General features: G+C 43.7%; 1 protein-coding gene, 1 long non-coding RNA gene and 1 pseudogene across 8 annotated transcripts; 1 reads left to right on the forward strand and 2 right to left on the reverse strand.

Moving 5' to 3' along the window:
- Nucleotides 1-1,201: 1,201 nt before the first annotated feature.
- Trim39 (tripartite motif containing 39) lies at nt 1,202-19,060 on the reverse strand. Of its 7 annotated transcripts, XM_074082623.1 has the most exons (11): nt 17,980-19,060; nt 15,066-15,874; nt 13,482-13,577; nt 8,668-8,898; nt 7,166-7,188; nt 6,526-6,641; nt 5,668-5,852; nt 2,624-2,724; nt 2,446-2,528; nt 1,481-1,606; nt 1,202-1,334 (listed from the first exon to the last, which is right to left on the reverse strand). In XM_074082623.1, exons 2-11 carry the CDS (start codon nt 15,516-15,518, stop codon nt 1,228-1,230), a joined length of 1,521 nt encoding a protein of 506 aa, XP_073938724.1. In that variant the 5' UTR covers nt 15,519-15,874; nt 17,980-19,060; the 3' UTR covers nt 1,202-1,227. The 7 variants fall into 7 exon arrangements, 5 of the variants coding, with proteins under 5 accessions (XP_073938724.1, XP_020040848.2, XP_020020704.1 ...); XR_012450696.1 differs by lacking the exons at nt 1,202-1,334; nt 1,481-1,606; nt 2,446-2,528; nt 2,624-2,724 and adding an exon at nt 6,280-6,401 and having other exon boundaries at nt 5,723-5,852; nt 17,872-18,010; XR_012450697.1 differs by lacking the exons at nt 1,202-1,334; nt 1,481-1,606; nt 2,446-2,528; nt 2,624-2,724 and adding an exon at nt 6,280-6,401 and having other exon boundaries at nt 5,763-5,878; nt 17,872-18,010.
- Nucleotides 19,061-25,458: 6,398 nt separating this feature from the next.
- LOC109687284 (patr class I histocompatibility antigen, B-2 alpha chain-like) lies at nt 25,459-39,279 on the reverse strand (annotated as a pseudogene).
- A 19,461-nt stretch (nt 39,280-58,740) lies between these two features.
- Nucleotides 58,741-62,626, forward strand: LOC109687285 (uncharacterized). The gene is made up of 4 exons (XR_002212473.2): nt 58,741-58,755; nt 61,436-61,662; nt 62,203-62,282; nt 62,412-62,626. It is a non-coding gene; the product is annotated as an uncharacterized lncRNA (long non-coding RNA).
- The last annotated feature ends 9,028 nt before the right edge of the window (nt 62,627-71,654 follow it).

The raw sequence follows: 71,654 nt of genomic DNA on the forward strand, positions 1-71,654 counted from the left end.
CAGTTGACCCAAGTAGGAACTATCTCCCGAAATAAATGGCCAAAGAATAACCCAAGAACATTAAGTTACTTGCCCACAGTTTAGTATTTTCTATGCAAATAATTTACTGACATATGAAGGAGTCAGTGGAGAGACAGTCAGGGATAAAGGCAAAATATATGGTGGATTATTACATCAATGGTTCCCAGGGAACCAATAAACCTCCTACTATTCATGCCTTTCTACAGCTCTTTCACACTGGATCTAGCAATGGCCATGTGCCTTACTTTGGCCAGGAGGACCTTAGGTTCTTGGGTTTTCTAGACCAGCTACTAGCTAAATGCAGTGGTGACTACAGCTGATTCTATATGGAGCAGAATCCCTTTCAGAATTCTGAATGCAGATTGTTGTTTTAAGCCTTGTTAAGATTTTTATGCAGCAACAGGTAAGTGCAACACAGGATTTATAATAGAAACGGAAGAAAGAGAACCACATTCTAGGAATAGTGAATTTTGTTTGTATACGAGTAACCTGATTAGCTGGCAGCCAGCAAAAAGGTCTGAAAATGCTTTCCTTGAGTAGGCTCTCTAGGGATATCAGAAAACATTTCAGTTGTTTACCGATTCTCAAGAAAATTTTGAGAGTTTACCTACAGAGCATTCTTATGTATTATCTGAAAGTGTGCTTTCATTAGCACCTTCAGCCTTGGTAGTTCAGATTTGCAACACATCCCTTATTAGAATTATACACTTTTTTTCTTTTTCCCAGAATTTTATAGAATACAACTCTGAGGAAAAGACCAACTCTGACCAGGTCTGGAGGATATGAACACTCTTCCTTCTCCATGCTTTCCCCCTCATTTAAACATGGCTGTAGTAGCATCAGCATTCTGTCCAGCCTTTAGTCAATAGTCAGTAGTTGGTATTTAGGGCTACCTAAGTATGGAATGAGCTAAGAAGTCTCAGGACCTAAAAAACTCTGGAGTTTCAGTCCCAAACACAGCACTGCACTGAGGAAGGAGGGTGACTGGGCACTGGAATCATGGCCCTGAAAGGGTGGCTGCTTAATGGGAGCAAGTGGCCTATGGAAATTGGGATCTCCCTACATGTAGGAGCACAAAGATGTAAGGACAAAGGAGAGGTTTGGGTAGTGACCAAGAAATGCAAATAGAAATGAAGGACAATGGAATTATGAGTTGAAATGCCCACAGATTAGACTCACACAAAGTCAAACAGAATTAAGGTTTATTTATCTGGAAGATGGGGTGAACCCATCCCTGGTGACTGCAGCCTGAAGCTGCACTTTCTCCGTAGGAAGATGGGCTGGATTTGGCAGGGGCTCTGGTGGTTTGGAATCTGGGTAGATGAGCAGAATCACAGCAGGAGAATTAGTTTCCTAAGATTGTGGTGCCCACTAACCAACCAGACTCACCTGTGTACCCACTTCAATTCTATACCCCCACCGTCCTGTTCCCTGCCTGTTTTTCCCTACCACCTCTCACCTGTCTGGTTACCCAGCTGGGCCTCAGGCCGATCCCCCCAGAGTAGATGCTTGGGATCATTGAGAAATCGCTGGCTGCGTCGGCACGTTAGGCAGGTCTGTACTGTCCAGCGCTGTCCCCTGCGGCCTGGAGTAAAAGTGGGAAAAAGGAAGAGTATTCAGGCTTCTGAGAAGAAAAGGTCTTTTGTACTGGTTTTGCTTTCACATTTTTCATTAGGAATCATACCCTTAACCCCACTTGGAATACAAATTTCGTGATGTCAGCCTCCTGCATAAACTCTTTCAATTTTTTGCAATTCTTTAAGATAAACTCCAAACTCCTTAACAAGACTCTTCACGATCTGGCCTGTTTCCCCTCTCCAGCCTCACTTCTTTCCCGAGTCTGTCTACTTCAAACTCTAGGCTTCTGAACGCTTATTTCCTGATGGCACCACAAGTTCTCCGTCTGGAAATCATCACCTCGGCCGAGAATTTCTCTCTCTTCAGTTTGTTTACCACAAACCTCACCACAGCTGGCATGAGTAACATTCTACTGTTCCAATTAAAGCATTCTTTCTACACTATCTTAATTGTTTTTATTTTCGTCTGTCCCATCAGTCTGTAATTTCAATGAAATTACATTTCATCAATGAGAACGATGAGTCCAGCACCGACACATTCTAAAAAATACTTCCTGAGTGAATGGACGAATGGGGATGGAACTCTCTTATCTATTATGCACAGGCGAGGATGCCTCTAAGGCAACATCATTTTTCTGTTGCCCAGGTAGGGAAAAAAAGTCCTCGGCTTGTCTACGTAGTGTTAGAAACTTAAGCCAGAGCTGAAGAAGACTGGTTCCGGCATATCCGAAGCCTCCATGCGTCTAACGGGAGAAGGAGCTGTCGGGCCGCCCTGCCCTGCCCTGCCCTCCCCCTTCCGCCCTCCCCTGGCGCTCAGCCATCAGCCCAGCTCCGCAGCAGCACTCACGTCTCTGGCGCTGGGTACAGGTGAGGCCCGGGACCAGCAGGGAGGAGCAGCCGCGACACAGGGTCCTTTTCACCGAGGGGTCCCTGGGGGCGGAGGGCAAAGGCGGTCGGGCGCCCGCGCTCCCTCGCCCGTCCCTCCCCGGTCCCGCCCGCCGCCGCCGAGCCCCGCGCCGTCTCACCGCCGCAGGACGAGCCGCTTCGCGATGGTCTTCTCCGTGTGGCAGTAAAACCTCGCCAGCGCCTGGTTCTCGGGGTCCTGCGCAAGGACACAGTGGGCGGCCTAGGGACGCGAGCGGTCACACCGCGGCCGGCTGCACTGGGCTCCCTTCCCCACGAGACCCTTTGGGACTCACCTGGTACAGGAAGCTGAGCCTCTGGAAGGCCTCACGGTCCTTTACCTGCCCCGCCATCTGCGCAGCTCGAGCGCCGCACGTAGGCCCTGCTCCGCCGTCCTCGCAAGGCCTCCTGGGAAGTGTAGTGCCTGAGCCGAGGCCCCACAAGCACCTGTTTGTAAATCCATCTCCCACGACAATCCAAGCCCTGGGTCCCTTTGTTTTGGATTCCTTCCAGTCTTCTTCAAATCCTTGATCACTAGAAAGGATACTGGAGCAGGAGAGGATCTTAAAACTGCTAAACATTTCAAGGGCAGCAGTCTGATCTCTTCATGTAGACTGGTGGTTGGTGAGATGATTGGCTGCAATGTACACAAAACCACCCACCCTACTCTCCTGAAGCCAAAGGCAGGTGCCTGTAAGATCTATAGGGCGAAGGAAGAGTGGATGCATTTAAAACAAGGCACTGATGCCTGTGGGAGTGAACGCGGAAAGGATCACAAGGGAGGAAATGATATGATATGTATCTTATTTGTTCTGTCTGGCCCTCTGCATTTATCTGATTCCCAGTTAATGACCAACAGTGCCAGAGGTCAGAAACAGGGATGCAGGTTGAGGGTGTGTGTGTGTGTGTGTGTGTGTGACAGTGCTCCCCTTTCAACTTGTGACAGTGCTCCCCTTTCAACTTGTGTGTGTGTGTGACAGTGCTCCCCTTTCAACTTGTGACAGTGCTCCCCTTTCAACTTGTGTGTGTGTGTGTGTGACAGTGCTCCCCTTTCAACTTGTGTGTGACAGTGCTCCCCTTTCAACTTGTGTGTGTGTGTGTGTGTGTGTGTGACAGCTCTCCCCTCTCTGACCCTCTGCCAGGCTGGGCAGAGAACTCAGAGGAAGGACAATTAGCTGAAACTTCCTTAGAGTGGAGTTTCACAAGGGTTCTCAGACTCAAATGATGAGAGTGTGCTTAAAACGTAGATTCCAGGTCCACCCAGACCTCTATGAAACACTGAGCTAAGATCAAGGAATATATATTTTTCACATGCAGTGTTCCTTACACATCAACATAAGGTTATCACCAAATTACCACACAACACAGAGATTACTTCAGTGGATCCTTTGTTCCATATTATTTTTACCAATCAAAGTATCTTGCCACAAAGAACCACAGTCAAGGCACAAAGGTAAGAGGAGGAGAGTGGACAAAATCCTTTTGAGGTGGTAGGAGGAACTGATGCCCTCGATAAACTGCAGTTTCTTGTCTCAGTCTTCTGTGACGATTACCCAAGCAGCAGATGATCCAAGTTGTTTTTGTTTGGTTTGGCATGCATTGCTTTACCTTTTTGACAACATATATACCCTATAGGTTGTTTATTTTGGCCTAACATTAAAATGATTTACATTCTCTGTAAAGGGGAATGGTGAAGGTTGAAGGATGGTGACAGAACGAGCAAAAGGCTAATGTGAACACTAGGTTCTGGGCCAGATGTACACAGGCAAAAGGAAGTTTCCTCTCTGGCCCTTCCCTACACATACCACCTTCTTCCACCCTGTCCTTAGGGTGAGAAAGACTCATTACCTTCCTTCCTTTCTGGATTAGACACCTGAGCCACACAATAAGGTTGACAACCTGGGAGTAGCTACTTAGTGACATTCTTTAAGGCCAGGGCTTTGGATAGACGTACCTTCTCTTTCCTCTAATACCTGACTTTTCTCTGGAGTTCTCTTGGGAAAACAGTGGAAAGGTAGATGTGTCTTGCAGGATTTCCTCACCTCACCTCTGGAGAAGAGGCATGTGAGCAACTTCCTGAAGACAACCAACATTAAGAGGCAGGCAAGAAGCCAGCTTTGCTGAAGGCTGAAGTAGGGACCAGGGTTTTCCTTTCTTCCCACCCTCTCTCTACCCCCATGTTCCTACCTCTGGCCAATCCTACTCACAATGGCAACCTTACCCTAGGAACTAAAGAAACTTCCACCCCCTTCATTAGTTTCTTGGATAATGTTCCTTTAGCCACCTTCCCTGATCCTCCTTCTAACCTTTTTGATGCCCAATCTCTGTCCTCAGAAAAACTCCTCAACTTCTAGACCCTTGATAGCAACTGTCAGTCATCATTTTTCAGCCTAGATTCCTATGATCTTCCTCAAGGAACAAGACTATTCTGGGTCAGAGAAGCCCCTAAAGGCTTCTGTTTCCTCCAGTTTGAGCAAGCGAGACCCTCTCCTAGACTTTGTATTTCTGGAAAAGCCTCATCATCCTTCCCAACTTGTCCTTGTGCAATAAAACACCTGATGGACATCAGGGAGACAATTCCCTGGGTACCAGCTCCCTACCCCAATGGGGAGGGAGACACAGCTGTGCCGTCATGCAGCCCAATCCTACCTACTCCTCCACACGAACCATCCTAGAGACCAGTGTCTCCAAGATGACTCGGACTGGAACCAGGCAGACACCAAGACATTCCAGCAGGACACAGGAAGGAAGGCCCACAGCTCTTGACCCTGCCTCACCTCAATTAAACCCATGTGCCAACCTGTCACTCCCAATCTGTTGGGGGCCTGATGGTAAGTGGTGCAGCATTCTTCCGACCAGCCCGGATGCCTGGGTAGAAGAGGGGCCAAAGTTTCTCAGTAAAAGTATCAGTGAAGGTGTAGATATGCGAGCGGTCTGTGACGTTGTAAAAAGATAGCGTGCCAGCTTCATAGTCTAAGAATATGCCCACCCGCTTGGGCTTCACCTTGATGTGCAAAGGGGTAAAAGGTGTGGTGGTGGCTGCATACTTGTCCCCATTCCACAGCCTCACCCGCCAGTAGCCAGTCTCTGGGAGTGGAGTCAGCTCGCCTTTTCGGCTCACGGAGTCCCGGCACACACCCACTGCCCAGTGGGTCTTGTCTCCCACCTCCACCTCCCAGTAGTGTCGACCTGAGGTGAAACCTTCAGTAGCCAGGACACAAGGGTAGAAGGTGAAACGCCGGGGTGTGTCGGGGAGATCGCGGAGCCTTGTCTCCACAAACTTGACACTCTTGCGATCTTCTGACAGGACTAGGTTAGGATGAGCTGTCTCAGGGTCCAGGGTCACATCCGCTGGCGGGAGAAGCCAGAGTGGGGAGCTAGATGAGGATGGGAATAGCTAAACACCCCTGCCTCACTTTGTACACAGCCTGGCTCCTTAAAGGTCCCCAGGACACCATGAGTTGGCAACCTTCTCCATTCACGGTACTTTGTAGGGGAGGGGAGAAAAGCATGGCTACACTTCTCCCCTTATCTCTTGACTCTTTGGGGCTAGTAGTGTTGCTTCCTGCAATATCCTCCCATCTGAAACCAGTATTTACCTCACCATATGGAGAAGTGCCAAGCAGCTGGTTTGGGGGCCAGAAACAATAGAAAGTGGAGCAGTCTAGAGCAAGTCAGCTTTATGGTCTAGGGGCAGGGTGATCATGTCTGCTCTCCTGAAATGGTCCTGGTTCATGACTAGTTCCCAACTGAGATGGTAAATTATATGGTCACTTACCTGATGACTTATGTAAATTCTTTAACCTTTCTGGGTTCCTATTTAGAAAGGTGTGAACCTAATTTAGAATAGATGACACCTAAGGCTTCTTCTCACTGGGAGTTCTCTGACTCAGGGTGAGACTGAAAGCAAGGTAAAGGGGCAAGGATAAGTATGGGCCTGAAAAACTGGAGTTTATAGGTAGAATCTAAAGACTTTCTTCTCTCTGGCAATTAATATGTTAGTTTCCTTTAGGGAGCAACTCACCAATTAGTTGTTTAAGAATTTTCCTTAGGGCAAAGTACTGTCGGGGAAAATTGCTGAAGTTCTTTTCCAGCTCTATAGATACTGAAGTCACTTCCATGGTCTTCACCTTCTCACATCTGGGAAGGACAGGGAGATAGGAGAAGAAAGGGTAGGGTCAGGGGAAGCTCCAGCCAAGTAATTTTCAGATGTTGCCACCTTTAAGAAGAAACTAAAATTCCTCATCTTTCCACTTTCTCTTTCTTCCCTGGACAGAGCCTTATCTTGAGATTGAGCCTTAGAACTTTCTGGGGATATTCTTGTATTTCATGCAGATGGATAATCACCTCCTTGCTCTCCCAACCCCTTCTTTCTGCAATCTTGTTTGGACACAGTTCCATCCAGAGGCATAATAGACTCTGGCTGTACATTACCATTTTCCCTTGTCAACCAAATCCTCATGTTCAAAGAAGAAAAGGCAGGGATTATTACTCCTAATGATTTGTTATCTACCTAACTTTGATGGATGCAATGAATCTTTCTCGAACCATATCCTCCCCAGACACTACATGACTTTCCCATCCTCACCCAACTTACTACTGGACCCCATAATTCTCTCTAAGCCCAAGCCAAACTGACTCAAAAAAATACAAGAATCACTTACTTTTCCAGGGTACTTTTTACATCCTATAGGGAATGAGAAAAGAAAGCAAGGTTGGTCCTGGTATTCAAAGGTCAAAAAGGCAAAAGTTCTCCCAAAAGTTCTAGATCTATAAAATAGGCTCTGGGCAAACTGAGGGTCACAGTGCAAGGGGAAGAGCTTCAGAGGGAAGTGAATGCATCTCTCCCAATGTAATCTCCACTTTCAACTGCTGGTCATTATGAAGCTTGGTAATTTATATCACTTCCGAATAGTTTCTTGTATGTTTGTCTTTGTTCCTCAAGGACACTGGGAGCACCCTGCAAGGGACGGGGATTGTGTCTGATCCTTGTTTTATCACTCAAGTACCAATTGCACACCTCGGTCTCCTTGAGCATCAGTACAGGTAATTCCACAACTGGTAGCATAGGAAAAATAGTTATGCTTTCCCACTGTGGCTTGGTATACCCTGTCTGGTACTGGCTAATAAACATTAGTAAATGTGTGGCTAGTCCTGATTTGAGAATATTTGGGGTCCAGAATACAAAGAAAGCAAATCTCTGCCCCATGAGGATTTTCAGCTGGATGTGGAAAGCAGAACGCACGGACATGAAAGGACACTGAAATAAATGCCAAGCAGTATATAACATGCAAATAATTGCACAATGACACTTCAGTGACTTAGGGAGGGTTTTTTTTTTTTTGGTGGTGCTGGGATTTGAACTCAGGGCCTTGTGCATGCCAGGCAGGCACTGTACCACTGAGCTACATCTCCAGCCCTACTTCACTGACTTAAATGCTGATAACCTGCTTTCCAAGATAAGAAACATGCTCCCTATAGTCTTGCCAAAACCATGCATCTGCTTAAGAGAGCAGAACTATGGGCTGGAGGCATGGCCCAAGTGGTAGAACACCTGCCTAGCAAACATGAAGCCTTGAGTTTAAATGCCAGTACCACAAAAGAGAGAGAGAGAGAGAGAGAGAGAGAGAGAGAGAGAGAGAGCAAGAACACAAAACCGAGGCACTACTGACATATCAAAAGCAATATATCATTTACACAGAATTTCAAGTATCCTTTAGATAATATTTCTATTCTTTTTAAAAATTTTAAAATTTTTTTATGGAACTGGGGTTTGAACTACTCAGGGCTTCATGCTCACCATGTAAGCTCTCCACAACTTGAGCCACACTGCCAGCTCATTTCTATTCTAGCACTAAAAAAGTAACAATAGCTGCATTTATAAAACTTTTAAAGCATAGTTTTTCACTAAGCAAATCAGACTTCCCTCCTCTCAAAGGAATGAATTTTTGCTTTGGTACAAATTTAAGCACATAATTGTTGACAAGACATAAGAAAGCAAAAGTGATTAGAAGGAGATGGGAGGAATCAGAGGAGCCTTTCTTTAGAAAAAGACCCTTTGTGTATGTCTGGATGAGAGAGCTAGGCTTAGGGAAGTAGAGCAGGAGAGTGAGCACCCTAGGCTGATGGACTGGCCTGTGGAGCTATGCAGGGACAAAGATCGAACCTTAAGCATCTCGAAGCCCGACTGTAAGCACTTGCCCTCCACCTCAGCAGCCAAGTGGGCCAGATCCCGGCGCTTGTCCCCAAGGTGGGCAGCATTTTCTCGAAGTCGCTGTAGAATGTCCTGTTCCTCCTCCTCCAGTCGTGAAAGCAAAACCTGCTGTTCTTCGTCCAGTCGCCTGTGAAGCTCTTCAAATTCTTTTATGATCTGCTGTCGGCGACTCTCCACTAGTCTCTGAGAAAAGAGGGAGAATGCTGTGTTAGCAGGGTGGGGGTCATGAGGGAGCCTCTCTCTGACCCACCAGGTACATGAGCTAACACAGACTTCCATTGTCACTGGACATAGTTTAACAGGACATTCATTTTTCTCTTCACTGAAATCTCCTCCTATAAAGACTAGTGCCATCCCCATTGCCCCACATATGACTTGATAGTGAAGACCACTGGACAGATTAAAACAAAAATCAACGTTGAAAAAGTTTTATTTTCTTCAGTAAATTAACTTCTAAAAAAGGTGTACTTTTATGTTTTAATAAGATACATTCAAGATATAAGGGCTCAATAATGTGATGGCATCTATTATTAAGGATATTAGAGATATTTCTGCTATTCTTAACTCTGAAGTTTAGTTTATACAATCTGTTAAGAAAAAGAAAGTATAAATACTAGAAAGGTAAAGATAAGATTGTCGTCATTTTATGTACGATATTATCCTGGAAAAAAAAAAACCAGAATAACTGGGAAACTGTCAGAATAAGTAAGAGTTTAATGGGCTGATACAAAATATACATTTAGATTTCAGAGCTGAACCTGTTAAATAGTTTCAAGTTACTTCAGAGCATTGGCAGTTCCCATCCAGTAACAGGTTCCAGATGCTTGTTAGTAAATTAGTTGCTTTTAAAAATTGAAACATGCTTTCTCTGCACCAGCACATACACTTGTACCTCTGACATTCTTGAAATTTGGTAATAAACACTAGTCATATCACTTTCTGAGGATTATCAGCACATCCTCTCTTTGGTACCTCTCTGCAACAAGAAGTGATCTCCCCAGTGCAGGAGTCTCCAAGTGCCATGCAACTGGTGGGGAGGCATCAACCCCAGTAGGAGGCAAAATGAGAAGCAGAGACCAGACTCTGGAGAGGAAGTGGGTAGGGATAGAAGGGTAGGACTGAAGATGAAAAGAGTGGTGGGGATGTAAAGTCTGGACAGGGCTTACGAGCCTGGCATTTCTAGGTTTCAAACTGGTTTCCAACATCCACTGACTAGCTTTAGTTCCACAACTATTTGGTGTTTCATCTTCCCCTGCTGTCTTCTCAGGTAGCACTGGAGCAGGATGTTCCCACATTTGCCCTGAAGGACAAATGTGTGTATGTATGTAGCTGAGGATTCATAACAGTGGTAAATAAGAAGCAAAAAGACTTTCATTCTAATGGACGATAATTATTTCTTGAACCAATAATCATTTCTTGTTTTACTTTGTATTCATAGGACAGTTTTTTGTTGTTGTTGTTGTACTGGGGTTTGAACTCAGGGCCTTGTGCTTGCAACTTCTAACACTACCACTCCAACCATGCCTCCAGCCCTTTAATTATTTTTCAGGTAAGCTCTCCTGTTTTCTGCCTGGCTGGCCTGGGCCTTGATTCTCCTACTTTTGCCTTCCTTGTAGCTGGGATGACAGGCACATGTCACCACACCCAACTTGTTTGTTGAGATGGGGTCTCACTAACTTTTTGCCTGGGCTAACCTGGAACCATGATCTGCCAAATCTCTGCTTCCCAGGTAGCTGGGATTATAGGTATAAAAGAACCACTGTGCCGTGGTGATCTCTCCCTCATCTTACAAACAGGAACTTTTTTTTGTGTGCTGTGACAAAGATTTTAGCACTTCTCCAATGTGAGACAATCCTGCATCATTTTCTATGTTCAGCTGTATACTGAAGATGTAGGCCTGGACTTAAATGCCATTTTATAAATAAATACAAAAGAATAATTCTAACATGGTTTAAATATAACTGAATTTTTTAGGAGTGGCCGAACAGAACTTATTAAGATAAAAAATACTTAGAACTTACTAACCAAAAATTTTATTTTGAAAAATCAAGTCACCAAGAGCTAAGCTGCTAGTGGTGTTTGAGTCACATCATAACACGTGTATCTCAGTGTGCACTTGTATTTGTTGCATTCTTGGTGATGTCACATATGGGAGAAAGCCTAAAACTACATTGTAGGGTCTTTAATAGTAGTCATGCCCAACTACCTACACATTAGATTTTATTAAAAATAACCTCTGTGGTGTTACAGTACATTACATTTGGACATAATAGTCTCTGTTTTTAGTGGGACAGGGGCCTGAACTCAGGGCTTTGGGCTTACAAAGCAGGTTCTCTATGTTGAGCCATACCTCCAGTCCTGGGCATGATACACTCTTTAAGATTATGTAGATAAGTTATTTTACCTATATTTTCCGCTTCAGCATAGTTAATTACAACATTTTAATTTGTTTGTTTGCTGTGCTGGGTGGGGATTGAGCCTCCTGTGTGCTAGGCAAATATTCTACTCTGAGGGACATCCCCAACCCCTATAAACTATTTTTTAAAGGAGGAATTGAGTTTGATCCTGGAGGCTGGGATGAGGGACAGGGAGGAGGAAGAATTCAAATGGTCACAAAAAGAATGTTTTGTGTGGTAGTTTCAGAAACCATTGAAATGATAATTTACAACTTAAAAAATGTTTTACCCAAACATTTTAAGCTTTTATTTCCTTTTCCATCAAGAAAGTAATCAACAAGAAGAGTAAAATCAAGTGACTAGGGAAAAAAGTTCCCTTTTTTGTATTTTAAATTTCTCAGGAGCCCTCCAAAAGAACAAAGAATTGTTTTGAACATATACCTTTGTGACAAAAATTAGTGGAAATTTTTAATAGTCCCAATGCTTGCTTTGTTAAAATATGTTAAAATAATATTGCTACTTTCTGTTGAAATATTATAACTTATCATTTGAAAATTAGTGTTTCTACTTTAAAACCCATGTTTAATTTCTGATGATCCGTAAATCTCAATCCCAAATATCCATTATCTTTTCTGGAAGCCTTTAACAAGGTTAGATTTCTATGTTGTCTTCTTAAGAACTTGCAGCTATCCTTTTTTGCCATGACATTATCTACTTTCTTCACCTGACTTTAAGTTCAAGGAGGCCATGGACTGTTTTCGTTCATCATTAATATCCAGTGTCAAACACATGATTTAGTCTATGCCAGGAGCTGAATAAAAATTTACTGACTTCTAGTCAGGTGCCAGAGGCTCATACTATAATCCTAGCTATTTGGGAGGCTGAGATCAGGAGGATTGCAGTTCAAGGCCAGCCCAAACAAATACTTTGGGAGTATTTGTTTGGCCCATCTCCAAAATATCTAGAGCAAAATGAACTGGAGGTATGACTCAAGCAGGAAGAACCTGCTTTGCAAGTGTGATGCCCTGAGTTCAAACCCCAGTACCACCAAAAAAAAAAAAAAGTTACTGATTTGCAAAGGCCAAGCATCCCTGGTTTTGGACTAGACAGATACTCATCCGAGTTCCATTTCTTCCTGTGTAAACTGGGAGTAATAATACCTACCTTATAGAGTATCTAAGTTTACCCCTGTCAAAGACGGCCTCAGGATCTTCTTCTCTTTGTCTTGTAGCTTCTCTATATCCCACCTGTCCCAAGTCTTGCCTGAACTCTTACACCTCCAACCTGGGCAGAATTCCAAGACTCAGTAACAACCTTGTAAATTTGGAATGTCACAGACACCCAATGAATTAATGCACAGGACTCAATTCTAGTTATTATTTTCACCACTACTACTAGTGACATTCATTGTCTAGTACAAGAAAAAACTCTGATACCAAAACACCACACTGTAAATAAGGTAATGCTAAAAAGATGAAAATGTGTATGAGCTGGATGCTAGTGGCGAATTCCTGTAATCCCAGCTACACTTTGGAGGCTGAGATTGGGAGGATCATGGTTCCAGGCCAGCCTGGGCAAAAAAGTTTGTGAGACCCCATATTAATGGAAAAAAGCTAGGTGTGCTGGCTCACGCCTGTCATCCCAGAGATCACAGTCCAGGCTGGCTTGGACAAAAAGCAAGGCTCTATTTCAATTAACCAGAGCAAAAAGTGCTGGAGGATTGGCTCAAGCAGTAGAAAGCCTGCCTCACAAACACAAAGCACTGAGTTCAAACCCTAGTACTGCCAAAAAGAGTATGAAATTTAAGAAAGTTAATTTCTGAAGGGCCAGAAATGCTGCATAGGAAGTGACTTTTGTCCCAGATGACAGATGGATAGGATCCTGTAAGTGAAGGATGGGAAGCAGAAGGATATTCTAGGAATGAACCAATATTATCTAGCTTGCTTGTAATTACTTGAATTATGAGAATGTGATCCTAATGACATGAGGCAATTCTTCTGTGGGTTCTTGGTCAGCTCCTTCTCCCTCCCTTGTGAACCTACCAAATTCTCCTTTCCTCATTCCCTACAAACTCAGGAGTCTTTTTTCCTTCTTTATGGGAAAAAAAAGACAACATTGGGCAAGAACTCCCTCAACTCATGAGAGGTCAAATGTTTGGTCTATCCTTCATCAATTACATCCTTCTCCTCAACATTTAATTCATGACAAATAGTCATGAATTTAAGTATAGTGTTTAATGATAGTCAAGCCCAATAAAATAGCTTAATTTTGAGAGAACAGCATTTTTTTAATGAACCAGAACTGGTAGGTTAATTCCTTCATAGGCAAATAATCCTGTAGAGGAGTGCCAATGGGATCACCTGCTTTTACCTTAAGCTCCCCTGGCTTCTTCTCTTCAGAGGATTTGCAGCGGGTGATTTCCTGCAGCTTCTGTTCCAGGGGCTCTAGGCACTTCTGCAGTTTTTCCTGCATGGTGGGAAAAAGTGGAAGAGGTAACATTTGGGGCTGGCTGGTACATCATTGATCAGAAATTAGCCCTTTTTTTTTTTTAATTACTAATCTTTTTTTCTTGCAATGCTGGGGATCAAACCCAGGGCCTTGCACATACTAGGCAAACATTCTACCAATGAGTTCTGTCCCCAGCTATCCATCTTACCACCTCTTGATCCAACGCCTTTCCTTGCCCATAATTTGAGATGTCAACTCCCTACAGATCCCTCCTCTTGCCATTCCCTTGTTCCCATCAGCTTCTCTGCTCACCCAACTTTCCTCCCACTGAATCTAGTTCTCCAGTTGTCACCAACTCTTGTGTCCTCCATCCCTACTGTTTTTTTGTTTTTGATTTTTCCAAACGGCAGGGTTTATTGTGGAGAAGTGGTCCTGCAGAGAGTTCCCAGCAAGAGAGTTGTGAAGTCCCAGGAAGGTCACTGGGTGGGATAATTCTCAATGTTCCTCTGACCCTCCTGAGATAATGGCTTAAGGGTGGGTCATTCCTTCTAGGTCAGATGGGGAGTTTCTAGTAAATGGCTAAAGGTGGATGTCTATTTTTCTTAAGGGCTGGGTGGAGAGTTTTCAGTAAGTCACCTTTAAGGGAGACCTACCCATTTTCTTATGGACAACTGCCTGTTACTATCAAGACTATTTTGGGGGTGATGGTGGTATGGATCAAACCCAGAGCCTTGTACATGCTAAGCACATGCTCTACCACTGAGCTACATCCCCAGGCCAAAGCTACCTTTTGTACTCTGATATCCTTCTTTATATCTGTCTCTCATCCAGTTTTAACCACTTAAAAGTAAAAAAAAAACTTGATTACTTATACTATAAATTACCTTAGATACTGTTTCAAGATTTGTTAACATAATTAAGCAAAGTACATGATGAAGTGCTAAGAGTAAAATCTCTAGTTTCTATTACTCAAATATTTATCCTGTGTCCAGCAGTCAGTTAAACCAAAGGCCATGTTACCCATTATCTGGTAACATAAAGTGAACAGACTGGTTCACCTTAGTCTGGTGGGTGTCAGTCTAAAGTGTGATGTTACCTATTTCCAGCCAACAGGAAAACAAGGAGCCATCCTGAGCAGGGAGGCAGATTGAAGAAATCAGAGTACTTTTCAGTCCTTCCAAAGTTTGATCTTCTCCATGTGGTTTATCTCATTTATGAAAAATTTGATATATTCCAAGAACACATATATCAATATTCACCCTTAAGATTCAAATGTGTTGCGAAAGTCATAGAAATTTTGGGGTACTCCTCTCCACTACTCCTTCATGTAGAAAACAATTGATTAGATATGCTGTGTACCCACTGTGTATGTAGCTCTGAGAGGAATATAGAGTGAGAATCGGATACAGCCTTTCCTCAGGAGCTTAAAATCCTCTACCCAGGGAGTATGCCTTCCTCTGCTGCTTCTCCCTTGTTCCCCACATTGGCATGTGTCTGGGTGCCCACCTTGTACTCCTGTGTAGCATCATCCAGTGGCACGACGGTGTGGGCCCGGTGAGTATGGGAAATTGCACAGATCAAACATACAGCTTCCTGGTCTTCATAGCAGAAGAGGCTGAGGGCCTCATGGTGCTGGGAGCAGAGGCTCTCATCCCGGATCTTGCGCTTAACGGCCTGGAGCTGCTTGGCAATTTCCACCATACTGCCTAGTTGCCGATTAGGCCGGAGACTGCGGTAGCGGGATGTCTTCCGACAGACAGGACAAGGGAAGTCCCTCTCTAGGTCCTCCCACCAGCGGGTTATGCAAGCTTTGCAGAAGTTATGCCCACACTCGATGATGACAGGCTCTTTTAGATATTCCAGGCACACAGAGCAGCTCGCCTCCACTTGTAAGTTCTCCAGAGCAGCAGCTGTAGAGGCTGCAGAGGCCCCAGCCTCTAATAAACTTGTTTCTGCCATTATTTAACTTGGGGGGTGGGGAAGGAGAAAGAAAAGGGAAAAATATTCATTGGAGGTTTAATTTTTTAAATTCCTGGCCTGACATTCACCTCCATCTTAAGCCGTAACTCCAGAGTTAGCCCTATCTTGGTATTTTCCATCTTCTCTTCCATTAGATTCATCATGCTTCTCCATCTCCCAGCCATCAACCTATCTTTCCTTCTTCAGCACACTGATGAACAACCCCAATCTCTCGTCTCTTGCCTCTGCTCTTTCTTGTTACAAACAGAAGCTTCCTTCCGTTGGTCCAGGCTCATTGTACTTGTATCACAGAACCAGTAGTTCCAGACCATTGTATCCTAGTTTATCATATTTTTCTAATAGATGGAAAAGAAATGTATAAGTGAGAAGTGCCATACAAGCTAAAGTATTAATTAATATTTCTTAAGTTGGGTATGTCTTAAAGTTTAATGTCACTGATGAGTTTATTATTATAGTCTATTGGAGCCTAAGCTTGATTCTGTGCCACTCCTTTCTTTCAAAGAGTAATAAATTGAATTAAGCAAAGGTAACAATCTCTTCTTTGTAGAAAAAAATTGAATTTTTTTTTCTTTTACCAGACTAGCCTAGAGGAAGTCTGCTGTCTTCTTGGACTGAACTTTTTCACATAACATCCCATTTCTATTTGCATGAATTTGAATATTTGGAACAGCTGAAAAGTGATAACAGCATTAACAACTCTACAGAAGAGTATACTACCAAGCCTAGGGCAGTAACTCTTTTTCTTCTTCTTTTTTTTGGGTGGTACTGGGGTACCACCAGCACTCAGAGCCTCACGCTTGCTAGGCAGGCACTCTGCCACTTGAGCTCTTTTTGGTGTTGTGTCTTTTCAAAATAGGTCTCCCCGACTATTTGCCTGGGCTGGCTTCAAACTGTGATCCTCCTGACCTCTGCCTCCTGACCTGATCTCTGCCTCCTGAGAAGCTAGGATTACAGGCGGGAACCACTGGCACCTGGCAACTTCTTCAACAGAGAGCTGACGAATCCATTCTAAATATTCAGCAATGACTGAAATCCTTCACAACAGCTATCAATAACTAATTCCTTGGATGTACTTTGTCGTCACCTCTGGAGAGGTTAGGAATTAAATGAAATAAAGAGGCAATCAGATCTTCCTCAGGCAAAGCCCCAGACTTGGAAATGTGAGATTTCTAAAACAGCTGGTTCTCCACTCCATCCTTAAAACATCAGTACTTTTATACACAAAAAAGCTGATTTCTCTATCCTCATACCTCTTTTTTCCTTCTCTCCAAAGAGACCCAATCAAAAAAAAAAAAAAAAAAAGAAATCTGGTAGGTCTATGCATTGCACAAAGTAGCCATGTAATAACAATAATGGGGATCGAACTCAGGGTCTTGTGCATGCTAGGCAAGTGCTCTACCACCAAACTACAGCCCCTGCCCCTATTCTTGTATATTGATGGTACGTGTGAAAGTGCTTAATTTGAAGTAGGAGCTGGGAACTTATTTGGACCCGAATTTCTTCCTCTTTTATCAGAAGAATTGTTCAGTTGTATGGTATTTTTTCCTCTACCCATTAGAATCCAACTTTGATCAGTGACCCTGCCCTTTTCCGGTCTTCTAGATTGGGCGGCTTCCTCACTTGGATGAGTTGAATCGTATGCACACTTAGGGACTAGGATGGATCTAGACTGGCAAAGAATTGGTGTGAAAAAGAAACGAGGAAAGGCTTAGTGAAGAATGGGGAAGATCTGGAGCTTGAGGGATGGAGGGGAATGGAGAGGACAGCCAGAGTGAGGCCTTGGGAGCCTCTGGGTTGGTCCTTCCTCTCCCTCTATTCCTCCTGGCTCAACAGAAGGACGAACTTCAGGGACGTCCTCATTTTGTTTCTATTACTGTCTGGGTTCCACCTGTGACCCTCTCCTGAGCTTTGATAACTGTCCCACCCCCGTCTCCATCTTCTGCCATATGTGGGGCAGGGGGACTGGCGGGCATGGGGAGAGGAAACGTCGTGGTTGGGGAGAAAGGGATGCGTGTCCAGGTGAGGAAGAGGTGTGACATGAAGGTGGGATGCCTGCCGTTATGACGCAGCCGAGACCCGCGGTGACGGCGTCAGTTTCACCCGGGGAGACAAGCTGCAGCGGGACGGGGGATCGGCGGGGTAGCCAAGCAACGCCGGACGCGCTGACGTCGCCGGGGCGGCAAAACGTCCGCCCGGGCCCAAGGCGGGCGGAGGCAGCTGTGGTTACGTGAGGGGGGCCGGTGACGCAGTCGCCCGGCGCTGGGACGCGGTGAGAGGACCCGGCCACGGGGGCGGGCATCCCGCCCCGGCGCGGCGGCGGGACAGCACCTACCTTCCCGGCTTCGGGTCCGGGAGTGCGGGGCGCGGAGCCGCTGGAGCGCTGCCTCCCTCCTTCCTCCTCCCCTCGCCCCCGCCCCGCGGCTCGACACACAATACTCGCCGGAAGCGGAAGCCGAGCCGAGACTCGTGTCCGTGGAAGCTGAGGTGTCGGCGGGCGGCCGCAGAAGGGCCTAACGGTGGCTGCGGAAGAAGGAGGAGCGCGGCCGGAGGTGAGAACCAGCTGGAGGAGACAAGGGCGAGAAGGGACCCGGAATGGCAGGTGGCTGAGATGCTGGCGTGCAGGTCACCTGAAGAATCCTCCCGAGATAGAGGGCCGCGCATGCGCGTGGTGGAGCGCTGAACCCCATTGCTCACAGGGCGCCGTATCGGCGCCCAGGCTGACGAGGCTGTCCTGTCCAGGTTGCTGGCCCAGGCTGTGGCCAGGCGCTGCTGGTCCCGAGTGGGGCAGGGAGTCGCCGAGGGCGGGCTGAGGGCTTTCGACTACACTTTCCCTCTCTTCGGGTCAGTCCCGGGGAAAAGGGTGGCTATTTGAGGCGGCGACCAATTACGTGGCGGACCCGCGGGTCCCAGCTGCCACGTCACTTCCGACTAGTTGAGGTCTGGCCTTTTCGTACTTAGGGAGTAGCCAGGGTCTCTTCGTGCTAGGCTGCAGGTGCTCCTGCTTGGCGACTTTTATCGAAAGAATCCCCCTCTGTTGGAGGGGGAGCCTCGGGAGCTGGTCCCGCGCACGACCCTGCTGCTCACTTTTGTGTCCTCGGCACCTCAGACGTGGTCAGACCGCGGCAAGCGCTCCGCGACACTCGGTGACTGGGTGGAGCCAGGGCCCGTTCGTTCTTCCCACTCTGGGGGCAGTGACCTAAGTTTCTCTGCAAGAGCTGATGGTGCTTGGGGGTTGCGGGGAGGAGGAGGAATTCACACTTTTGCATTATAGCTCCCTGCTGGAAGCTTCGCAGGTCTGTGACTTTGGAGGAAGGGGGTGAGGTGATGAGGCTGGGGAAGTGGGCTGTAAAGGCGTGATGGGGCTCGGGAGGAGCCAGAAGCTAGAAGACACGGCCCGGAGCAAAGGTAGCTGGCTCCTCCCTTCCTCCCTCCCCTAGCACTTGGCAAGCAGCAGGTTTGAAAGAGATGAGCAAACTCTAGTGTATCCTTCTTGGAGAAGTGGTCCGACTGGTTCCTGGTAAGTTTTGTAATTCATTTTACAAATACCATGCAGTGTTTAACCTCTCTTCCTGGGATTCCAAAACTACTTATTGGAGAAAAACCTGTAGTGTCCGAGGTATAAAGATTAAGAATCACAATGCTAATTACAATAGATGTACTTTAAGACAGTTGTTTTTTTACTGTTTCTTTCCTCTCTCCCTCCCTTCCTCAGGGCCATGGGCTTGAGAGGCACCTTATCACTTAAGCCAAATCCTTAGCCCTTTTTGTTTTAGTTTTTAGACTGCCATCCTCCCTCCCTATCTCCAAAACCTGAGTAGATAGGATTACAGGTTTGAGCCACCTGGACCGGCTCCCATCATCCGTTCCGCTGTCCCTTCTTTTCTTTCCTCTTGAGAAAAATTACATTCAGGAATTTTTTTCCTTTCATTGCTCTTTGGTCATTAGAGAGTTTAGCAACAACACTTGTTACAGTTCACAAACATCTCAATTCTAACATCCTTAATTTGAAAGCCACAACTAGGCAGTTAGCCTCTTTAGGCTTGGCTTTGGAGGGAGAGTGAAATTTGGTTCTGGTTTTGATTTGTTAATTTGTAGCATTTAGGATACTTAAGCACTCCTTCTGGCTTTCTGTTTGTAGATGCCAGGAATGTGATTAAGGAAATTACAGGAGGAGGTGCATTTCTAAGGACTATTAAGAATGTGCAAGGCGAGGGGCCTGGCTCAAGTGGTAGAGTATTTGCCTAGCAAGCAAGCATGAGGCCCTGAGTTCAAATCCCAGTCTCACCAACAAAACAAAACAAAAACCCGTGCTTGCCTGGAGAATAAAAGGTTATTAAGGGGACTTTTATATTGAATATGGGAGGAAAGGGTGGAGATGTTTAGTTAAAACTGTAAAATTATGAAAAGCATGTAGCGTGACATAGAGCATGGTTGGCAAACTTCCTATAAAGAGCCATTGAAGAGTCTTTTTGGCTTTGCAACCCATACTCTGCCTTTATACTGTGAAAACATCATTACATAATCCTAAATGAATGATAATGACTGTTCCAGTAAAACTTATGGATGCCAAAATTGAATTTCATAAAGTTTTCATGTGTCATGAAATATTCTTTGACACCCTCCCCCTGCAAATTGTTTAAAAATGTAAAACATATTGTAAGCACATATGTAAATGTATCCCCTGTACAAGTGTTATATGCAGCTAATAAAAATTTTTTTAATTCAACAACTTAAATAAAATGGACAAACTTCTTTAAAACTTCAAAAAGAAAAGTAAAACACATTCTTAGCTTCCAGGCCATACAAACACTGATAGTGAATCATCGTTTGCTGGCATTCTTCAAAATAGTGAAGTACCCAATAATTTTGAAGAGAGAATAATTGGGGCTAGGGATGTAGCTCAGTGATGGAGCACTTCCCTAGCATATGGAAGGCCCTGCATTCCTCCCCACTGCAAGAAAGAAAAGAATTGGGAAAGAGGATAAACACAGAGCTATGATCCATTAGTTCCATCTTTTTTTTTTTTGACGCTACTGGGGTTTGAACTCGGCCTCAAGCTTGCTAAACAGTGTTTCTACAGCTTGAGCTACACCCCCTTTTTTCTTTGGTCATTTGTCAGAAAGGGTCTCAAGTTTTTCTCTAGGTCAGCCTTGGGTCACAATCCTCCTTCTTGTGGCCTCTTGCATAGCGGGGATCACAGGAATGTGACCATGCCCTGCTTGTTGGTTGAGATGGGGGTCTCAATTAACTTTTTGCCCAGAATGGCCTTGAGCTGCATCCTCCTGGATCTTTGCCTTCTGAGTAGCTGGTATTACAGATGTGAGCCACCACACCCAGCTTCTATCTAATAACTCAAAAATAGAGATTTTGAGATCCTAACATATTTTGTCCTTGGAAGCTTGATCAGCTGGATTTATAAGGGTAGTAGGAAACAAGTATATTCTTTATTATTTTTTGGTGCTACTGAGGTTTGAACTCAGGGCCTTATGCTTGCTAGGCAGGTGCTCTACCCCCTGAACCACACCCAGTTTTTTAGTTATTTTTCATATAGAGTCTTCTGTTTTTGCTTGGGGCTGGCCTTAGAGCAAGAGTCTTCTATGTATGCCTTCTGTAATTGGATTACAGGTTTGCTGTCATACCTTTCATATTTGGTGAGATAAGTTTCCCTAGCTTTTTGCCCAAGCTGGCTTCAAACCACAGTCCTCCCGATCTGTGCCTCCCAAGTAGCTAGGATTACAGGTACCACCATTCCTGGCCCTATAAAGTATATTTAAGTAAGGAAGGGTATTCTTTGTTTAAAATTAACAGGCATTGTAGTTCAGGAAAGATGAAATAACATTGAGTCTTAATTTGTACCAAGAGATTTCCACCATAGGAATATGCAAAAATGAATTGTAGTAATGAAATGAAAGGTAATTAAAATTTTTAGGTATATATTTTATTTTATTTATTTGAGATAGGGTCTTGCTGTGTAGCTCAGACTGGCCTTGAACTTGTGACCCTACTGCCTGAGCCTCCAGAGTGCTGGGATTACAGGTGTACCACCACACACGCCCAGCCTCAATAAACATAATATACATTTTGATTGTTTTATGTCAGGAGACATCTTTTTTTTTTTTTCTGGGCTGGGGTTTGAACTCAAGTCTTCACCCTTGCAGAATAGGCCCTCTACCACTTAAGCCACACTTCTAGTCCATTTTGCTCTGGTTATTTTGGAGATGGGATCCTGTGAACTGTTAGCCCAGGCTGGCATTAAACTTCAATCCTCTGTATCTCAGCCTCCCAAGTAGCTAGGATTAGTGGCATTAGCCACTGTTACCTGGCCGAGAAGAGATTTTGAAATCACTGAGTCATATAGAGGAGACAGATAAATGAGCAGTGTAGGTAGAAAATTGGTTGAGGTCAGGCAAGGTGAGATGAGGGTGGGGATGGGCAGGTTTAACTGTTCAGACTTCTGAGATTCTTATTCTGAAAATGACAAAGTATCTAAATTTTCTCCATCATTTTTTCATGTTTTTATTATGAATAATATATTCAAAAAGTTTGTCTTCAGTTTGCTTTTTGTACTTTAAACTTGGCTATCTTGTTTTTTTCAAGTGTATTATTACTTTGTTGTATAGACTTACAATTTATCAGTCATTTTATTATAAGTAGACATTAAAGGTTCTTTCCAAGTGTTTCTAAGTAAAGGCTGTAGTGAACACCCTTGCACATCTTTAGGTTGCCATCTATTACATTTGTAGGATAAATTCCTGGAAGCTGGGCTGCTGATTCAGAATACACAGAAACTTAAAATTCCAGTAGATTCTTCCAGTTTCCTTCCCTTAAGCTTGTACTTGTTTATACCCACAGCAAGATATTGTGAAATAGACTAGTTCCCCTTTAGCTGTGGTTTCATCTTCTGTGGTTCTGGTTATGTGTGATCAACTGTGTTCTGAAACTATTAAATGGAGAATTCTAGAAATAAACACAATTCCTAAGTTTTAAGTTGTGGACCATTCTTGTCGTGTGATGAAATCTCATGCTATCCTGCTCCCATGGGATGGGAATTTTTTGTTTATCTAGTATATACACTGTATAGGCTACCTGCCTGTTAGTCACTTACTAACCATCTCAGTTAATGGAGCTATAGTCAAGATATTACAGTGCTTGTATTCAAGTGACCTAAAGTGCAATAGTAGTCAAAGAGAAGCCATAAAATACTTCCATTTCAGTGCAAAGGCAAAAGTTCTCAATTTATTAGGAAAAGAAAAAAAGACCAAATGCTAAGGTTACTAAATCTACACTTAAAAAAAGAATCATCTGAAATTGGGAAGAAGGAAAAAGAAATTCGCACTAGTTTTGCTGTTGCACCTCACGCTGCCAACGGTGTAATAGGTGCTAAGTTAAGATAGAAAAGGTATGAAGTTTGTGTGAAAGACAGGAACAGAAAACATGTTCTGATTGTTTACAGTGTGTTATACAGAGAGCATTGAGCATATATGAACATTTCAGAAAGGGATCCCTTGAAAGGAGTGGTATCACAGGGTTCAATACTAATTGCAGTTTAAGGTGTCTAGCTGTGTCTTGGAATGTGTCCCTTTGATGGGGCGGTATGCTATCATCTATTCCCTGAGGTGGAACCAGTGCTGGTGTTTTCATGTCAATTTTTTTCTAGTATTTATCAGTAATAGTTTTGGATGATTGTATAACAAGTCATATTCTGCAAGTTATTTCAAGTTTTTTTAAAACCTTTTTTTTTAAGTAGTTAGGCATTTACTTAGTTTACTATTGTTTGTTATTTAGTTTGCATTCTTGCATTAGTTTTTTTTTTTTTTTCCCCTGCTATACCAGGAGTGTTACAGTAAAGACTGCCCTAAATATATGTCCTGTGTGTTGCTTGATTTATTTCTGTGGGAGACATTCCTGGGTAGGAGCATGTATATATATTTCTAATATTACATAGATGTTGCCGTATTGCTTCCTTTGAAATCTGTTAACCTTTGCATTTCCTGATTTGAGCCTGGCTCCTTCCCTAATGGAGGATACTGTCTATGATTTTGTGTGTGTGTGTGTGTGTGTTTGGTGCTGGTATCTGTTTTTATTTTCTTTCCAGCCAGTAACAAGAAGTTTTAGTTACTTCAATTGCATTGTCTTCCTTTAGCAAGTCTTTGATTATTTTTGCCACTCAGATTTATTTTTCTATGTGTTTCTAATTCTGTCCTTTACCTAATTTTTTTTCCCCTTTGTTGGCTTGTTTTTCTTACCACTTCTGAATATATGTATTTTCATTAGGAATTTGCCCTTGTGAAGAAAAAAAGAAATCTGTCCTGAACCTCAGTGTCTTAGTTTTCTCTCCTTGTTTTAAAATATCTTATACTGAACTCTGTTTTTAAAATATGATGTAAAGGGAGGTTCTGTATTTTTTTTTCACAGCAGTGCTGTTTCTCCTAAGAAAATTTGTCTTGAGTTCCAAGTCTCTAGTCTAAGTGTCTTCTAAAGGTACAGGAACAAAAGCAAGATAAATGTGGTTGTCCTCTTTGCAGGCAGAAATTCTTTAGGTACTATTTCTTACTCTACTTCTGTGCACTGTGGTCATGGTAGCACAGGTAGGTCCAGTTTTACATTGTGAACATTTATTATGATTTCTACACCTTCCTGTGTATGCTTTTCTTTAATAAACAGGCTTATAAAAAGTACCTTATACCTGTAATCCAAGCACTTAGAAGGCAGAGGCAGGAAGATCTTCAGTTTAACCCAGCCTGGACTATGTAGCAAGACCTTGTCTCAACAGTAACAAGAAAAGAGTTCCTCAAAAGATTTAAAAATAAAAAACTTCTTTTCTCAGCATGATCTTCAGTTTAACCCAGCCTGGACTATGTAGCAAGACCATGTCTCAACAGTAACAAGAACAGAGTTCCTCAAAAGATTTAAAAATAAAAAACTTCTTTTCTCAGCATGTAACTACTGTAGCAAATAGTTGGTTACATTAGGAACCACTACAAAACACGTTTTACAGCCTGGCCATTTGTACAGACACCAGGTAAAGTTGGCATTGTGTAATAGTGTTGAAGAAAATATTGAATATCTCATAACAGCACTGGAGATTTTTCAATGTGAATTGGTAATAGAGAACTTCTGGTGATCTTGGCAAGGGAGTGAGATGATAAAGATGAAGTTTAGTGTTTTACTTACAACAGGTGTCTAGAGACCAGAGGCAGGGATACCAGAGAGCAAATAGATGCTCACTGTGAAATGAAGAGATGCCTGAATTAGACTAATTAAAAACCAAAATTACTAATGGGGAATCGGGCCTAAATGTATGTTGAGCAGTAGCCAGAAGCTTGGTGTGGCTGTGAATGGAGGCCCTCTCTGCCCTGCCTGCCTTTTCCCCTTCTGTGAGATGATGTGTGTGTATAGGGTTGGCAGCTGGCTGAAAGAAAAGGACCTTGTCTACAGGAGAGAAGCAGAGTAAGTGGGATGGTGGGACTGAAACAGAAGGAGAAAAATAACAAATGCAAAAACAAAAACAAAAAACCATGCAGAGTAATATAGCTATACAATGTAGCATGGGATGCTCTTTGGAATAATGAAAGATAAGAGATTTGAAATCAGATCATCAGTGGTTTAACTCTAGAAGACCTATCACTTGTTAGATATGTGACTTCAAACCAATGACTTATACCAAACTTCAGTATTTTTATCTGTAAACAGTGTATAGTACTAGAAATTTATGAAAGTGATTTTCTGTAAAGGAATGGCTCAGTTAATGCCACTTCATGTGGAATTTGAATTATTTATAGTTTGTTGTCACTTTCTAAAATAACCTGTCACTTCATGTGTTCGTATGTGTTTTATTTTATGTAGGCTAACTGCGGCACCCAACATACAAGATGATGAAACAACAGTTGTATTATGTCTGCATATCTTTTGGAAAACAAGGCTTGAATGCGAAGCCAGCACCAAACAAATCCAAGATGAAAAGACAAAACAAGTTATTCAACAAGATGGCTTTAGGCCCAAGGGGATACATTTGGTGGAATTTAGAGAAAGACCCCGTCCTTTGAAGTTTTCTGTCTTGTGCTGAGAGTCACCATATTCAGTCAACTGCAGTGTGCACATGGAGTTTCAATATTGCTGCCTTTGGCCAGTAGGACAGTTTATTCCTCCAGTACCTCACTCAGGTGAAAATTCAGGAATTTGCTGGGAATAGACAGTCCATTTTTTCAAGATCAGGTCTATGTTGCTGGTCTCATACTCAGATTCTCTGACCTCAGCCTCCTCAGTAGCTTGGATTATAAGCCTGTGTCACCATACTCGACTAGGGTAGACATCCTAACACATCTTATCCAGCTTGGATCTTCCTCCCTTTGACGATGACCTCTGTTTTCATCCATGTGGAATAAAACACCTTACAAAGGCAGAGAAGCCTGAGATAAGTTTTGCCTCCATGTTCAAGCATTAGGACTTTTGCCAGATTGAACTGCTTCTGTTTTTAAAAGAAAAGGTGGTGGTGGGAGAGACTGGTTATCTTCCACTGCTTGGCTTCTTCAAGAAGAAAATTTTAACTGGGCACATGGATGAAATAAAAATTACCTTTTGCAACATTTCATGCAGCCAGGTGTGATCAAGTAATTGGCCAGTGATGGTGCACAGAGATGGTGTATGCATTTCTGTTTCAAACCTTTCGTTTCCTTCCCACTGTTTGCAATGCAGATGTGGTGGTAAGCCACCTTGGGCCAGATGGATGTGAGCAGTCTCTTAGGGCAGTAATTCCCAAACTTTTCTTAACATTAGAAATTACCTAGGGAACTTTAAAAAATCTTCTGCTGGCTGCCGTGGCATGTGTCCGTAGTCCCAGCTACTGGGGAAACTGAAGCATAAGGATTGTTTGAGCCCAGGAGTTCAGGACTAGCCCAGGAAACTTACTGAGACCCCCATCTCAAAAGATAAAAATCCCAATTCCCAAGTCACATTTTCTACTAACCAAATGAGGTCCAGGGTGGGAACCAGATGGCAATGTTTTTAAAAAATCTCCAAATGACTCCTGTGTGCAACAGAATTTGGCCTTCATTGCTTTAGGGGTTTCAGAGTGATAATTCTGAAGAAGTCGATGTTGCTGACAGCACACTAGTCCAGGACTACCTACAGCAAAATCATCACAAGTCAGCGTAGACTCCTAGCTTATGTGAGCCTGTTATTTGGACTCTGGGTTAGCAGCTGAATTTATGTAGCAATCAATCAAAGTGGTTCACTGACATCAAAACAGACTGATGGTATTTCACAGAATAATCTTATGTTGTTGCTTTTTTTTCCAATAAGCCATTCACATATGCAGAAAATTTTTGTGAGGCACCCCGGTAATACCTAACATAATGCACTTGAGGGTCACTTATGTTGTTGCCTTCATCATTAGCTCATTTCTTTTTATTTCTGAGTCTTCCCTTGTATGTTTATTCAGTTGAAGGACATGTGGGTTGTTTCTAATTTGGGGCTCCCTGTTGGTGTAGTTTGAGTGTCTCGGGAGGATGCATTGTGATTAAAGGCTTAGTACCCTGTGGCACTATTGGGAAATGATGGACCTTTTGGCAGGTGGGGCCTAGTGAGAGGTCCTTACGTATGCCATCAGGGCGTGTCCTGGAAAGGTAGTTCTTGTGAGAAGATTGTCATAAAAGCCTGACTTTGACCTCACCCACTCCCACTCTGCTTCCTGTCTTGAGATACAGTCTCATTCCTGCCGGTGCTCCTACCATTGCTGTCTGCACTATAAGGTGATGCAGCCAATGGGTGGCTTGTACCACAGAGCCTGTGCCCTGTGCTATTTGGACATTGGACCTCCAGAACTCTGTCAGCTTAAATAAACCTTTTTTCTTCATAAGTAGCTTGTGTTAGGTATTTTATGGTGATGAAAAGTTGACTAATGCATGGCTATTTTGAAAAAGCCGTTATTAGTATTGACTTAGAGGGTTTTGGGGTGAACATAAGTTTTTAGTTCTCTTGGCCAAATGTCTAGGGGTAGAATTTCTGAGTTAGATGACAAATATATTTAGTTCTGTAAGGAACTGCTAAATTGTTTTCCAAAGTACCTCTGTAGCATTTTGCATTCCTACAGCAATGTAGAACAGTTCGATTTGTTTTATATCTGACATAGTTGGTATTTCAGTTTTTCTTGATTTGTTTTTTGTTACTGCACCATTTTTTGTTTGTTTTTTTTGGTGGTACTGAGTTTGAATTCAGGGCCTTGTGCTTGCTGGGCAAGCAATCTACTACTTGAGCCATGCCTCCAGTCTTTGTTGCATCATTTTTAACAGGTAGAAAATGTGTTTATTTACTGTTTATCTATCTTTGATGAATGTTCAGGTCTGTCTGTCTTTTTTTTTTTTTTTAATGGGGTTGCTTTTCTTTGAGTTTTGAGAATGCTTTATGTATTCTGGGTATGAGTCCTTTATTAGATAGATGTTTTGTAGATAGTTGTCCAAGGCTGTAGTTTCCCTTTTCTTTTTCTTTTCTTCCAGTTCTGAGGATCGAACCAACAGCCTTGCACATGCTAGGCAAGTGCTACATCCTCAGCTTTTAGTTTTTTGAGACAGGGTCTCACTATGTAGCTTAAGCTGGCCTTGAACTTGTGATCCTCCTGCCTTAGCCTTCTGGTGCTGTAATTACAAGTGTATGCCACCACACCTGGGTGTATGGGCCATTTTTGGAATTTCTATTTTTTCCCATTTTCCCTGTGTCCTTTTATTAAGAGAACACTGGAATACGCTAAAGTAAAATTTGAAATTAGGTAGTATGAGTCCTAGAACTTTTTTTCTTTTAAAAATTGTTTTGCCTCTTCTAATTCTTTTACCTTTTCATGTGAACTGTAGGATCAGCTTATTAATTTCCTAAAAAAAAAAAAAAAAATCCCTGTAGCAACCGGTAAATCAATTTAGAGAGAACTGTCAACTAAACAAAATTAAGCCTTCCAATGTATGAACATGGAATACCTCACCATTTTTTAGGCTTTCCTTGATTTTTCCCCATCATTTTGAAAAATAGTTTCAGGCTATATATCCTACACATATTTTAATTATAAGTGTTTTGTGGAAAAATGGGTATGTTTTTGGTGGAATTGGAAATGGTGGTTTTTCTAATTGTTAATTGCCAGCATATAGAATTGCAGTTGATTTTTAAACATTGATCTTAGTTCTGCAATTTGGTTAACTTCTTCCAGTAGCTTTTTTGATAGATTCTTTCAGATTTTCTATGTAGCAGTTATGTTTTCTGCAAATAGAGACGTGTCTAATTTTTTAAAAAAAATTTCCAATCTGGATTTTTTCTTTCCTTTTTTCACTGGCTAGTACTTCCAATATAGTGCTGACTACGAGTGGTGAGAGCTCACCCTTTCCTTTGTTCCAGGTCTTAGTGCGAGAGCTTTAGATTTTCAATGTTAAATGTGATGTGAGTTGAAGTTTTTCATAAACACCTTTAAATTTAGAAAGTTCCTCTGTTTCTAGTTTGCTTAGAATTTTTAACATGAGTGAATATTGAATTCTGTCAAATGTTCTTATGCATCAGTTGATATGATTGTTTTAGTATATATAATTTCTTAATGAGTTATATTGATTGAGTTTCAAAGGTTGAGCCTCTGCTTTGGAGGATAAACCTTACTTAGTCATGATGTAAGTCATGACTTACATAATTGCTGGGCTCTACTTGCTAGTTTTTTGTTGAGAATTTTTGCTTCTGTGTTCAAGAGGGATATCAGTCTGTAGAATTTTCTTGCAGTATCTTGTCTGCTTTTGAATCAGGGTAATGCTGGCCTCATATAATTAGTTGGGAAATATTCTCCCTGTTAGGTTTTCCGGACAAGATCATGTACAATTGGTATTATTTCTTTCTTAAATGTTAGGATTCATAGGAAAACCCTTGGCTTATTGTTCCTTAGATGAGAAGTGTGGGACATTTTCTATTATAGTACCTTTTCTGCAGTGGTAACATCTCCCCTTCTTCCATTCTGTATCTCCAGGTGGGTCTTCTCAGTTCTTCTACCCTGCTTCCATCTTTTTTCCTGAGTACCCTGTTGAGGTATGTGGAGAAAAGCCTGCAAATGGGCATAAATTACTGTTGTATCTGTGACTCCCAGAAATTCTCTAATTCCATGCTACCCTTTAGTAGTTCATGAGTAAGTTTAGCTAAATAATTTTTATCTACTTCTGTGTCATGGCTCCATCTTCTGTTGAGCTCTGCTTCTGCTGCGTGGATGCTCACATCTTGTCTCCTGGAGTTCTTTGTCCTTTTTATTATTTCAGGCTACTTGCGTAGCTTTCTGAGAGGTATAAGAAAAGTTACGATTTTCTCAATTATTCAGCTTTTTCTTTTTTGTTAGGGTCGTAGCAGAACTCTTCCAGCTTTCTACATCCTCAGTAGAAGCCATAGTCAAAAACTGGTATGTTTTGATGTTCTACTATAGACAGTTGTGATGTTTTTCAGTAAAGGGCTTAGCCTCATAGAAATAGGTATCTTCTGAGTTGGAATGATGAGTGTGTTCACATTTAAGACATGGTAACAGTGTGGAGCTCTTTAACAGTGCTACCAGCCTTCTTAACTGATACATAGTGTGAGTTTTATTTATGTACTCTGAAGCTTCACTGTCATGAATGGGTCAGACAGTTCTTTCAAGATTTCTTACAAGGTCTGTGCCTCATTTTAACTGCTAAATTCCTTGGCCTATGGCTAGACAAGTCTTCTTAGCTCATGAGCTAGTCACATGGCTGAGTTTGAACTAGACGTTCTCCAAGAGCTTTTCAGATGTGGTTTGCTGACTCTAAACCTTACATTGGTAATATATGCCAGGTAAGGACATCCTCATCTTTGATTTTGTTTTCCAACCCCAGAGAGCATCAACTAGGACACATTTCCAAGCTAGTCTTTTCCCAACCATGGCCATAGCTCATGGTGTTATCTCTTCTAAATTGCTAAGAAGTTGTAAGCTTTAGTTTCTAGTATCCCTGGATTACAGTGCCATATTTGGGGTACGTGTTCTTATTTTGATTTCAGTCAGTATTCTGTGGTGAAAATCAGTGGTAGGATGGGACAGTACTGTCAGTGCTTTGACCTGTTCTGGAGAAGAGGCAGGGTAGAGTGAGAGATCTGTGACAGGAGGCATGAAATGGTTGTGGTGGAAAAATAGAGATGTGGTATTCCTGGCTTAGTGTTAGTATCAAAAAGAGCCATCAGTTCCCAGGTCTCAAAATTGGTCCCTTGACCTTCATTTTCCACTCTTTCCTAGTTAAATCAGGGCCTTGATTACTAGTATTCTCAATATTTTTGGTCCTTTATGCAACACATTAATTTATCCTTGACAACTTAGTTTGCTTTTTCCCTGTATTGACCAAGGTAGGATGTATGTGGGAGTCATCTAGGAAGATAATCCTATCCTACTTAGCAATTGCCAGCTGTCTCCTATCCTGACTGACCTTAGTCCACCTGCTGCATCACTGAAAGAAAATGATGTAAGAACCACCACTTCCTTTGCCATGGTGAAGGCCAACATTACTATATTATGTTCATGCCTATGGAATCCAGATGCAGCTGTAGATCTTTTCATTACACTGTAGTCTAAGTATTACTGCCACTACTAATTATAGAGTTGGCTTGTAAGAGGAAACTAGTCTTGGTTGCATTCATGAGAAAAAGAAGTATGTTTAAATATGGATTTAAGACCCCTTCCTACTCTGGACACTCTTAGATCAGTGACCTTGGTGGAAGTCATCTGGCTGAGCACCATAGTGGCTGATGGGCTTGTTGGAAAACACTCAGGCCTCTCCACAAAAGTACACTCTCAAATACCAGGCACTTGAATTCAAGAATTGCTTATTTAACAACCCTTAAAGGAAACACTGATGCAGAACCTGGGAAACCTGGCCTATGTTCTTATTACTAAAAGTAACGAGATCAGCAGCATCAGCACGAACCTTGTCATAAAGTCAAGAGTATCATGCTAGAGGGACCATCTCTAGATTATGGTGACATCCAGGTGATTCCTGTGCAAACGAAAGCTTGGGACCCCAAATTTATGTGCCTTCTAGCAGCACCAGAATGGTGCAGTCTGCTGAGGGTGTGTGGTCTGATCAGATCACTCACATTGGAGCTCTAGTGCTCAGTCTTTGCTCCTTTTTTCCTCAGTAGCCATCACTCTCTCATGCCCTTATCAGCTCTCAAGACTGTAAATATGATTTGTCACCTTGCAAATCTAATTCTCCAGTTCATTCATTTCTCCTGGCTCCACACTCATCTGTCTCACTGGCAGCTGGCCACCTAACCTGCATTTCTAGCAGACACCTCAGCTCATCATCTCCTACATTGAGTGCCCTCCTCATGTGTGCCCTGTGAGAGTCTTCCCCTTTTCCACTGATGGCAACTTCACCTTTCTACTTACTTATGCTGAATTTGTGAGTGCACTCTGACTCCTTTTTCATGCTCTAGATTGAACCCATGAACAAATGCTGTAAAGTCCATCTTCGGAGTGGATCCCAGGATCCACCTCCAGCCTAGAGGACTGGTTCCCTACAGTGTTCTCAATGCCTTGCTAGTCTGTCCATCTCAATTCGTTCTCAGCACAGTAGCCAGTGATTCTTTGAAAAGAGAAGTTGTACTGTGTTTGTTTTTTCTTAGAGCTGCCTCAAAGTAAGAATTCTTTCAGCAACCTATACGAGCTAGCCATTCCTCTGACGTCTTCTTGACTGCTCAAGACATCTCAGATTCCTTGCTGTCCCCAGAACACACTGATAGGATCTTACCCTTGCACATTTGTATCAAAGGATCCCCTTGTTTAAAAAAACTTTCTCCAGACATTCTTCCAACAATTTCCTTTATGTCCTTCAAATTTTTCCTCAAGGAAAAATTTTTCCTCAAGTGTCACCTCAACAAGGCCCACTCTGAGCACCCTAGTACATCTTGCCTGTCCCCACACCTACCCCAGATCACCTTTCTTGTAACACTTGCCATCTTCTACATTAACACTGTATTTTAATTACTGTGAATAGTATATCACCTGGCTCCTCCTAGTAGAACATATGCTATGTAAAGTTGGAATTTTAGCCTGTTTTTCATGCACATAATCTCTCATATAGCCAATGCTCTTCACATAATCTCTCATATAGCCAATGCTCAGACATAGGCATTCCTTGGAGATACTGGTTGAGTTCTAGACCACTGTGATAGAGAATATCTCAATAAAGTGAATCACAGATTTTTTTGTTTTTCAATACATTTATAAGTTGTGTTTATACTAATATATTCTATTAATAAAGAGTACAATTGTGTTATATCTGAAAACTGTACCTACTTTAATTAGAAATACTTGATTGCTAAAAATTGCTAACAATCATCTAAACCTTCAGTGAGTTATAATCTTTCTGGTAAAGGTAGGACCTTGCCTTCCTTGATGTTGATGGCTGCTATCCAGGTGGTTACTGAAGGTTGGGATGGCTGAGGCCATTTTAAAAAAACAAGACAACTGTGAAGTTTACTGCATCAGCTGATCTTTCCCAAAATATTTCTCTGTAGCATGTGATGCTGTTTGATAACATTTTACTCAGAGAACTTTCAAAATTGGAGTCACTCCTCTCAAACCCTGCCACTGACTTATCAATTGAGTTTATGTCATAGTCTAACTCCTTTGGTGTCTTTGAACAGTGTTCATAGCATCTTCACTAGATTTCATCTCAAGAAACCACATTCTTGCTCATCCATGAAAAGCAGCCCCTCATCATTAAAATTTTACTGTGAGAGTAGCTGTTCATTTCACATCTTCAGGCTTCACTTCTAACACTTTCACTATTTCCATCACATCTATGATTACTTCCTTCACTGAAGTCTTGAACCCCCTCAAAATCATCTAGGAGCGCTGGAATCAGCTGCTTCCAAACGCCTGTTTATATTGTGAACTGTGAATATTATTATTGGTAATACTAGGGTTTGAACTCAGCCTCATATTTGCTAGGTGCTCTACCACTTTAGTTACTTCACCAGCCCTGTTTTGTGTTGGGTAGTTTGAAGATAGAGTCTTGTGAACTATTTGTCTGGGCTGGCTTCGAACTTCGATCCTCCTCCTCTCTGCCTCCTGAGTAGCTAGGATTACAGGTGTGAGCCACCAGCACCTGGCTTAGGGGTTTGAACTCAGGACCTTGTGCTTGCTAAGCAGGTGCTTGAGCTATGTCTCCAGCATAATGAATTATTAGTATTCTTAATGACATTTAGGATGATGATTACTTTCTAGAAAGTTTTAAATTAACCTAGACATATCACGCATCACTGCGGCAGCTATATTCTGGACTGCAGAATGGATATTGAGTCAGCAGGCATGAAAACAGCAGTCTCATTGTACATCTCTATCAGAGCTCTTAGGTGACTGGGTGCATTGTCAATGAGCAGTAATATTTTGAAAGTAATATTTTCTGAACAGTAAGTCTCACAGTGGACGTAAAATACTCAGTAAATCATGTTGTAAGCAGATATACCCTCATCCAGGCACAGAAAGAATAGCTTTAGTATAATTCTTAAGGGCCCTAAGATTTTTAGAATAGTAAATGAGCATTGACTTCATTGACAAGTCACCAGCTGCACTAACACCTAAAAAAGAATCAGCCTGGCTGGATGCCAGAAGCTTACACCTGTAATCCTAGCTACTTGGGAGACTGAGATCAATCGGGAGGATCACAGTTTAAGGCATAAAGTGAGCATGTGCTATTGGGAAAATGGCCCTAATAGACTTGCTAGGGTTGCCACAAACCTTCAATTTGTTAAAAAAAAAAAAAAAGCAATATCCTATAAAGTTCAATAAAGCAAGATATGCCTGTATTTATTCAATGATTGATCAGCAGACCACAGCTTCCTTTTCTCGTAGCTTTATTAGCAGAACGTCAGACCAAGTGCTGCTCTGTGGCAGCTGCAGCACAAGGTCCTCTCACACTGAGGTCAGGGCTGGTTGGGTTTTTCTTACAAGTGCTGATCTTCCTCTCACATCAGTCCTCCTGCCCTCCACAGCACATGAATACATGTGCATTTTTTCTCAGAAAAGATGTTCCTTAAGCTGTGGGTGCTGACTCACACCTGTAATCTCAGCTATTTGGGAAGTGGTGATCAGGAGGATTGCAGTTTGAGCAGCCTGGCAAAAAGTGAGAGCCCATCTCAGTCACTGATGCATGCCTGTGATCCCAGCTGAGAGGCAGTAGGTAAGGGGATTAAGTGCAAGGCTGGCCCAAGGCAAAAATGCAAGACCATACCTGAAAAATAACTAAAGCAAAAAAGGGCTAGGGCATATTTCAAGTGGCAGAGCACTTAACTAGCAAGTGTGAGCCCCTGAGTTCAAACCCCAGTACCATCAAAAAAGAAACACATGTTCCTTGACTTAATGGATTGTATTTTCCAACTAACTAAAAATCTAAATTAGACTCTGCTTTATAAATCCATTTGAGAGAGCACTAGGATTAGTAGAGCTAAGGGCTGGGAGAGGGATAGGTGAGCAGAGTAGAAGAATTGCAACAAGAATTTAGGACAGGCAACTATGAGATTCCTCTTCACTACCAGTTCCACAATCTGGTTCTTTAAAAAAGGTAGAAAGGTTAGGGAAAAGAACAATACAGAAAAGCAGCCCTGGAAGGAGGGCAAGAGCTGGAAGTGCTTGAAAATGTGTCTCTTGAGACCATAGTCTCCTGTGTGTAGAGGCCTTGTAGGGTAATGCCAGACAGAGCATCTCCTGCTGCTGTCAGAGATGGACAACACCCCCAGGAAATGAGGCCAGGACTTGTCCCAAAAAAGAGTGTTCTTTTTGATCTTCAGAAACTAAAACACTTAAGTTGGATGCTGAGGGGATGCTGAGAGTCAGGCTTAGGATAACTCAGACACATGAAGCCCTCACTGTCTATGGTTCTAGACAGGATAAGGACTAGGTCATGACTGTGTCTCTGTGATCATAGGTCCTGTGGAACAAAGGTCTGTTGAATGAGCAAGGGCAACCAAGAGGCAAAAATGACCTAGCTGAAAAACCCACAATGGACTAGCACCAACGGGGCATAGCATGGTCCACACTTGGGTCCTTACTGCTTTCTGACGCCACCTGCAGCAGACTCAGCACAGCAAATGTGGATACTGGAAGGGTCTGAGGTTTTATTTCCTCTCAAAAGCTTTTAAAATTCTTCCTGTCCTTTAAAACATCAACCCCACCTCATGGCAAGAATTTTAAGGAGAAATTTATATCCAGATGCTTATTTTCAATAGGAAATAAATTGCAGCTCAGTGAAATGTAACATTAAAAGAGATGGAGATGTCCTAGTCTCAATCTGTTGGAGTAAGAAAGTTGATCAGTAAAGAGAACACAGTGTGGGAAGGGACCTTAGTGCTCAGGGATGGGCCAGGCTCCTCACTTCCTCATTATGCTGATAGGAATACAGGTAATGGATACAGATGCCAGTTGCAAAAAGAGTCAGGAGCTCTCAAAGCCACAAGTGTGTGTGTGTGTGTGTGTGTGTGTGTGTGTAAGGGGTCTCGAACAACTCTTGTATCATTGGGTCCCACACAAAGTGGCTGTCTAATGCTGTAGAAGAAAATAATCATGAAAATCAGATCAGTCACTGTAAGTGGTGACACATTGAACAGCCAGCCCACCACACAATATGTCCAAACAAGAGAGTCCCATAACACAGTCCTGTCCCCTCCGCCCCACCCTCTCTCCAAATTGAGGCCCTCCAGTATCTCATCATTAGAAACTTAAAAAGATACATCAGAATCCTGAGCACTGTCCCTGGGTGTGGAAGAACAAAACAGAAGCCGGTCAGACCTCGGAGATGTGGCTGAAGGAAGAATTATGGGGTGGGTGAGCTCCCCTATGGGATCCCATTTCCAACCCCAAGGGTATCACAGATCAATCTCTTGTATACTTAACAGGCAGCCTGAGCATAGCTCTCTACTCTTCCACCTGTGAGAAGAAAACATCCTGTGAGAGGCCAGGGAGGATGCAGGGCCTTGAGGTCTTAAAAGAACCAGCAAATTCTGGACCCCAGAGCAGTTTCCTAAACTGTCTGCAGACCCAGGGCAGGATCAAGAAACATGAGGAGAGGAGATCTGAAAGAAGAGGACCCTTCAAGTGGTCTGTTCTCAACAGGGACCAGTGACCCCCAACTGCTCAGAACCAGGCCCTTGTGGCCACATCACTATGATACTTGGTCCTTGATTTTTACATGTGATTTACAAATGAGTAAGTGTTAGCAAACAGGTTGGGTACTTCCTGCTGATGAGGCAGGACACACTTTCACCTGGGGCTTGGAATTCCCCAGTGGAACAAGAACTCAGGCCACACTCCTCACCCCTTTCTTACCCGGTAACTTTCTTCTGCACATCACAACGACGACCACAGCTCCAAGGAGAACCAGGCCTGCAATCATTCCTGTGATGGGGATGGTAGGTTGAAGAGGTTGCTCTGGGAAGGAAGAGGAAGAGGAAGTGAGAGGTGCTGGCCCCTGGCTCTCAGCCCTGGTGAAGTTGATCAGGACTGACCCAGACACATGAATCGCTCACTGCCTATGGTCTTAGACAGGATAAGGCCCAGGCCATGGCTATGTCTCTGTGATCATAGGTCCTGCTGGAACAAGTCTATTGAATCAGCAGGGACAAGTGACAGGCCAAAATGACCCAGATGAAAAGTTGCTCCTGCTTTCCCTGATAAGAGGCTCTGTGCCCACGTCCCCTCCTTACCCCATCTCAGGGTGAGGGGCTCACGCAGCCCCTCATGCTGCATATGGCACATGTATCTCTCCTCCTCCCCAGAAGGCACCACCACAGCTGCCCACTTTTGGAAGGTTCCATCCCCTGCAGGCCTGGTCTCCACAAGCTCCATGTCCTGGCTCAGGTCCTCCCCATCCAGCTGCCAGGTCAGGGTGATCTCCTTAGGGTAGAAGCCCAGGGCCCAGCACCTCAGGGTGGCCTCATGGTCAGAGATGGGGCAGTGGGTTATGTGTGTCTTTGGGGAATCTGGGGAAGAATCCAGAAATTGAGACGTTTTGTGTTACTTCCTGTGGGGCACTGAAGCAGCACTCATGTGACCATCCACAAGACGACTGGAGTGGTGGGGGAAGCCCAAAACCCAGACACCAACCAGCTTCTGAGATTATCACGTATTCTTTGGAAAGTTCTAGAATTATGTGGCGACATCCTAGAACAACAGGTCTGTCCTGGGTGGAGTAAGAGATTGGCAAAAGCTGGAGTCAGATCTCCAAAGACACTAGGTGGAAAACAAGGCCTGAGAGTCTCCCTGAGATGCTGCTCTCTGCAGAGTGAAAGGGACCTGCTGGGCGGTTACTTAGGACCCATCTTCTCCTGGGACCCTAGAGAGAGACTGGTTCTAACTGTCTTAGACAAGGGCGGACTTCAGAATCACTCTCCAATACCGTTTCTGGAAAGCCAGTAAAACCCATCCTGGTCTAGACCAAAGCGGGTGCAGCATCCTAGGGCGGGTCCCATTTCCCTCCCCTCCTCGTGGGAGGTGGGCGGGGAGATCTTCATAAGACCAGGGAGGTGTCCCGCGGCTCCTCGCACCTGTGCGCTGCAGGATCTCCTTTCCCTTCTCCAGGTGGCTGCGGAGCCACTCCATGCACGTAACTTCCAAGTAGGGTCTGTGGTGCTCCGCCTCACCCGTCGTTTCATACTTGTCCTGGGTGATCAGGGCCACCCTGTTTGCCGCGGTCCAGGAGTGGAGGTCCTCGTTGAGGGAGATGTGATCCATGCCGTCGTAGGCGGTCCTGTAGTACTTGCTGAGGAAGCGCCCATCACGCTCCATGTAGCAGCCACGCATAGATTGAATGGAGTGATATCCTGGCACCAAATCAGCAATCAGCCGCGTCGACCTAATCCCACCCCGTTCACTTAGTCCCGCCCCTCGAGAGAATGCCGGGTGGTGATTGGTTAGAATCTTTTCCCGGTGAAACTGACCAGAAGCCCGAGCAAATTGCGCAAGCTTTGAGGGATCGAGAAGGTGACATCTCTCAGCCTTGGGGATATAAGTGGACCTGAAGATTCTGGGCCACCCAGGCCGGTCCACGCAGGATGGGGGAAGGTCGTGACTCACCGGCCTCGCTCTGATTATAGTAGCCGATCAGGGTCCGCAGATTCACGCGGAAAATCTGTGCGTTGGCCTTGCCTATCCGCGTCTGCCGGCCCCTTCTCCATCCACCGCGCCCACGGCTCCTCTCTCGGGTTCGCGGCGTCGCTGTCGTACCAGACAAACTGGGTGTCGTCCACGTATCCGAAGGCGATGAAACGGGGCTCCGGGTGCCCTGGCTGGGTAATGGCGGTGCGAAATTCCTCAGGGAGTGGGATCCTGGGGACGAGGAGCGGCTGAGACGCAACGCTACCCTCCTCCCAGCGCGGGACCCCAGATCCTAGATTGATGGGGCCGGAGGGGAGAAGGAGGCTCTTGGGACAGAGAAGGGGCGGCGGGACGTAAGGGCGAGACGGGCAGATCGGGACAGAAGGGGCTGGAGACGGGGTCTGGGAGTTGTTGGGACCAGGAGTGGGCGAAGTAGGGCAGTGTCTGCTGGAGCAGCCGAGACGCGGCTTTCCCGGTCCTGAGCTCCCGCCCACGGTCCCTTCGCTCCTCCCCGGCAGGGGTCGTTTCCCTCCCGACCCCGCACTCACCCGCCCAGGTCTCGGTCAGGACCAGGGCCCCCGAGAGCAGCAGGAGGAGGGTTCGGGGCGCCTTGGCCTCCATCTGAGGGGATTTCCTCACCGGGAACAGGGGTGACGCTGGTTGGTTTCTCGAGGAATGCGACACCCAATGGGAGTGAGAACTGGGGTCGCGTCACGAGTGTCCAGGCGGAAGATTGTATGGGGAAAGAAGTGAAACTGCAGAGATGTGGACCCCAGCACTCGCCTTCGGCACCCCAGGCACCGCCTTCGGGCCTGAGACCCCGAGAGTCCTGAGCCCCTCCTCCCGCACCAAGCGCTCTTCCACACATGGTCTCCTCAATTCCTGATCAGGACCTGTCTTAGGTCAGCCGTTCTCAGACGTTTTGGTTTCAGGATCTACACTGGTTCTTAAGAATTAGTGAGGATCTCAAAAGTAAATATCTTTGTGAGTTATATCTAGCAATATTAGAGATTAAAGCTGTTGAAAATATATTTGATTGAGTTAGAATATTGATAATCCATGTATTAACAAAATAAAAACTTATGAGAAGTAATTATTTTCCAAAATAGCCAGTATAGTCAGAGTGTACCTTTTTACACTTTATATTTTTGCAAGTCCTTTTCTTGTCTGTCTGATTCAAAGACCACTGCATTTTCATATCTGGGGTCTTGCAAATTTTACCCAGGGCTGCCCTTGAACTGTGATCCTCCTGATCTCAGTCTTCCAAGCAGCTAGGATAACAGATCTGAGCCCCTGGTGCCCGGCTCCTTCTTCCTTTTTTACAGTCATTGACAGCTATAAGCTTTCCTGGAAGTCATTAACAATCCAATAGATTTGGATTGTCCCTTCATTTTCATTAATCTGAAAATGTTTTCTAATTTTTGTTTTTATGTTATTAACCCATCGTTTATTCTGGAGTGTGCTTTTTAATTTCCATATATTTTTGAGTTTTTCAAATTTGTTTCAGTTATTGATTGCTTTCTAATTTCATTCAACTGGTCAGAGATCATGTTTTATGTGATTTCTATCCTTTAAATTTTATTAATGTTTGCCTGATTGTCTAGCATATGGTGTATACTGAAAAATATTATGTATGTGCTTGAGAAAAATGTGTATGCTGCTGTTATTGAGAGGAGTTATTGAGTAAGTGTCCATTTGGTCTAGATGTTTTAGTCTTCAATTTCTTTTTTAGAATATTTTCTTTTGTGTGTGTGTGGAGAGAGGAGGTGGCCCAAACAATGTATATACATGTGAGTAAGTGTAAAAACAATAAAAAAATATTTTTTGTGTTACTGGGGATTGAACTCAGGGTCTTGAGCTTGCGAGGGAACCAACCACTCGACCAATCAAGATACACTCCTGGTTCTTCAATTTCTTTGTGAATCTTTTGCTTAGTTGTGCCCATTAGTGAACATAGAATATTTGAAGTCTCCAAATAGTATTTCTATGTTCTGTGCTTCTCTTAATTTCTGTCAGTTATGTCTACCTGAATAGTACATTCTGAGAAATGTATCATTGGGTGCTTTTGTTGTTGTGTAACATCATAAAACATACTTACACAAACTAAGAGAGCTATGACATCACTACGTGACATAATCATAGCAGACGATCACTCACTACTGCAGTGTTATGTGGTATATGATGGTATTTTGGTGCTTGGTTGTTAGCTGAATATATACTTTATTCTTTTTCTTCAAAAAGATTGATTGAAAATATTTAAATTCACCTTTATCAAAATATAGTTTTAATATTCTTTGTGCAACCACTACTTGCTTTTTTATAATAAAACTTAGTATTACAAAAAATGTACAAAAATTTACAACTCTGTGTATTTTACTAAGGGGAAACAAATTATTTTAAGATTCCTTAGAGAAAGAGAACCATTATAAGATGATTTTTTAAAGAAGTAGCTTATAATTCAAAATTTAAACATTTCTCCTCCTCTTCTTCCTTCTTCTTTTTGTTTGTTTTTGAGATAGGTATCATTATATACCCCAGGCTGGCCTCAAACTTGCATTCTCCTGTTTTAGCTTCCTGAGTGTTGCATATATACTTTAAATTGTTATTTCTTTCTGATGGGTTGACACTTTTATCATTTGCCATGAGTTGGTCAAGTATCCCCTGAAATGCATGTGTTAAATACTTGGTTTCTTCTCATGGCACTATGGAGAGGTGTAGAACCTTTTAAGAGGTGGGGCCTACTGGAAGGAAATTAGATCACAAGGAATGTGGTCTTGAAGGAGACAGTGGGACATGAGCCCATTCTGTGTATCTTCCTTCCTGGCCACTATGAGGTGAACAGCTTGCTCCATCATAGGCTCCCACTATGATCTTCTGCCTTACCACCAGCCCAAAGGAAATGGGGCAAGTAACTATGGACTGAAACTTCTGAAACTGTGAGCCAAAATAAACCTTTCTTCCTTATAAGTTGATTGTCTGGGGTATTTTGTCACAGTGAGAGAAAGCTGACCAACACATCATTCAAAATGTCCTTGTTTACCTCCACTAGTATTTTTAAAAGTCTGTTTTCCCTGATATTTGTGTGCCCACTTCAGTTTTCTTTCTTCCTTTTTGTTATTGTTGATGGTGTTTTGTTGTTGTGTTGTGCTACTGTGTAGCATAGGGTGGCCTTAAACTCATGATCCTCTTGTCTCAGGTTTCTCAGTGCTGGCATAGGTGTGTGCCACCATGCCTGGCCATGCCTGGCCCCAGCCTGGTTTCCTTATGGTTGCTGTTAATTTTTCAGCTTTTAGATTTTAGTCTATTTGTAATTTCGAATCTCTAGCTGTCTACTGTAGCATATAGTTTAGCCACATTCTCTCTCTCTGTCTTTCTCTCTCTCTCTCTCTCTCAGTTTGTTTTTGAAATAGGGTTTGCTAACTAACTTTTGCCTGGGTGGCCTTAAATGGTGATCCTCCTGCTTGTACCTCCTGAGTAGTTTGGATTAATTATGTGCACCACCATTCTTGGCTATTTCATTCTTTCATCCATTGTGACAAACTCTGCCTTTCAATTGGCTTCTTTATTCCATTTCCATTTAATGTTAAAATTGATACAGTTGAACTTGTCTGTGATTTTACTTTTTATGTGTCTCATGTCTTTTGAGTTCCTCTATTTTCCCTTTACTGATTGTGCAGGTGTTAAGTGGGAATTTTGTACTATAGTATGTTAATTCCCTTGATAGTTTTTTTCACTGTAGTTTTCTTAATGGTTGCTCTCAAGTCTTCCCAAGTACATATGGTCTTATCATAAACTACTTCAGAAATACACTGAATTTCAGAAAAATTAGAAATGCCATTCTCTACTTCCTCTTCTTCTTGGTGCTGTTATTAAATATATCAAAGCTGAAAATGTATATATTGTAAAAGTCATAACATTTTGTAATTATAGTAAGTTTCAATTTGTGTGCCTTCAGCCACACAATCTTTCTACAATAGAGTTTACCATTAATTCCATCTCCTGTTCAATGTCTTTTTCATCTTGGATATTTTTATATTTCAGATTTGATTTTTATCTTTTGTGTGTCTTTCCTGTTTCTTATGTGACTAATTAGAAATATGTAATTAATTTGCCATAAGTGTTTTAAAACTATTGTCTGTTAACTTCACCCTTAGTGTCATTTCTAGGTTAGTTTAGATTAATTACTTTTCTCTGCCTTCTGAATTGCATTTCCTTATTTTCATTTTAATGCTTCATGACTTTTTATTTAGTGCCAGATGTTATGACTTTATCATGTTAGGTGCTAGATATTTTTGTATTTTATAAATATACTTGAGATCTTATTTCCAGGAAAATTAAAGTTATTCAGGTGCTGTCCAATCCTTTTGGTGTTACTTTTAACATTCATTAGACAAAACAAAGTATTTAGCCAATGATTATTCACCAATACAGACACTGGACCCTTCTGTATCCTCTATCCAGTGTTCAGCAAACTCTGAGGCTTTCTAGCATAGCTACTGGATACTGACATGGTTTCTGGCCTTGTGGATCCTAGGTACCATTGCTCCCTCCAGGTCCTTTTGGATTGTTCTTGGGAAGTTTCTTCAACATTTGACTGCCCCAAGATGATCAGCTAGACCACACTGTGAGCAGGACTGTTAAACAATTGTGTGTGCCTCTAGCCTGCTGTCCCGGCTCTCTATTTAAAGTTCATGTCTGTGTCCTGAAGATGGGCTGAAGTGCTTATTTACGCTTCCCACAGTGTACCTGTGCTGCACAATCCTCTTCCTATACTGTCACCACTATGTATCTCTTTATTTGGCATGTTGGGTCGAGTGGCTAGACCTGACATTTGGAATCCCTGAAGATGGGGCTCTTGCCTAGAACTCTGGTTATATAAACACTCTTGTGTGGGGAATAAAACAGGTTTTCACTTCTTACTCTGATGAGATGAATCCTTGTTTCCCATTTACACTTTCTGTCTGGATCATCTCTCAGATGCTTGCTGCTGTTTGGATGTAAAGTGTTCCCCAAAGGCCCAAGTGTTAAAGACTTGGTCCCCAGTGTAGTGTCCTGGAGGTGATGGAACCTAGGAGAGGGAGGAATTAGTGGGGATCCATAGGACATTGGGATATGCCTTTGAAGAGGATATGGGACCCTGGCCCCCCTTGCTCTCTTTTCCTTCCTGCCAAATGAGGCGATGGGTTTGGCTCTGCCAAGTTGTCCTGCCATGATGTGCTGCCTCACCACAGGTGTACAGTAACAGGAACAATCACTCATGGCCTCTATCCACCAAAACTGTGAGCCAAGAAAAGCCTCTGTCTTTAAAAGTTATCTTAGGCATTTGGTGATGGTGCCAGAAAGATGAGTACAAAGATCTATACTTTGTGAGCCTGAGAAAATCAAAGCTTAGGTTTTACCAGATTTGGAAAATGCCTTCTTGTTAAGAACATCATTTCTGTCTGAATTCCTGCCAAAATTTATATTTTAATATTTATAATTTGGGATGCTTCTTCCATTTTATCTTCCTTTTAGTTGTTTTTAGTGGAAAAGGCAGCCCGAGAATCTCATCGACCACATTACTAAAAATGGATTCTCCATGAACTACTGATTCATTTCTGCTGTTAATTTGACATCAGGCTAGAGGCTGGAATACAAGTCTTTCTAGACTAATGCCACTCAAAGTGTACTCTGTGGCCTCCACTGGCCTGTGGACTGCATGTGGCCAGCCTACAAAAAGCTCCGTTCAGAAATTAAAAGTGAGAGTAACCAAGAAAACTTCAACCCCACCTTGTGCCAGCGTGGTAACAGGCAAGTAAGAGTTGAGCATTTATATCAAGTCCTGGAGCCTATAGGGAAACACTTAGGGCACCAGCTGTGATACACTACTTTGAGTAGCATGGCATCCAACCCAACATAGTATTTATTTATTTATGTGGAGATTAAACCCAGGGCCTTGTACATGGTAGACAAGCCTCTATGACCTGAGTGAGGCCCCAGCCCTAACACAATGTTTTAGACCTTTGTGGAAAGTCAGATGACAACTGATGAATGTTATGGAATATCTACTTAGGGATATGTGCATGTTCAGAAAAGCATAAAAATTAATGTAAAATGTCAGTGCATTTGTGGGTTCTCTGATGTCTTGCAGACCTGAGTTTATTTTTTATTGTTTTATTATTCATATGTGCATAAAAGACTTGGGTCATTTCTCCCCCCTGCCCCCATCCCCTCCCTTACCACCCACTCCGCCCCCTCCCCCACCCCCTCAATACCCAGCAGAAACTATTTTGCCCTTATCTCTAATTTTGTTGTAGAGAGAGTATAAGCAATAATAGGAAGGAACAAGGGTTTTTGCTGGTTGAGATAAGGATAGCTATACAGGGCATTGACTCACATTGATTTCCTGTGCATGTGTGTTACCTTCTAGGTTAATTCTTTTTGATCTCACCTTTTCTCTAGTTCCTAGACCTGAGTTTCTTAATCCTAGCAAGAGATAAAGATGGGAAGAAATGGCCCCACACTACTACTCCAACTACCTGAGAGTGTAAACTGGAGAAGACCAGAGTGAGACACCAAAAAGAACTATGAGGGGAATAAGTTGAAAGATGTTTGTCATTTTTTTGTGTGAATTTTCCAGGAAGACATAAAAGAATAGTATGATTCCAAACTGGATGGCACCAACAGCCCCAAAATGGCTTTCACAAATTTAGTTTGAGGAGATAAAGTGAGTGTAATAGGAATTACTTACAGAGTGGTGGATAACTGGGTAGGGCTGTAATTATCTGATGTTTAATCCTCGAAGTTATCACTGCTCCCCAACCCCAATCTTTATTTTATGTAGTTTTGAGTCTACAGTGAAACATGGATTACAGCGCCACCTAGTGTTACAGAAATAACTACTATCTTAAGATAGACAAATCAGACTCTGGGAGTTATGTTTATGTGTGCTATATCCTTTTCTTTATTGGGAATTTTGTTGGTCTTAGTAGACACTGTCAAACCTTGGGAAGGATGGCTTGTTGTATTGCTACTTGGCACATAGAACAGCTGAAGGGCAGCTTGCTGTAAGATGGAGCTACTTACGGGTAGGATTCTGAGGGCTAGCGTCACTAGTCCTCATTCATCCAAATTCAGGTGTCCACGATGTACCAGATAAAGTTCTACCCTCACACCATTGTTCCAGGACTTGAACTGTCTTTCATTTTCCCTCCCTCACGCCTCCACCTCCAGTTAGAGATTCCAACTTAAAGAGCCTAGGCAGGAGGCAGAGACGCCTTCCTTCCATGAAAGAGGAAACTTCACTTTCTCCACAGTGCTGCAGTTGGACACTGCATGAGGTGTGGGCTCCACACATTGGCCACTGACCAGGATGTGGTGACACGGAGGCTGGGGGCTGTGCAGACACATTTGGCAAGGGTGACATGAATGGCAATAGTGACACATGCCCAGTTTCCAGGAGCAGCAGGGACATTAGTCCCTTCTCATGGGACTGTCCAGCACTAGGGTCTCAGTGGCCCAGCATCAGGGGAAGAGGGCCCGACCTGGGACCTGAGCTGTGGATTGTCTGGGAAGGGCTGAGGATTGTGCTCTGGCTGTGTAGCCATCACGGAGCTGATTCTGTGCCCTTCTTCAAATAATATGAGTGCCAGCATCACATGTGTATAGACATGGTTTCCTGTGTGTTTAAAATAGGCTGACCTGCACTTCATAGCTAACTGTAAGACAGGCTGAGGAATCACTCTGGGCAGTGGTGTCACAGAGCAGCACTGGAGATTTACATGCTGTTGAGCTGAGGGCCAAGCTCCACATCTTCCATCCGGCTGTGTCCCATGGCAGGGAAAGGACAGTTATCTCCAAACATAATGTCCCATAATGTGCCTGCCTTTCTTTTCTTTGGAAAAACCACATTTAAATGTGGGTTTCAGCTACCTCCCCACTTTGGTCACTCTGAACTCTGACATCAGTGCATCTCGTTTGGCTGAGTACCAGGGTTGCTCTCTCTGCAGTGGGTCTCTGCAGACCCACTGTGCCAGGACATTGGGTATGGAGTGCAGGGATTTCCTGTTTAACAAGTCCTACAGTGAGTCTGACTCACAGCCCGGGAATCTTGATCCACATTCTTGCTACTGACAGTATGTTCTGCAGACCAGCAGTGTCAGCACCCATCCTGATATAAATGCATGATCTTATGGTCAACCCCATCCCGTCTGCTTGTCAAGGTAACGTCCAGGGCATTGTCTGGGTAGGTCTGGGAAGCCCTGGTCTGCATGCCCTGAAGACTCAACTCTAGAACTCTGCCATTGGCTCCAGGCCTGGGGTTTGATCAGATCGCTTACACTGCAGCTCCAGGGCTTCACCCTTGCTCCCTTTCTCCCCTGGAGCTATCACTCTGATGCCCTCAGCAGTTCTCATGGCTGTACCTGACATTTGTATACGTCACCTCCCAAACTTACTCCTCTAGCCCACAGATTTCTCCTAAATGTCTCCAGAAGGGTCCGCCCACCCTCAGTCCAGACAGCTCAACTGTGCTGCATTTCTCCTCTCCTCTCCTTTCCCTCACCCCCACCGTTCCTTTTCTGGATACAGGATCTTGCTATATAGCCCAAGCTAGACTTGAACTCCTGAGCTCAAGTGATCCTCCTACCTCAGGATCCTGAGTGCTATGATTACAGCAGGCACCACCACACCAGGCTCCTCACCTGCATTTCTAGTGGACATCTCACTCCACATTTTCTACACTGATGCCGCCATGTCCTCTCCTCACGAATGCCCATGTTAGAGTCTCCCCTTTGCTGCTGATGCAACTCCATGTTCTATTACACTGTCCCCAGTGTTGGTATCCTCCTTTACTTCTCCTTTTCTGTCATACCCTAGAATCAGTGTACTGATAAATGCTGTAAAGTCCATCTTCCAGTATGCATGGGAGTTCAAGCACACGACCAGTCCAGGCCAGAGAACTGACCAGTTCCCGACACTTTTCCCTGTCCCTTGCCTCTCCATACTGTTCTCAGCTTAGCAACCAGAGCAATCCTTTGAAAAGAGACGTGGTGCCCTGTGTGTATTTGCTCAGAGCTTCCTCACTCAAAGTAAGAATCCTTCCAGTGTCCTCAACACCCACAGAACCTGGCAGTACCTCTGAGCTCTTTCAGATAACTCTGGGCAGCACATTCTGGATTCCTCACTCTCCCCAAAACACAACCAGAATTCTGCCCCAGGATATTTGCCATGAAGGACCTCCTGCTTAGAAAAATCTTCCACCAGAAAATTCCTTCATGTGCTACAAATCCTTCTTGAAAGGTCACCTTCCCAATAAGGCCCACAATGAACATCGTAGAAAAAGAGTCTTCCTGCTGTCCTCACACCCACACTCTGGATCACCTGTGCCATAGCACTGACCTCCTCCTGTGTGAACACTCGCCTTATTCACTCTGCTTAAAGTGTATCACATGTCTCTTCTCCCTCCTACTCCTGCTCCACACGGCGGCTGATTTGACTTCTTTTAGTTCCCTGATGGAACCCTGATCCAAAAATTGTGTTTTGTGTAGATAGTACTCTACCAGTGAGAGCTGATTATGGCCACTGCAGACCTCTTCTCTCCTTAGAGACTCTATCTTTATTAACAGAGCCTCAGGGCAAATGCTGCTTTTCAGCAGGAGGTCCTCTCACACTGAAGTCAGGGCCACCTGGGCTTTTCTCACAATGGCAGCCCTCCTTCCCTTCCTGCCTCCCACACCAGCCCTGCTGCACACCAGAGCAATGAGGGCATTTTAATTTATCTTTTTTTTTTCTGGCACAGGAGTTTGAACTCAGGGCCTCGTGCTTGCTAGGCAGGCACTCTTACTGCTTGAGCCACTCTGCCAGCCCAACTATTACATTTTTTTCTTCAGAAAAGTTGATCCTTAATTTTGAATCATATTTCCAATTAATTAAAATCTACATCAGACTCAGCACTTAAATCTGCAAATTGGAAGCCGCATATAGTGGTGGGTGACTGTAATCCCACCGCTCATGAGGCTACATAGCAAGACTCAGACTCAAAACACTATAATAATAATAATAATAGATAAATACACCCACACATTTGGATGGGAGCCAGAATGGGATTATTAGTGCTAAAGCAAGGAGAGACAGGAATTTCTCTAAGATGTGACACCATGAGATCCTGCTCCAGTTTCTCTAAAAATCTTGGGAAAAAGATAGAAACCACAATCCAGGAAACAGTGCTAGAAGGAGAGTAAGAGCAGGATAGGTCTGAAAAGTCATTTCCCAATACCACAGAGACTTTCGTATAAAGGGCCCTTCATGTCCTTGTGGGACAATGACAGGAAAATCACCTCCTACTGCTGCCAGAGGACAATGACACCAGAGCTCATACACAATCACAGGAACAGGTATAATTCTCTATAAAAACATGAAACAAAAAATAGTGGCGCCTGTGTTTGGACTGAGGCCTGAGCTTAACCTGACCAGCCACGTGCAGCCCTGCTGGCTCCTGGTTTGGGACACAGGAAAAGATCCTGGCAAAGTCTGAGTCCCTGTAATCATAGATCCTGCTGGGACAAGGTTCTACTAAGAGACAGGTGCTAAGGAGCAGGGGAGATGACGCAGTTGAGGAGTGGCCACATCAAAGCCGAGAATAGATTGAGCACCAACTGTGCGCAGCTCTGTCCCCACCTGACACAGACTCAGCACAGCAAACACAGGAACTCTGGGAGTTTGTCAAGTTCTGTTATCTCCATCAAGTTTATTAACCTTCCTTTGATTTAATTAACTCCTCAACCTCATCTCATGGCAAGAATCTGAACAACAAACAAATCCACATCCACATTCTTATTGCCAACAGGGCAGTGAGAATTGCAGCTCCGTGCAACCTAATGTTAACACAGGCATAGAGCCATTCCAGCCCTGCCTCTGCTGGAGCAGCACACAGATCAGAAAAGATGACCCAGGTCAGAGGGGGAGGGGTCCCTGTGCTCAGGGCTGGGCTCCTCATTCCTCACACGATGCTGACAGGAGCACAGACACATGGAGAGTCAGAGGCCAGTTGCAGACAGAGAAGTCAGGAGCTCCTTGTGCCTCCATTCCCATGAGTGGGAGCAGCAATTGAGGCCACAGTTTCCTCATATGTGCCCTCTCATTAAAGCTTTAGCTGGGGATAATCAAGAAAAATCACAACCCCTTTTCTCTTCTCCCACCTTGTTCCTTTTCTCTAAATCTCTCTACTTTCTGACATTATGTCTTTCACGTAAGTCACTTTGCTATTTATCAATTTTACTTCGTCTGAAGGTGAGCACCATGAGGACAGTGATTTTTGCTGGGTTTGGTTGGTTGTGTCCTAGGTGCCTGCATAGAGCTGGACATATGATAGACACTCACATACTTGTTGAAGAGTGAATAAATATGAGATGTTGTAAGAGCACAGTCTAGGTCAGGAAACATAGTTCCCTGGGTGACATTGGTATCACATCAGTGGATGTGCTTGTAGCAGGATGCCTTAATTTTCACAAGTGAGAATTCAATTCACTTCAGCCTAGAGATGAAATCTGACCACCAGCTTCCTCCACAGCCATCTGTTGTCAGGAGCGGGAGTGCTGGCCAGGTGTGGGACACTGAGGCATTGGTGTCCTCCTCATCGCAGTCATAGCTGCAGAGTTCACTACTGTTCCCATCTTCAGCCCTGCCTCAGCTGCAGCCTGTGAAGCCATGGAGTGCCTTCCTAAAACACAACTCCCAAACAAAACAGCCACACAGCACTAGACAACATATAGAACCACAGGGTCACTGGTTTAGAGAAATGAATATGACAAGGAGGGGAGCCCTGAGTAATGCAGACAGACATTGTCTGCTTAGGTCCAAAAGGGAAGAGAAGAATCTGGACACTTGTGTCCTGGACTCTCAGGGTTGTGGAAGGGTGGCCCTCCAGGGTCCAAGAGCAAGAATGATCTGATATCCTGGAGAGGGTCCACCCTTGGCAGGTAGGGTGGTGGTGACAGGACACCTGGTACTGAAGATTTGGGAGGTGGAGAGGGTCTACATTTGAGATCCCAGGGAGATGCTGGGCAGATGCCTAGGCTCCCACTCATCCCACATTTGTTTGTAGCCCAGTATTGTCTTCAGTATCTGCCACTTCTATTCTGGAAAATCTGGGGACAACTTGCTCCATGGCCACCAGGAGCACAAGTCCCAGGGCCAAGCCCCAAGATGCTGCAGCAGCTCCCTTTGACTTAAGACAGACTCACAGGTACCCAAGACTCGTGACGGCTTCCACATGCTGTGATTGGAAAGGACCATGATCTTGTAGCACAATGAGTGGGATCCTGGGAACTCTGGGGTCAAGGACCAGGGCTGGGCACTTCACACTGGGGTACAGACTTTGCTCTCCCCTCCCCTCTTTGATTTTCTCCCACCTAAGCACTAGGGGCCCTGGCTTTGGAAGAGAGGATTCCTCCCAATCTCTTCCCCTTTCTCATCTGCTCCTTCAAATTTCTTCCATGTGTGTTAATTACTGTGCCTGTGAGTACAGAAAACTGTCTAAAATACACTATAGCCCCCTGTTATGACCCAACTAGCACCTGTGAAATTACCAACCTGGTAAAACCAGAAACCTCCTCCACCACACTAACCAGAATCCCTTGAGCATCTCCACAAACAGAACCCATCTCTCCTACAGAGCTGTCCCCTAGGCTCCCCTTCCCATGCCCCTTTCCCATCTAAATCCTTCTCCTCCACACCTTTATTCTCCTCTCCCTTAATGTTTTCATTTGCTCCCTATATTCATTCATTAAGAGGCTCCTCATCCTCCTAGGCTAACACTCCAAGGATTCTTCTAACTCCTGCCCCATCCTAGGGTTGGAAAACCCTGGATTGATTTCTGGGAACAGCTGCAGATACACGTGTCAGGGACTGCATGGTTGACACTCCCATCCAGAAGACTCGGGACTCACACTACATTTCTGAGGGTCACTCTTAACCTGGGAACTACCGTAATGGCTGCCTAGGCAGAATCCGTAGCCACTCAATAGGGAGGACATCCTTCATCTGTGTTTTAGGTAGTGATGGGGAATCCAGAACATGATTGTGGGATAGAAGCAAGGTGTGGAGTCCTGCAAGGCTTCTGGGACCCCAGGGAGACCCAGGGGCTGTCCAGGTGAGGAAAGGAAAAGGGATCTCTAGTCTTCTGTGCTCAGTGCTGTGGCCACACAGATAGGTTGCCCTCAAATCCTGACTGAGCAGCTGTGGGGAGGACAGGGCTCTGGAACAGTGGGGCAGAGGTGGCTGATCCAGAGGAGGTGCCTCACCATGGGGATAAAGATGCTTCTGAGCAGCCCTGGACCTCCCAGTGAGGAGAGGAAGGAAGGGGAGGGGAGAAAAGGGGAGGGGAATTCCTGGCAGGACTTCTCCCTATAATCCCTCTCCCCACATTTTTGTTTGAATATAATTTTTCAAATGTGGCAAATACCTTAATGTGTAATCACTGGGTTGTTTAGAGAGTCTATTTTGGTTCTAAAAGAAAATGTCTCCTCCAGAGAGGCTGCACCATTTTGCACTCCTGCATCAATGAAGGAGGACCCCCTGTTGCTCTGTACCTTTGTCAGCACAGAGTGTTGCCATTCTAATAATATGCAACAGTTTGCCTTTCCATAGAAACAAATGGCAGTTGCCCTTCTTTTCCTGTGCTAACTTGCCATGCCCAAATATTTGGTGAGGTGAATTTATTCATTTTAAAGTTGGCTTATATTTTCTCATTTTTTAGGGGACTCTTTTTATATCCTAGATGATACTATATGGTTGATCCCAAGTTCATGTCCTGGCACAGTCTATGATTGAAGACCCTGGAAAAGAAGTTAAGAATAAATCAAGCCCAGTGGCTATTGAAAGTACAGCAAAAGCAACCCTGACAGGTGGGACTTAGTGAAAGAGCTAAGCCAAAGAAACACTGAAGTCTAGGAGATGATATAGGATGCTACCTGGCTTAGGTCCAACTATTCTGCCTTGAAACTACATTTGTGATTGAGTGGTGCTAAGTCAACTTCTTGCTTATTGAACTGAGCATTCCAAAAGGTCTGGTCAGCTCATCCTGGCCTTGAAAATGTGCCCGACTCATCCTGGCCTTGGAGCCCACTACCCATATTACACAGCTGAATTTTGTATCTTGGTGAGGGGCTTGTTATTTCTCTGAGAAGCCTGTTGTTTCCCATGCCTCTTTTACATTTGTTCTTCTAAAGTGGGTCTCTCATCCAAAATGGAGTCACCTCTGTCATTGCTCCCCTTACACTAGATACAAATATTAGATATGCACTTCGCAAATACCCTGTCCCACTCTGTGTGCTTTGCTGACATAACAACACACATGATTGCATACCTGTATCTTTCTGGGAACAGAGATGAAAAACTGCTGTAATGGTTTCTGGGTAGATGACCTGTACCATAAGGGAGGATGGAAGGACAGCGGATGGTATGAACGACTTTTCTTTGTCGTGACATTCCTTGATTGTGCGTGAATCCGATTTTCAAAAATAAATTGTGCTATCAGCCCTACGCTGTGAAACCCTTCACAGGTCATGTCCAGACATGCTAAGATCCAGATTCTGATCCTCTACTCTAGGACCAGTGATCTTGTTCTGAACATTTTGTTTTCAAATTTCCTTTCATATAAAGAGTCTTACAGTACATGGACACATTCATTAAAAAATGCTTTCAATATCAAATCTTATTAAAAGCATCAAATAGCTGACAAGACAGAAATAATGCCCACATTCTGGGGAGAAAGAAATGACACTGCTGGGCCTCCACAGAGAACAGCGGCTGAGAGATGGAGAGCAGCTCTGCAAGTTCACTGCCCCAGCGCCCAGACGTGGAGGCTCCACCCTTGCAGCCCTTTGTCCTCAGCACCTGACAGTGTATTTCCCTTGCTTCTGCTTTAAAATTCCAATCAAAGCAATTGTCTTAATTATATGTTCATGCATAATGCATAAGATGTGTGATATACACTCACGCACTGCTTAAATATGTTTCTGTGAACTATGAACGACGGTGACACAAATGCTCACTAGCCACATGTGAGCAGTGACTCCCATATTGGACAGTGCAAATACAGAATGCAGAAAGATCTATCGAACACTGACAAATGTTTATGTCCCACCAAAATTCCTATATTGAATGTTAATACTCAAATTGATGAAATTTGAAATTGGGCTCTCGGGAGATGGTTAGTTCTGTCCTCATGAATGGAATTAGAATCTTCTAGAACTCAGGAAGCCGTCTTGCCCTCCCTCCCTCCCCTTGGGGCACAGTGAGAAGATGGCTTTCGTGGAAGAAGTAATCCCTCATCAGCGACAGCACTGTCCAGCACCTTGATATTGAACTTCACAGACTCTAGAATTCTTAGAAATGAACTCTTATTATTAGTCACCAACCTATGCTATTTTTGTTACAGCAACCTACGTGGGCCCCAGGTCAGGTGCATTGGACCCATTTAAATGGAAGGCCAATATTATTTCTCATACAGATTGCACCAGGTTTAGGTCAGGAATATGGCACCTAAAACCAAAATGCATCAAGAGTGAATTTCTACCTGAAGCCTTCAGACACAATCTAATCCCAGCTCCACAGGGAAACACACGTCCCTCCAGCTCTGCTGCCAGACTAAGGACACTCTCACCCACCCAATTTCCAGGGGCCAGTTCTCTTCTTGATGAGCCCTGGGCGGAGGGCTGGCTAAGTTTTGGGAGGCAGTTAGTGCAGGTCAGGGGGAGGAACTTTGGAAATGAAAAAGAGGAAAGGAGGATGGGGCCACTTGGAAATGCTCCAGGGGTTACCTAGAACAATGAGTCTCAAAGTGTGGTCTGTGGAACACAGATTGAAAGGCTCAACCCTTTCAATCCCAAAATCAGAGCTATTTTGAAAATATTGGAAAGACTTCATTCGCACTAAAGTGGAAGTTAACATAACTGAAGTGTGGAACTACCCTGCAATTTAGTGTGAGAACACTCAACACCCCTCATTGCAGAAGAAAAACAGAAGCCAGTGTCACTTTCATGTCTTGGATGAAGCATTAAAATTAATAACTTTATTATTTCTCCATTCCAAAGTCCACTTTATAGAAGTATCTTGTGTGAATAAATGGAAGTAAGTTCACTTTAAGCACTTCTACTACATTTCAAAGTAGGAGATCTGTGTTAACAAAGACAGTTTTGTGAGAAGAACTAACCCCAGTTTTTTTTAATTGTTTTATTATTCATATGTGCATACAAGGCTTGGGTCATTTCTCTCCCCTGCCCACCACCCTCCCTTACCACCCACTCCACACCCTCAATACCCGACAGAAACTATTTTGCCCTTATCTCTAATTCTGTTGAAGAGAGAGTATAAGCAATAATAGGAAGGAACAAGGGTTTTTGCTAGTTGAGATAAGGATAGCTATACAGGGAGTTGACTCACATTAATTTCCTGTGTGTGTGTGTTACCTTCTAGGTTAATTCTTTTTGATCTAACCTTTTCTCTAGCTCCTGGTCCCCTTTTCCTATTGGTCTCAGTTGCTTTTAAGGTATCTGCTTTAGTTTCTCTGCGTTAAGGGCAACAAATGCTAACTGATTTTTTAGGTGTCTTACCTATCCTCACCCCTCCCTTGTGTGCTCTCACTTTTATCATGTGCTCAAAGTCCAATCTAACCCCAGTTTGATGAAACACCATTTCTATTTAAAAGAATGAAAGACACAGCAACTAGGATGCCTAGACTAAATGTTTGACCAACATTCTCAAAAATACCCTGAACCTAAAACTTCAAGATAATATACTGATAATATTTTGCCAGTGACAAAATGTAAACTCTCAAGAAAGCCTTAGGATTTGGAAAACTGGAATCCATCAGCATTAACTTGATAGCGTCCCAATACTTACAACACTTTCTGGTGCTATTAACACCTGATTTTTTGATAATTTGTACTTAAATGTGTCAACACTGGAAGTTCTATGTAACACAAACAACACATTGTTTTTTTAAAAAAATCACGCATCACCTCAAAACTCATCCATAGTGCAAGACATACCTGTGCACCTCAATGCAACAGGTGTATGAACTATTGGATAATATTGTACCAGGTTCCATGATGAAATGAACCTTTAAGAAGCTGACCCAGACCTTCTGTGGCACCACTGAAGCAGCAGTGTCAAAAAATGCACTTTCCCTCATTCACAGGAAGATCTCAGCCCTTTCCCAAGAGCTCAGACAGAAGTACAATGCTCCATCTTTGTCCATCCAAAAGGAAGATGAAGTTCAGGTTGACAAGGACACTACAAATGTTGGCAAAGTAGTCCAGGTTTACAGGAAGAAATACATCATCTGCATGGGGCAGGTACAGTGGGAAAAGGCTAAGGTACAACTGTGCATTGTAAGCATTCCACCCTGCAAGGTGGCTATTGCCAAGGTAAAACTGGACAAAGATCCTGGAACAAAAATCCAAATCTCTCCAAGTGGAACAGGAAACGGACAAATATAAGGAAGAAATACTTGAGAAGGTGTAGAAATAAAGTAATCTTATAAACAACTTTCATTACAAACTGCTTAAATGAAAAAATGTAGCTCGTGTAGTGTCAAAAATATATATACAGTTATCTGAGGGGGTTATTAAAATATTCCTCCTATGTTTGAATGAGGGTATATGTGAACGAAAATAAAAGCTTAAATGCATGAGATATGAAAACCTATCAATCATCTAATGAGACACTTAAAAATGACTGGCAAAAGTGTGCAATGTAAAAAGATCTATTTGCACTATATCATTTTATGTTGGAAAATATTTCTCTTTAAAATTATTTCTCTTAACATACAATGAGTTATTAATATTTTAAGTGAATCAAATATATCTTTTAAGGTTTTAGTTCTAATAGGTAAATGTTTATAGACATAAAGTCCACATAAATAAAACTGCCTTGCAGTCCACACCAATTTCTAAGAGTGGAGAAACACTGAAACGCAAACGTTTGAGAATCACTTATGTAGTCCTTGGGCAGGAATCTGGAAGACAATGGACAAAGAGCATTCTGTGCAGATGCGAGGCGTCAGAGCAAAGTCCCGGGTCCTGGGGCTGAGGTCCCAGGGTGTCAGGCCAGAGAGCTGCGTGGGGCAGGGCCTCCTGGCACTGGGGAGTGACCATCTCCCCAGTTTCACTTCTCCCTCTGCGCCCGGGTCGGGTCGTTCTGCCCGGACACTCATGACGTCACCGCAACTCTCTCTCCCATTGCGTGTCGGATTCCTGGAGAAGCCAATCGCCAATCGGCGGATGCGGGGTTCTGAGCAATGAAATCTCCGTGCACCGCCTGGACTCAGGTTCTCCCCTAACCAGTAGAATGGGGTTCACCTTCCCCAAATCCTCCTCTTTCTGCTTCTCTCCTGGGCCCTGACCCTGACCGAGACCTGGGAGGTACCACCACAAATCATCTAGAATGGCAAACATTGAAAACACACATGAACTGAATGTGACACAACTTGAAACCTTTTCCATATTGCTGCAAGAAGTGGAAAAATACTACGCCCCATTTGTACAGTATCACAATTCGTGATGCAATTAAACATGCACTGCCCTAGGACCCAACAATCCACACTTAGGCAAAAGGAAGGATTTTGCCCTCTTTTTGCAATGTTTTACAAATGTCCACACAGACTTATATGCAAATGTCAATAGTGGCTTTGTTCATAATAGACCCAAGCTGGTAATAACTTGCCTATTTATCAATTTTCAGCAGATAAACCAATGGACAAATCAGGATTTAAGTAATAGTACCGGAAATGAGCAAAACGTTAATACACACAACGCAGATGAAGTTTAAATGCTATTATATGACACAAAACACTACATACAACATGATTTACATATATATGTATATGAAATTCTACAGTCTTCAAAATCATTGCTCTCAGAAAGGAGATGGGTGGTCACTCAGGTTCCCCTGAGGTCACTCAGGGGAGGATTAAACACAAAGGGTATGAGGACACAGTTTTGGGCAAGGGGAGGGTGACAGTGTGTATTGGCTGTGGGGGTGGATACTTGACTCAAAAATACAAACACTCAAGTAATTTGTCATCGAACATATTTTATTCACAGAGACATGCTAAGTTGAAAAAAGAGGGGGATAGAAAGCAAACTAAAGTCACATTCAGAAAAATAAAACACGACATATTCCTTGCTAGCAGTCCTTCACCTCAAGTAATTTCCAATGAAGTCCTTCAGTTTGAAACAATGATCAGGTGTAACTCGTTTACACAGAAGAGGTCACTAGCAGGAGAATCATTACATTTTTTATTATTAAGGTAACATTTTACAGTATTTTCCTACTGACCCTTTCTGGATATTATTCCTTTGAGTATCTGAGGTTAGAAAGCCTTTAATTTTACATCCTGCCAGGCGACCACTGTTCTCCAGATCCGGGGACCCTGGCATCTGCTGAACACACAGACTCACTCACAGTTCAAGCTCTGCATGCAAAAGAGAAAGAGCACAGAGAGAGATGGGGGACCCACCTCAGCAGGTCCCTCCTCTCCCACCCTTCCTCCACACACCAGGGGCTTTCCCTTTCCCTCAGGCCCCAGGACATCAGGAAGTCTACATGAGACACAAATGGGAAGCAGTTATGAGACCCACAAAGCCAGTGCCCAAAATCACAGACAGGAAGTCCTTCTTCCCACCCCCATTCCTGCAGCAAGCTCAGTGTGTTAACAGTAGATCCCAGGCTGTACAGACAGTGGTCCTGGGACTCTCTTCCTCCCAGTAACTTCAAGCCCCCTGACCTCCTCTTTCAGGACTGAGCTCAAATATTCTCTCCCAGTACAGTCTACACTGAGGACAATCACAAAAAATCACAACTCCGCCCTACTCTTTCCCCTTGTTCCTTTTCTCTAAATCACTCTGCTCTCTGACCTCCTGTATGTCACATCAGTCACTTTGCTATTTATCCTTTCTGTTTCCTTCTGAAAGTGAATTCTGTGAGGGCAGCGATTTTTCCTGGTTTGGATTTGTTGTGTCGCAGGTGCCTGGAATAGAGCCAGGCACATGACAAACACTCACACACTTGTTGAAGAGTGAATAAATTCAAGGACCAGACCTCCTAAGAGCGCAGTCTTGGACAGGAAAGGTAAGTTGTTTCCTGGATGTGACTGGAGTTCTCTCTGTGCATGTTTGGTTCGGGGGGAGGGTGCCTACTACCTTATCTCAGGCCAGAAGCCCCTCCCTCAGCCTCTCAGGGACCTCACACTCTGCACAGGGCACGAAGCCTATGGCCTAGAGGTGCCATCTGACCAGCTGCCTCCACAGCCTCCTGGACTCAGGAGGAATCAGATGCTGGATACTGAGGGGCTATAATCCTGTTATTACCAAACTTAGCTCCAGAATTTGCGGCTGCCTGATCTGATGGCAGCCAGCGGACATCTGGTTGTCTCCAGGACACAACCAGAGAACCAGGCCACACTCAGCCACCAAGATAAGATGAAAAGCACAGGACGATTGGTTTGGGGAACAGAGGTGGAAAGTAGGTGAGGCCTGAGTAACATAGACCACAGGCCTTTATCTGTTGAAGTCACAAAGGGAAAAGAAGAGGCAGGGCACCCCTGTCCTAGACTCTCAGGGCTGTGGAGGGGCAGCCCTCCTTGCTCCAAGAAGGAGGGTGATCTGATGACCTGGGGAGGGTGCACCCTTGGCATCCAGAGGAATGGTGCTTGGGTACCTGAGAATTGGAGGTGTGCAGGGTGGAGAGGACCATCTTCGGCATCAGGGAGGTGCTGGGAAGATGTCTGAGGTTGCATTTAACACAAATCTGATTATAGCACAGTACTGTCTTCAGCTCCTGCCACTTCTCCTCTCCACCCTCTGGGGACAGTGTCTACCTGGACACCTGGAGTGCAGACAACTCCCAGCTCAATTCCTGGGATACTGCAGCAGCTCCTCTGACCTGAGATCCAGGGATATCCACAGCTGGTTCAGGCTGCCTAAGACTGACACTGGAGAGGACCATGACCTTGTAGCACACTGAGTGGGACCTGGGGAACTCTGGAGTCAAGGACCAGGGCTAGGCACTTCACCCTGGGGTGCAGGCCTTGCTCTCCCCTCCCTTCTTTGATTCTCCTGCCACCCCAGCACTAGGGGCCCTGGCTCTGGAAGAGGGGAGCCCTCAGTCACTTCCCCTCTCTCATCTGCTTCTTCCCATTTCTTCCATGTGTGTGATCACTGTACCTGTGGGTACAGAAAACTGTCTCAACGCACTGCAGCCTCCTGCTGAATGACAGAGCTAGCACCTGCGTAACTCCCATCCTGCTAAAGCCAGGGACCCTTCCAGCAGCCCTGCCAGAAGCTCCTGAGCCCCTCCCTAAGCAGATCCCATCGCTCCCACACAGGTGTCCTCTATGCTGACCTTCCCGTGTCCCTTTCCCATCACTCCTTCCCCTCCATTCCTATGGCCTCCATTCCTTAAGTAAGGCTGTCTGTCAGGATGGGGTCCCTCGCAGACAGGAGATGGTCACCCCTTCACATGGGTCTTCCTGTAGTAAAAATGAATTTCTCTTGTTTGTAAGTCACCCAGTCCATGGAGTTTTTGTTACATGGACCTCATGGACTGAGATAGCTGCTATGGAGTCTCTGGACTCATTTGAAATGAAAGGCCAAGGTTTTTCTCATGCATATTGAGTCAGAGTCCTGCCTGGCATATAGAGATCTAGAGCCAAAACACGGAATGAGTGAATTTGTATCTGATGCCTCAGACACACGCTGTTCCCAACTCAAAGGGGAAACTTGTGTCTCTCCAGCTCTGTCCCCAGACTAAGGAAACTCTCTGACATCCAATGTCCAGGGGTGCGACCCTTCTGGAAGACCAGGGGCAGTGCTTTAGCCGAACTTTGGGAGGCAGGGAGGCAGTGCAGGGAAAGAAGTTCTGGAAATGAGGAAGAGACACAGAGGATGGGGTCAGGGGAACTCCCCACCAAATGGTTACTCAGAACACCAGTTCCCAAAGTGGGGTATGTAGAACCCTTGGAGGGCTCAACCCTTTCATAGGATCCCCAAAATCGGAACTCTTTTTATATTTGTAAGACTTTATTTGCACTAAAACAAAGCTTGGCAACAATGGAAGATGTGGAGGCAAACTGCAAGAGAGTTATTCTAATCTTCACCTCCCCCTCCTCATTTCCGAAGACAAAAAATAAGCTACTTCCACTTACAGATGTCCTGGTTGAAGTATTAAGAATGACTAACTTGATTACATCTCCAGTCCAGAGTCCCCATTATAAAAGTATCTTATCTGATTAAATAGAAAGTATAGAAAAAGCACTTGTACTGTTAAGTAGGAGGCTTGTGTCTTTTGTTATTGTTCTGTTTTGTTTTGTTGCTGTTTTGTGTGTGTGTGTGTGTGTGTGTGTGTGTGTTTCTGGGTTTGAATTCTGGGCCTCCACTTGGCATCTTCCACTGGAGTCATGGCCCAAGTCCCTTTTTGCTTCAGGTAGGCTTTAGCATTAGTGGTCCAGGGCCAAGCTAAGACAGCCTCAGGCTGCGATCCTCCCATCAGTAGCCTGCCTGTAACTGGGATTATAAATGCTCCACCTCACTCAGCTGGGTTGTTGAGATGGGGTCTCTATAGTTTTTTTGCTCAGGGTGGCCTCCAACCTTGACACAGCGTTTGCTGTGGGGCAGGAGTGGGTCAAGGTAAAGGAGCAGGTTTTCAAGCTTAGATCTCAGGTCTCAGGCTCTAGCGTCTGGTCTGGTGTGGAGAAGGCAAGCCTTGGGAGTTCCCCATTTCTCCAGAGTTTCACTTCTTTCTCTTCCAAAAGGTGTCAAGTCCTTCTACCTGGACACTCATGACGCGGCCCCACTTCTCACTCCCATTGGGTGTCGCGTTCCCGCGGAGCCAATCAGCGTCTCCGCGGTTCCGGGTTACAAAGTTCCCATGCAGCCGCCCGCACTCAGATCGTCCCAGACCCTAAGGAAGGGGGCCATGGCGCCCCGAACCTCCTCCTGCTGCTCTCGGCGGCCGTGGCCCTGACCGAGACCTGGGCGGGTGAGTGCGGGGTCGGGAGGGAAACGACCCCTGCCGGGGAGGAGCGAAGGGACCGCGGGCGGGAGCTCAGGACCCGGGAAGCCGCCACCGCGGCCCCGACCTCCCCGTCCCCAAGCCGGGCGCTGCCGCTCTCCCACCCGCCTCCTTCCCACGATGTCCCTTTGGGGTCTCAGGAGCCCGTGTCCCCTCCTCCCCTCCGGCCCATCATCCTGGGACCCGGGTCCCGCGGCAGGAGGGTCGCGGAGTCTCAGCCGCCCCCCGCCCCCAGGCTCGCACTCCCTGATGTATTTCTCCACCAAGACTAGCAGTTCCTCCAGGCCCTCATGGTCCTCCCTTCTCCCTGTCCACTCATGGGTTGTTTTCTTTCCACAAGTGAAATAAGAGGCAGCTGTGCTCAGGCTGCAAGTAAGTATTGCAAAGAACCCCTGAGCCCCTTGTGGAACTGTATACAGGAACCAATAGGTTTGCTCACCCACCCCATAATTCCCCCTTTAGCCACATCTCCTTTGGGCTCTGACCAGATGTTTTGTTCTTTCCTAGGAGGGGACAGTTCCCAGGGCTCTGATTCTTCTCTCACAGCTTGAAAAGGTGACACCTCGAGGGTCAAGTTGGCACTAGAGGTGAGGCAAAGGACAGACTCCTGGGTTATGGGGACTGTGGATTGGGACTTTTTGTGTGTGTGATGGGCTGCTCAGAGTGTCACCATTTTCCATGCCCGTCTGAATTTGTTATGATCATTTCTGTTACAGTGTGGGACAGCTGCCTTATGAGGACTGAGCCACACAGGATCTGTGCAGGCCTCTCCCCGTTCTTCCTCCTGTGAGGTTGCAGTGGGCTGAGATTCTCACTTCCCTGTTGAAAATAAGAATGTGGATATGGATTTGATCAAATTCTTGCCATGAGATGAAGTTGCTGAGCTAATTAAATCAAAGGAAGATTAATAAAACTTTGAGAGAAAATAGAACTTGACAAGCTTCCAGAGTCCTTTTGTTTGCTACACTGTGTCTGTTACAGGTGGACACAGGAGAAGGCCAGGAGAAGACATGTGTGCACAACTGGGGCTCAGTCCACCCTGGGCTTTGATGTGGTCACTGCTCAGCTGAGTCATCTCCCTGCTTCTTAGTCCCTGTCCTTCAGTAGAGCCTTGTCCCATCATGATCTGCGACCACAGGGACTCAGACCTTGCCATGGTCTTTTCTTATCTCCCAAGCCACCAGCCACCAGGGCTTCACATGGGGGTCAGCCCAGACTTAGGTCTTAGTCCAAATGCAGGTGCCACTATTTTTTTGTTTCATCTTTTTATAGAGAACTATGTCTGTTTCAGTGATTGTGTATGTGTTTTGGTGTCACTGTCCTCTGAGTGTCCCCATCTCTGAGCAGCAGGAGGTGATTGTCTTGTCATTGTCCTACAGGACATGGAGTGTCCTTCTAAGGGGAGTCTCTGTGTATCAGGAAATGACTTTTCAGACCTGTCCATCTCTTTCCTAGCCCTGTTCCCTGGATTGTGGTTTCTCTCCTTTTTTCCCAAGATTTTGAAAGGAACAAGGGTGTGGGCATAGCAGGGAGAAGGATCTCATGGTGACACTCCTTTTTTGAGGCTCAGCTTTCTCTCCTGAAGGAACAGTTCCCCTCTGCACCTTTCAAAGTTGCCTTGAGTTTTCAAGGTGTTCTTGTGCACTTAGGATCCTATGTGAATTTAAGTTGTTCTAATAGTGTTCATTAATGACAGACAAAGACCTGCCATTGGACAAGGAAGACAGGGACAGATGGCTGAAGTGATTTTCCTCAAGTCCAACCAGGGGAAGGACCTTGGTGTTTTCCTGTGTCTAGTCTGTTATTTGAGGGTGTCACACTTAGTCACACAGGAAGTGGTGCTGGGATAGGCAAGCCCTCTCCTACTTGCTATTTGGATGGTTTACCAATCGAGCTTCATACCCCCAGCCCATTTTACTCTTTTTTTTTCTTTTTGATTTTTCAATTTTTTTTTGGTTGTAGTGGTATTTGAACTCAGGGCGTATGCATGTGCTTCTACCACTTAGACACCCCTCAGCTCTTTTCTATGATGGTTTTCTTTTTTCAAGATAGAGTCTCACTTAGGAATCAAAAGATGTGGTTGTAGAAATGGACTGCACTGCCAACTGGATGGCCTTGGCAAGTCCTCCCTGGATCTTGTGCAACTTGCTATCCTTTGTAAACCAGGGGAAAGCAAACTGCCAACTTATCTCCATGTTCCATGCCAGAGTCATACTCTTAGTAACTATGTATCCGAATCTGACAGCATTAGTAACTCCAGAATCCAAACTCAGGTTTTCTCATAGTGTTGGTGAACTTAGAAGGGATATAAAGAGAAAGCCAATAGGTTTATAAGATTTAAATTTGAAAAAACTCTAGTACAGTCTTCCACTTTGTCTCCATATATCACTGCAGAAACTAGCTAATCAGCAGTCTTGTCTGATCAGGTACCAGGATGGCTAGCCCTTCTGAGGCTGGGAAAGGGCACATGACAGAGGAAATTCACAGGCACTAGAAGTTTCTCTCTACAGAAAAGAAGTCTTTCCTAAGGGTGTACAATGCAGAGTTTGAAAGGCTCTTGGGCCATGTTGATCCTTCCAGCCCATTGACCTCCCTAGTTTAACAATGGCCTCCATAATAAAGGTCACAATGATATTTGGAATGAAATGATTTTTTAACAAAAAAGAAGAAAGCCCCAACCACCAGGGTCAAAAAGCAACTCAACACCCTGTGATTTATCCCTTCCTCTTCCATTCATCACCACCAGCTTCTTTGCCAAAATAAATTTCAAAGGCGTTTTTCAGTTAGGTTATCATATTCCTGAGAACTTAGGATGACACTTTATCTTTATTAGACTTATCTCCATTCTGGTAGTCAAGTCTTCAGAGGAGATGATATATAAGTGTGTATCTTAGGAGGAAGAGGAGGATGGGATAAAAGATGTATGGAACTAACAAAAATTGAGTCCTAGTTGCCAGGGAAATGAATAAAGATCACAAAATAGAACTACTAGTCACATGATCCCCGGAACTAAACAGCTGACCTTCCACCAACAACTATAATACCACCTCAGCTTTATGTCTGCCATTTTCCCCTACTGAACAGAAAATATATAATTAAAAAAAAAAAAGATAGAGTCTCACAAACTATTTGCCCAGGGCTGGCTTCCAACCATGATCCACCTGATTTCTGCCTCCTGAGGAGCTAGGATTACAGCAGGAGACACCAACACCCTGCAGCTGTGATTATTTTTGAGATAGAGTCATGCTTTACACTGAACTGGTCTGAACTGTAATCCTTCTATTTACACTTCATGCATAGCTAGGAGGAGAGGCATGCACTACAACACCCTATGTTTATTGGTTGAGATGGGAACCTCCCTAACTTTTTGCCTGCACTGGCACTAAACCGCAATTTGATCTCCACCTTCCACATCGCTAGGATGTCCAGCTGAATGCTATGAAATACAGGATATTTCAATGTTTGTGACAGTCTCAATTTAATTATTCAGCTTCAATCTCAATAGATTACATCCCAAAGCAAGCAGAAGGAAGGCAAGAAAGTCAAATAGCATTGAAATGGAAGACAGTTTAAAAACTGATGAACCCAAAAATTGAATTGCACTTTCTATGAAACACATTATCTTCTACACCTCTATATCTAGCCTAATTAATAAAGGAAAAAATGACAGAAGTTACCAGTATTTGGAGTGAAAGGAAAGATATCAGTACAGATTCTTCAGACATTAGAATGGTAATATGGGAATACTAGCAATAAATTCCTGACAAAAAAAATATGACAACCTGGATGAAACTAGAAATTCTTTTTTTAATTGTTTTATTATTCATATGTGCATACAAGGCTTGGGTCATTTCTCCCCCCTGCCCCCACTCCCTCCCTTACCACCCACTCTGCCCCCTCCCTTTCCCCCCCACCCCCTCAATACCCAGCAGAAACTATTTTGCCCTTATCTCTAATTTTGTTGAAGAGAGAGTATAAGCAATAATAGGAAGGAACAAGGGTTTTTGCTGGTTGAGATAAGGATAGCTATACAGGGAGTTGACTCACATTAATTTCCTGTGTGTGTGTGTTACCTTCTAGGTTAATTCTTTTTGATCTAACCTTTTCTCTAGTTCCTGGTCCCCTTTTCCTTTTGGCCTCTGAAACTAGAAATTCTTGAAAAACATATATTACCAACACTGCCCCAAGAGAAAATGGAAAACGTGATCAGCCCTAGATCAATTGTAGACATTATGATTAAAAAAGTGTTCACAGAGAAAATTTCAGACTCGGAAGTCTTCATTGGTGAAATATGTTGAACATATTAAAATGACACATAGCTCTTTTAGAAATAAAAACATTGAACAATATACAATTCATTTGATAAGGTCAATGTTATCTTGATTCCAAAACCAGGCAAAGACATCACAAGAAGAACAACAGCCCAAATCCATCATGAGCCTAGACTGAAAATCTATACAAGCCACATGGGAAAGACCTCACCTGTAATCTCAGCTACTCTGGAGGTTAAGGCAGGAAGGACTGAAAGTTTGAGGCCATGCTGGGCAAAGATAGGGAGACTCTGTCTCAAAAACAAGAACAAGAAAAGGGTTTGGGAATGTAGCTAAAATGGTAGAGCACTTGCTACCATGCTTGAGACCCTGGGTTCAATCCCAGTATCAGAACAAACAAAATTTACACAAAATATTATTACATCAAGTACAAAAATACATAAAAAGTGCTATACTTGGGCTGAGGGCATGGGTAAAGTGGTAGAGCACCTGCCCAGCAAGTGTGAGGTCCTGAGTTTAGGGCACTGAAAAAAATCTACACTGGTTTTATTGCATTGTGGGGAATCAAGGTTGGTTTGCCATCTGTAAAACAGAACACACAATTCACCAAATGAAGGTCAAAAGCCACATGATCCTTACAAGGAATGCAGAAAAGGCATTTGTCCAAATTCAGCATCATTTAGTTGTAAAATCTGAAGCACACTAAGCATTGACAGGAATGTCCTCACTGTGGTTAGGGACAGAGATTCAAAGCCCACTGCTGCAGGAAAATGGATGGAACTGGAGACCATCACGTTAAGTGAGAGAAGCCAAGCTCAGAAAGACAAATGTCACATGTGTTTGCTCATAAGCAGCATCTAGACATAAAAAGAATGACATGAGTGTGAAGGGGGGACTTTTTGGGGAGGGGGTGACAGAGGGTGAGGGTGAGGGTGAGAAGAGAGGGAGGTGGAGGTGAATATGATCAAAGTGCTTTATGTGCATTATGAAAATAGAATGATTAAACCTATTAAATTTTCTATAAAAAGGGAAATGGGGAGAGTAATGGAGAGAATTTGATGAAATTACATTATATACATCTATGGAAGTATCACAATAAAACCCCTGTATACAATTAATATATGCTAATAAAAATAAAAATTTAATGCTTACTGTTAAAATCTGTCTCAGTGATGAAATTGCCCCTTTTATTTACAGTTCTTTTCTTCAGATTTAGCTAGCATCAATTGAATTTCTTGTTTGACTGTGTCTAATAAGAGGAGAGTGCCTGGGTAAGAGACGGGAGTCTGTTTGGTGAGCGTGGTCTCAATTACTCTTTGGATGAGCCCTCTCATAGATGGAATGATACAGCCCCTACTGTTGTCATTACTCTTAATGTGATTATCAGGGAAGTGAACATGAACGCCATCATACCTTTCCATTTTTCAAACCATTGTTCCATCAAGCTATGAAATGGGTCATCTACTCCAGAATTTTCTGTGAGTTCATTGGCAAGAGTAGTTAATCCTTGTAAAGCCTTTGTAATTGTGCAATCAGGGGTGGTATTACTGCAGGTGAAAGTACAACATTGACCTCCTATCATTTCAGAAACTGCTCCCTTTTCTGCTAATGTCATGTCTAGGGGTTATCTGTTCTTCCATCCCTTCAACTTGTGGCATCTAATTGCTCTGCTGTTCCCTTATGGCATCTCTAGTGTAGTTGACAAATCTCTGTTGGCTATGATAGATATAATTAATCCTATCTACATTTTTATTGACTGTGGGCCACCAGAATAGTACTGACTTGAAGCCTACTGCTATTTGATTTCTAGTCTTGAATTCTTTGGGAATTCCTTAGGGGACTGAAATGGCATTTATATAAACACATGGGTCAAACAACCCACCTAGAGTCATCCCATCTGTATTTCTTTTTGTTTTAGAGAGGCTTGACCTCTCAAAGGGCTAGGTGTGTTGGGGTCAGCAGTCTATCCCTGAGGTTGGGTGGTCCACCAAACATCATCCCAGTCCCCCTCTGGGCACAAATATTTATGCTTTTTGGATAATTGCCTTTAATAACTTAAATCCCCACATGGTAGGGTGGGACACGCATCCTCCCTAGAGAATAAGACGCTCAGAATGGACATAGTTCAGCACATGTATGAACCTCTGAGAGGCCAAGGAATTGATCAACATCTGCCCCCCCATGTGGATCTTTAGCAGAGACCTCCATTCTCTTTTTAAATTTCTTACCTCTGAACTAGTCAGAGAAGCATTAAGACATCCAATTCCCCTACCCTCTAAGGGAACCTCTCTCAGGTGTATAGACTCTGGGATCAGTTTTCACTGGGGGGAATGTGAAAGTTTTGGATATCCTATTTACATTGCTCTAATTCTGTTCTCAGTTCAGAGAAGGAAATGCCTGGTAAGGGAGGGGCCAAGGCTGCAGCTGCTCCACAAAGGCCCTTGTTTTCTATCTCTTTTCCTTCCCTGGTGAACTCATCTGTGGGCTCCCTGGCCTCATAGATGGAGAAGCTTCAGGGGCAGAGCCCTTGGGTCCATAAGGGTTAGGAAGGCAAATCAAGAGCTCCCATTTGCTTTCTTTCTCCTCTGATTTAAGGTTTTTAGTCTTAGGCATTTTAAGTGGGAACAAAGTCATAAGTCCCCTACACCAGCAGAGGGCATAATCTATTTCTTTCTAGCTTTTTGGGCATTTATCATTTACATTTTCTGTGAGTACTTGGCAAATCCAGTCTTCATCAGAGCCAAATTTAGGCCAGAAAGCAGACAGTCTTAAGATTGCCTCCTGTGTCCACATGAAAGAAGAATATTTCATCATTTTTTGTTTCTCTTCATCCTTTGTCCTAGGATTTTCTACCCAATAAGGTAACATGAGACCGTGAGGGCTATCTGGAGGAACAGAAGACGAGTCTAGTTTCTTGGGGGCCTTTCCTAAAGCAGACTTTTTATAATCCCCGGGAGAATATTTGACCCCTGTATTGGATGTTTCTTATATTCTACCCAAAGAGCTTCCTCCTTCTTTCACTAGCTCCCTCCTGGGGTACTGGGGTTAGGAATTGTCATTGGCACTTTTGCTTTGTGTCTGGGACAAGTCCTAGTCATACCAACACAGCCGCTCTCCAGGATGTCCCAACCACCAAAACAGTACTGACGTTCCTCCGTTGGTCCCATGCATGGAATTAATCTGTACACCATGATGCTTGCCTGGGCCGGCCCCTTTTCCTAGCATTTCCAATTCACTATTGACCTTGAGTCCACTATCAGCCACAGAGATATTGGATTCCCTTAGGCCCAAGGCTGCTGCAACTAGACAGTGGGACACAACTCCCCTGAGAAGGGGATATCCACAGCCCCCTGGGCAACATGAAAATCCCAGGAAAGCCCCTGCATTGTTAGAAATATCTTTAAACTGTTGGGGTGTCACGAGAGAGATGACACTACTCAAAAGTCAGTAGGGTAGGCAAAATTTACTTCTGCAGAAGGGTGCACACCAGAAAGTCTGGGAAGCATGCATACTGGGCAGGAAGTCTGCTGGGGTTTTATCTGAAACCATGCTTTCTCTCCCCTGCCCCTGAGTTTTGCAGGTTTGAGGTCTTAAGACGTTGGCTAATTAGAAAGGGGCCAAATTGAGAAGGGGCTTTGGGAACAAAGAAGTATAAAATTTCAGGGAAGCAACAACTGTTTTGGTTACCAGCTCCAGAACCAGGGCATCTAGAATTCTTGTCCAGGCCCAGTTGAAGAGAACAAACCTTTGTTCTTAATAGAACTTTTAACAGATTAAGCTGAGTACATGCAGCGAGCATATGGGAAGCCAATTAGTAAGGCGGTTATTACTGATTAAATTCTTTGACACAAAAGACCTGACCTAAGCTGATTCTTACAGGTTACAGACATGTGCCATCATGCCCAGCAACCAAATAAAAACTGTTTTTTAAAACTGCACTTTAAAGTTGAACATGCCAATTTGAAAAAAATCTACTAATGTCAAATGTGGCAATAAAAGTTAAGGACATGACAGCTTGGGGGACAAAACTCTAGGGATCCCTTTCCTGAGTGTTCCAATCTATGCTTATTTTATCAGTGGTTGAAGCAGAATTAGGAAAGGGACAAAACAAAATCAGATCCTGGCTTCTACCTTTAGTAGCTGTTTGAATTACCATAACTCTGCAATCTGACTTTATTATCTCGGTCATAAATGGAGATGGTGCCTGTCTCTCAGGGATATCAGGAAGATGGTAGCATACAAAAATATTACCCATCAGAAAAATAGACAATTTTTCCCCCTATCGATAAGAAATGGGGGGGCACAAAGTGTTTTCTCAAAGTTATTAAGGACAGTTTTCCAAACAGCTAGGGACAAAAACAAGACAACATTTTCATGCTTCAGAATCTTAATTGAGACATCTGAAAATAGATAACTTTAATATCCTAGAGCACCATGTAATGCTGAATTTTTAGGTCTCCCCCACATTTTTATTACATATAGTAAAATTTGCCCTTTTAGTACAGAGAACTGTGAATTTTGATAGCTGTATACAGCTACCACCACAGTAAAGATACAGAACTGATCCATCACTACCCGTCCAAATTCCCATGTGCTCCTTGGTAGTGTTCACCCCAGCACGGGGCAACAATCCATCTGCTTTCCTCCACTTCTGTACTGTCCCTGCAAGACTATCACATAACTGGATTCATGCAATTTTGAGTTTGGCCTATTTTATGTAGCATAATGCATTTGAGAGTCATTCAGGTTTTTGTGTATCAGTAGCTTGTTTTTTTTCTATTACCAAATAATACTCCATTGCATGGATGTACCAGTTTGTTTATCCACTCTGCAGCTGCAGGAATACATTTGCCAGAAACACTTGTGTGAACATAATTAATCATTTCACTCCACAAATTCCTAAGGCTGTCATTTGTGGCTCATGTGGTAAGCATGTGCTTCACTTTTGAGAACCACATACAGAGTGATGGTACCATTTTGCAATCTCATTTGACATGCATGAGAGTTCCAATTTCTTCTCATCCTCACTAGCCCTTAGTTTTGACAGGTTTTTTCTTCTTTAAAATTTTAACCATTTTAGTATACACACTGACTATCTCATTGTGGTTCTATTTTATATCTCTTAGATGACCAATAATGTCAGGCATCTCTTTTTGTGTATGTGTGCATGTATTTATATATTATCTATAACATATAATTATATATCAAATAATAATTATAAGAATATAATGTAATATATAATATGTTTTTTCTCTCCTCCTCAATTTCTGTAATGAATCATCTGTTCAGACTGTTGCCTGTATTTTTATTGGGCTGTAAAATCTTCTTGGATAAAAGTCCCCTATTGAATAAATTATTTGTAAATATGTTCTTCCATTCCTTGACTTGAATTTTTACAAACCAATCTTTGAAAGATCAGATGCACAACTTGCCACTTATTTGTAAGATTGTGGCTTTGTTGCCATATCTAAGGATATTTGCCTAACTCAAGGACACAAAGATTTTCACTAGTTATTTTCTACAAATTTTATAATTTTAGGTTTGATCTGTGATCTGTTTTGTGATAGTTTTTGCACATGACATGGAGAAAAGGATCAAGGGTTTGTGGGTTTTTTTGCATTTAATATCCAGTTGGTTTCACACCATTTTTGAAAAGATTATCCTTTTTCTTTTGCTGAAAATGAGTGG

The sequence above is a fragment of the Castor canadensis genome, chromosome 8 (genome assembly GCF_047511655.1).
Source record: "Castor canadensis chromosome 8, mCasCan1.hap1v2, whole genome shotgun sequence".
Taxonomy (NCBI): Eukaryota; Metazoa; Chordata; class Mammalia; order Rodentia; family Castoridae; genus Castor; species Castor canadensis.

Coding starts and splice junctions, on each gene's coding strand:
- Trim39 (XM_074082623.1), bottom strand. CDS start 15,518: ATGGCAGAAACAAGTTTATTAGAGGCTGGGGCCTCTGCAGCCTCTACA. Junction 1,607..2,445: donor CTGTACCCAGCGCCAGAGAC/GTGAGTGCTGCT, acceptor CTTTTACTCCAG/GCCGCAGGGGACAGCGCTGG. Junction 1,335..1,480: donor CCAGCTGGGTAACCAGACAG/GTGAGAGGTGGT, acceptor TCATCTACCCAG/ATTCCAAACCACCAGAGCCC.